At 41.3% G+C, this 71,491-nt stretch overlaps 5 protein-coding genes and 1 long non-coding RNA gene across 6 annotated transcripts; 1 reads left to right on the plus strand and 5 right to left on the minus strand.

The window, feature by feature from the left end:
- The first annotated feature begins 8,770 nt into the window (after window positions 1–8,770).
- LOC145548783 (uncharacterized) lies at window positions 8,771–17,712 on the plus strand. Its single transcript, XM_081599726.1, has 2 exons — window positions 8,771–8,908; window positions 15,061–17,712. Exon 2 carries the CDS (start codon window positions 15,401–15,403, stop codon window positions 16,775–16,777), a length of 1,377 nt encoding a protein of 458 aa, XP_081455852.1. The 5' UTR covers window positions 8,771–8,908; window positions 15,061–15,400; the 3' UTR covers window positions 16,778–17,712.
- A 9,036-nt stretch (window positions 17,713–26,748) lies between these two features.
- Window positions 26,749–28,675, minus strand: LOC103480981 (uncharacterized). The gene is made up of 2 exons (XM_008436200.2): window positions 28,449–28,675; window positions 26,749–28,014 (listed from the first exon to the last, which is right to left on the minus strand). The coding sequence occupies exon 2, from the start codon at window positions 27,993–27,995 to the stop codon at window positions 27,135–27,137; it is 861 nt and encodes a 286-aa protein (XP_008434422.2). The 5' UTR covers window positions 27,996–28,014; window positions 28,449–28,675; the 3' UTR covers window positions 26,749–27,134.
- Window positions 28,676–29,983: 1,308 nt separating this feature from the next.
- On the minus strand, window positions 29,984–32,777 carry LOC145548785 (uncharacterized). Its single transcript, XM_081599736.1, has 3 exons — window positions 32,510–32,777; window positions 32,143–32,253; window positions 29,984–31,220 (listed from the first exon to the last, which is right to left on the minus strand). The coding sequence occupies exon 3, from the start codon at window positions 31,218–31,220 to the stop codon at window positions 30,336–30,338; it is 885 nt and encodes a 294-aa protein (XP_081455862.1). The 5' UTR covers window positions 32,143–32,253; window positions 32,510–32,777; the 3' UTR covers window positions 29,984–30,335.
- A 1,149-nt stretch (window positions 32,778–33,926) lies between these two features.
- On the minus strand, window positions 33,927–38,739 carry LOC103480998 (uncharacterized). Its single transcript, XR_014084785.1, has 3 exons — window positions 38,555–38,739; window positions 37,242–37,303; window positions 33,927–35,086 (listed from the first exon to the last, which is right to left on the minus strand). It is a non-coding gene; the product is annotated as an uncharacterized LOC103480998 (long non-coding RNA).
- Window positions 38,740–39,320: 581 nt separating this feature from the next.
- Window positions 39,321–41,346, minus strand: LOC145548913 (uncharacterized). The gene is made up of 2 exons (XM_081600008.1): window positions 41,275–41,346; window positions 39,321–40,186 (listed from the first exon to the last, which is right to left on the minus strand). The coding sequence occupies exon 2, from the start codon at window positions 40,179–40,181 to the stop codon at window positions 39,321–39,323; it is 861 nt and encodes a 286-aa protein (XP_081456134.1). The 5' UTR covers window positions 40,182–40,186; window positions 41,275–41,346.
- A 26,097-nt stretch (window positions 41,347–67,443) lies between these two features.
- Window positions 67,444–71,164, minus strand: LOC103480997 (uncharacterized). The gene is made up of 6 exons (XM_017310382.2): window positions 70,831–71,164; window positions 70,508–70,595; window positions 70,289–70,413; window positions 69,867–70,111; window positions 69,682–69,779; window positions 67,444–69,376 (listed from the first exon to the last, which is right to left on the minus strand). The coding sequence occupies exons 1-6, from the start codon at window positions 71,051–71,053 to the stop codon at window positions 68,164–68,166; spliced, it is 1,992 nt and encodes a 663-aa protein (XP_017165871.2). The 5' UTR covers window positions 71,054–71,164; the 3' UTR covers window positions 67,444–68,163.
- Between the last annotated feature and the right edge of the window lie 327 nt (window positions 71,165–71,491).

The following is a 71,491-nucleotide window of genomic DNA, read 5'->3' on the forward strand; positions in this document are numbered from 1 at the left end:
TTTAGTCAGAATCCGTCAGACGTTTAGTCAGAATCAATCAGACGTTTAGTCAGTATCCGTCAGACGTTTAGTCAGAATCCGTCAGACGTTTAGTCAGAATCAATCAGTTGTTTAGTCAGAATCCGTCAGTTTAGTCAGTATCCGTCAGACGTTTAGTCAGAATCCGTCAGACGTTTAGTCAGAATCCATCAGACGTTTAGTCAGAATCCGTCAGTTTAGTCAGAATCCGTCAGACGTTTAGTCAGAATCCGTCAGACGTTTAGTCAGAATCAATCAGTTGTTTAGTCAGAATCAATCAGTTGTTTAGTCAGAATCCATCAGTTTAGTCAGTATCCGTCAGACGTTTAGTCAGAATCCGTCAGACGTTTAGTCAGAATCCATCAGACGTTTAGTCAGAATCCGTCAGACGTTTAGTCAGAATCAATCAGTTGTTTAGTCAGAATCCATCAGTTTAGTCAGTATCCGTCAGACGTTTAGTCAGAATCCGTCAGACGTTTAGTCAGAATCCGTCAGACGTTTAGTCAGAATCAATCAGACGTTTAGTCAGAATCCGTCAGACGTTTAGTCAGAATCAATCAGACGTTTAGTCAGAATCCATCAGTTTAGTCAGTATCCGTCAGACGTTTAGTCAGAATCCGTCAGACGTTTAGTCAGAATCCATCAGTTTAGTCAGAATCCGTCAGACGTTTAGTCAGAATCCGTCAGACGTTTAGTCAGAATCATTCAGCAGTTTAGTCAGAATCCGTCAGACGTTTAGTCAGAATCCGTCAGACGTTTAGTCAGAATCAATCAGACGTTTAGTCAGAATCAATCAGACGTTTAGTCAGAATCCGTCAGTCGTTTAGTCAGAATCAATCAGACGTTTAGTCAGAATCAATCAGACGTTTAGTCAGAATCAATCAGACGTTTAGTCAGAATCAATCAGACGTTTAGTCAGAATCAATCAGACGTTTAGTCAGAATCAATCAGACGTTTAGTCAGAATCAATCAGACGTTTAGTCAGAATCAATCAGACGTTTAGTCAGAATCAATCAGACGTTTAGTCAGAATCAATCAGACGTTTAGTCAGAATCAATCAGACGTTTAGTCAGAATCAATCAGACGTTTAGTCAGAATCCAGACTGAAGCCGTTTTTGTTGCAGATCTCTGACTTTACATCAGAACATCTTAGCTTAAATTCTGTAAATTCATGTCTTTGATCATAAAAAAGATCTTTATTTCTTGGAAATGTACGACTTTTTGAAACCAGAGAATATCAAATATTTTTCTGGGATATTGTCACTTTCCTAAAATAAAAGCTTAAATTATTTTTACCCGAACAGATTTAGGCAAAACTGACGTATACTATTATTTTAGGAAAGTGACAAAATGCTGGTGTTTTGGCAGAAATGTTCTCCTCCACAGCCACAGTCTTATGTTTGTCTCGTGTCTAGAATGTCTCCAGTTAAATTAATAAGCAAACATGCTAAAAAAAGAAACCACAACATTGCATCTCACAGCTGAATCAGTTCATTTCTGCAGCTCAGCAGGAAAACATGCAGCAGAATAAAACCCCCGGATGTGTTTGAGACGACGAGGACGGAGACAATATGTTGAGCTTTTATATTTGTATAACTAGAGGTGGTTTCAAGAAGAAAGGATCAGGATATTTAACCTGAGAGGATTTGTCAGTAACCATGGCAACAAGTCCGCTCTGATGCCCTTCATGTAGCAGACGGATGCGACCGGCAGCCTCCACCAGCGTGACGCCGTTTAGAAACACAAAACCAGAACCACTGACTTCTAACATCGGCTGCAGTTTTAAAAATCCTGCTGATTTGAAGATTTTAACTTTGAAAGCTGGCGAAGACAAAATGTAATTATCTTTTCAATAATATCACAGAAAAATGTCGCCTTTCTGCTAGAGGTGAGGGAAATATGATCAATAATAACTTCAGTTTCCAGTGTGTAAATTATACACCAATAACATTTAGGGGGAAAAAAAATCTGGTTTGGTTCTAAAAAATTTTTAAAAAATGAAAAATGCAGAATGAGAATTTTTACCCAGATAATAAAATACGTTGAAGGACTAAATAATTTCCACAAACACTCACCTCAACCTCAGCCATAAGTTTATCTGGCCTGCCGTTTAAAGCTGAGATGCTGACATGCGCCTCACAAACAGGAGATAAACGTCTGACAGCAAACAGACGGGAAAAACATTCAGAGGATTTTTGCATTTCACAGAAGCAGCAAATCTTTTATTCTAATGTTTCCGGTAAATTTAAGCAGGCAAATGTTTTTTTTACAGATCATTGATGAGCAGAAAGACGAGCGGAAACACCACAGAACATACACGAATGCATAAAGAGTATGAATTATATGTGTGTGTGTGTGTGTGTGTGTGTGTGTGTGTGTGTGTGTGTGTGTGTGTGTGTGTGTGTGTGTGTGCGTGTGCGCACACACGCAGTCTAGACAAAGAAGAACTCTCTGCATTTATTTCAGCAGGTTCTAAAGCAGATGGGATCAGTCAGCAGCTGCATCTCATCCAAAGTGCTGCCGTCTGAGTCCTGACCGAAACCAGGAAACGGCTCACATCAGATGTCGGCTGACACAAGACGGAAAATTATACCAACCGGAAATATTTACATCTAATTCTTCACAAAAACAGCTTTGATCCTCACAAGAGGTTAAAGGTCAAGTTTATTTCTACGGTACATTTACAAGCAGTTCAAAGTTCCTAAAGTAAAACTCGTCATACAGTCATCAGTTATGAAACAAGTGATAATATTACATTTTGTCAAACATCAGCATCAAAATCATCAAGCAAATACGCATCAAATGTATTTATCAATGTTTTATTCATTATGGCTTAAAGACAGTTTCAAACAGCTGGGACTTTAGTCCGGAGTTAAAGGAGCTCAGACGCCGCAGAGACTGAAGAGAAAATTACATGCTGAGTCATGAGTGAAGAGAAAAACATGCTGAGTCATGAGTGAAGAGAAAATTACATGCTGAGTCATGAGTGAAGAGAAAAACATGCTGAGTCATGAGTGAAGAGAAAAACATGCTGAGTCATGAGTGAAGAGAAAAACATGCTGAGTCATGAGTGAAGAGAAAAACATGCTGAGTCATGAGTGAAGAGAAAAACATGCTGAGTCATGAGTGAAGAGAAAAACATGCTGAGTCATGAATCCTCTGATCCTGGAGATGCTCTGCAGGTGATGGAAGGCCGACTTTGGAACCGTCTTTATGTTTCTCTGTAGGTTCAGGTCAGAGGTCATACTCATCTCTAGTTTCCAGCTGGAATAACTGAAGCTGTGCGTTGACTCTAGATCTATAACTCTAGATCCTTCCTCTGTAGGTCCAAAGACAAACTTCAGTCAAAAGTAAAATCTGATCTGATTTTCTGTCCCTCGTCCTCAGGCCTTATTCTGGCTTCCACACGGTAGTTTTACTGTCTTGTACAGGTAAAGCAGAGGTAAAATCAAGCTGCTGGGCAGACTGAACCAGAGCAGAGAGATCTCCAGGACACAGAGGATGCTCCTAGCCATGACCTTTGACCCTATCAGAGAGGTGAAGACAAAGAACCCCAGGAACCACATGCAGAGCACCCCCAGGATGGCCGTGACAGTAAAGCAGGCCCTCTGCTTTGTCTGGTCCACATGCTTCTTGTCCCCGCCTGCGTCCCCCGGCCCCGGGCTGATGAGAGCCAGGAGGACGCAGAAGCTGCAGAAAGAGACGAATATCAAGGCCAAGACGAGAAAGGACAGCAGCAGGACCAGAAATATCCCCGAGCTGAGCCCCGAGTTCACGGCGTAGGTCATTAAGCAGCACAGCAGCCAGACGCAGACGACGGCGGCGTTCCTGAACGTGACGCCGCGCGTGTTGCGTAGGTCTCTGTAGACGACCGGATGCACCACAGCCACGTAGCGATCCAGACAGGTCAGGACGTGAAACGAGGTTTCTCCTATGAAAATGGTGGTTGTTAGGAAGAACCCCGGAGTCGTCCAGGGGAGAACGCCGACGTGTGTCAGCAAAGTGTGCAGAGACGTCCCCAGAAGCCAAAGCCACTCCAGGACACACTGCTGGAAGGTGAAGATGTCGGAGTGGCTGGCTGCGCTGATGGAGCTCCTCTGCTGCTGCCACTTCTGGAAGCCCAAGTGGAAGATGAAGATGGAAAGAGGAGCGAAGAGGAGGAATCTGGTGGCAATGAAGGAAATGCCGATCAGAGAGGAAACCGTGTTGTTGGCACAACGAACGTCAGCCGAATCCAAGGAGGAGTTGGGAACGGCTGAACTGACCGACATCCTGGTGATGATCTGTGCAGAAGAAAATGAACGTCAAAGTCTGAAACTGAACCAGTTCAGTGAAAATGTTGAAGCTCTTTTCATTTTTACTCAACAATCAGAATCAGATTTATTCACTGAGGTTGTAGCTCCAGCAGCTACACGGCCGTACGCACTGAATGCAGCTTGAGATTCTCCTGAAACTAAGCTGTGGAGGAAAAATAAGGCCTTTTGTGTCAAAACGTCGTGTCTGTAGCCCAGAGCTGCATGAATCTATGGGAGTGGACACATGTACGTCCCAACCTCACATGTTATTGGTCAGTTTCTGGTGCTCTTTCTGTAAGCTAACTGTGGCTATGCAGAGAAGCTAAAGCTGAGTGATCGGAGTTTGATCCCTCCTGCCGTTTGGATCCAATTTGAGCTTTTTACCATGTGTGCGGGTCGCCGGTTTATGAGGTTCTTTTTGTGGTTTTGTAAACTGAAGAGCTGACGGGTCACCCAGGCAGCTGACCGTGACATCTGCCGCGCTCTTCCTGAGCGTCGTTCAGGTTACACATTCAAATCTAGTCGAAATGTTTGCCAAATAGAAATTCAGCAAACGTTCCTGCTGCTTCACATTCTGACACCACCTGAACCTGTGGATCTCCATCCTCCTGGATCACACAGGTAGGCTTTGCTTTCCCATCTGTATTATTTAATATAATTTGTTAAACGCTTATAGACCGGAACGTGTCGCAGACGACACGGCCAAATTTGCAGTACCGTAATTCCGCCACACGTAGCGCTATCTGAAAAATTCCAACGGTTTCTGAAAGGGGAGACGTTGCACTTTCCAGCCAATATCGGGTTATTACGGCAATTTCACAGCTGCAGCTGCAGAAAGTGTAATTAATCCGGGGGGCACTCGTTTAATAGACGGTAAATTGCAGAAATAACTTGCTGGATATTGAAAGTTCCAGTTGTTATGGATACATGAGTAAATATATAATCTCACAGGACATTTAAAGAACTACTTACAATTAAAATAAGGAAGAAATATATAGGCAGACTTTTGAAAAAGGGTTAAAATAAAAAAAGCTGATTGGCTGAGCTGTTTGTGTGGCCTGTGCTGGTTTTGTGGTTGTGCTCAGTTAACATCCTGCAGGCGCCTCTGTTCACACAAACAGGGAATCTGACTTCAGCTCCACTTTAAAAGTTTTTACAACAAGTGACTGTAAATTCTCTGGTAGGAAATCAGATCCAAGTCAGTTCATGTTTTGGTGATTTTTATTTTTTCTCTATAATATTTGATTCACAGATATTGTTTCTTCTCTTCTACACATTCCTGCTCAGAGTTTGGAGGTTTTTCCCACGGATGGATCAATTCTCCAGTTTCCTCACACAGACACAAAAGTGCATGTTTATGGCTGCAACTAATGATTATTTTGGTAATCAACTAATCAATTAATCATTTAAAAATTGGCTCTGATTTTTAATTTTAAACAAAATTCTAAATACATTGAAAGATTCAAATAAACAAATAATTTGATTAATTTTAAAGTAGGAAACATTTTATTGCCTGAATTGCATTAACAGCATTCCTGCAGTGAAAGCTTAATAATATGTATCTACTGATGAATCTGCAGCTAAAAAGACACTAATAACATCAAAATGTGTCAATACAGCAGCACTGATCTGATCATTATTATTTAGATTAATTGATTCATAATTAGGCAGCAAAAGGTGCTTAATAATATATTTTGTTTTACAGAATTTGAAGCTGAAACTTGTGGAGTTCTGGGTAGAATATTTACAGACAAACGGATTAACCTGTAAAATGTTGAACAGTTTTGACTTAATTTATGCTCTGAGTCTGTTGTTCTTTAGGTAAACAGACTTTTTAGACTCCAGTTATTAATGATTGAATTATTTATTAAATGATTCATCCAGTTAATGGTTTTGCTGATGGATGGATGTTACTATTTTAGAGGAGAAAACCATTTCTAGAGCACAACCTTGGCAAACCTTTCCACATCTAGACTTATTTTTATTTAAGTAATTCCATAAAATGCAGATAAATCATGAAGAGTCGAGTAACTGACCTTTGGAGAAGTGATTAATCGTTTTCGTTCTTCCTCTGGAATCCGCTGACAGGTGTGCAGGTTTATAACTGCTGCCTGTTTGTACAGCGAAGGTGATTAATCATGTAGATGTGACAGGATTACAAATGATGCAGGTCACATGATTTGCATGATTGGACCAGGACTTTATGCAAAAGGAAAAACTCCCAGCAGGCAAATGGAGGCTCATGGAGCAGCGTGTGAACGTTCACGTGATTTTAGCAAAGATGAACCAAAACAAAGCTCACAGCTGTTACATCAGAGCCATGGCAACAAGTCACATGGACATAATTAAACAGGTTGACAGAGTCAAATTTTACATTTCATTGAAATTTGCTGTATATAAGTGAACTCAATGTAAAGCAAAAGTAAATGTTATTTTTGATCTGGTTTCCATCCGTCCATCCATTTTCTTCCTCTTATCCGGGGTCGGGTCGCGGGGGCAGCAGCTTCAGAAGGGAGGCCCAGACTTCCCTCTCCCCAGCCACTTCTTCCAGCTCCTCCGGGGGAATCCCAAGGCGTTCCCAGGCCAGCCGAGAGACGTAATCCCTCCAGCGTGTCCTGGGTCTTCCCCGAGGCCTCCTCCCGGTGGGACGTGCCCGGAACACCTCATCAGGGAGGCATCCTGACCAGATGCCCGAGCCTCAACTGGCTCCTCTCGACATGGAGGAGCAGCGGCTCTACTCTGAGTCCCTCCCGGATGACCGAGCTTCTCTCTCTAAGGGAGAGCCCAGCCACCCTGCGGAGGAAACCCATTTCGGCCGCTTGTACCCGTGATCTCGTTCTTTCGGTCATGACCCAAAGCTCATGACCATAGATGAGGGTGGGAACGTAGATCGACCGGTAAATCGAGAGCTTCGCTTTTTGGCTCAGCTCTCTCTTCACCACGACGGACCGGTACAGCGCCCGCTTCACGGCAGACGCTGCCCCAATCCGCCTGTCGATCTCCCGCTCCCTTCTTCCCTCATTCGTGAACAAGATCCCCAGATGTTTCACTTTATTCAATTAATTGAGTTAAATTTGATTAATTTCTGTATTTAAAGCTTTTATAATAACAAAATTCACTCTCCTTTATGACCAAACAGGAAGTGATGCACCACCAGACCGAATGCTGTGCATTTCATAAGAATGACAAGTAAATATGGTTCTAGCAAAATGTTGTTTTATCCAGAAATGTGATTTACAGCCGAGCCACGCTGCAACATTTTCATTAAAATGTCAAAAAACTCCTTCAGTTCTGACACACAGTGAATTCATAAAAGTTTGAATCTGAAAATGGCTCTTAACTTCATGCAGAAGCTTCGTCAGCGCTGATGAAGGTTCCCTCACATTGAAGAGGCTCCAGAAACAGAAGATAAAACATTTTCTGATTAATATTTAGTTTCAATCAACCTTTTTCTTCCAGGATGGAGACGATCATGAATTATGGAGAAAAACAAAACGGTTGTGTGGGATTTGGTAACTCACCAGGCTGGTGGCAGTGAAAGCTAAACGTCCACATTCAACTAACAAAATAAGACAAAAGCAACTGGTTAAATGTAAATACTGAACTTTTACCTTTATACTGCAACAATTTCATGAAGTAAATAAAAAACCAAGTCAATGAATAGACAGGAATCAGCATCAAATGATGGTTTATTTTAAATTAAACCTGTAAAAACCTGAAATTCATAACATCTACAGCACACATGATGTGCTATGTTAGCATGTATATATACTTACAAACTAAAACACATCATATCCAATATTAATAAAACTCAGTAGAAGTGCAGACATGTACTTTATGAATTCACTGACAGCAACGATCTATTTCTAAACATAATAATCCAATTATTCAATGATTATTTATGTTAGAGATTTTTTGGTATTATCATTTTGTTGTTACTTTAGTTCATATTCAGTCTAATGTTAGAGCAGATTAAAATGTTCTCTTCTTTAGTGTGTGTATTAACTGACCTGGGGGGTCACAGCTGCCTGTTCATCTTCAGGTGAAACAGTTTGACCAAGATTTGAACCGGGCTCAGGCCGTAAATCAGATATCGCATCTGGAACTGGGTTGCTAGTTGTTTAGGTAAATTGTTTTACGACCTTTGCTGTGTTTAGGTAAAATGTTTTACGACCTTTGCTGTTTTTCCTCTGCTGTCTATCTTGCCTATCCTCCCTCTTTGAAGTTTGAAAATAAAAGACAAGCTTTACCCAAAGATTTTCAGAACGCTCTATGAACAGCTCGGAGGAGCAATTGATAGAGTTTGTTCTCCTTTGCAAAGTTTGTCATAAAATTCATATACGTTGTCTGTGGTTCTTTTATGTAGGTTCTAGGAAAATACCTATCATTTTGGTGCCGAAACCCGGGATCTCTCATACCGACCGCTGTCAGGCAGAGGAAGACGCGCTGAATCCGTGCACGGCCAGAGTCAACTGGACCTGGAAAGAAAGACCCAGGAAGTAGAATTCTTCGCTGGGCCAGCGACGTAGGTCCGACTTTGTCTGCCAACGGCGGAGTGACGAGATCCGACTGGACAACCCGAAAACTACAGAAACGTAGGTGAATTTTAAAATGGCTATTTCAGTGGTTTGAGAATCCTTGTATGATGTCGCTCTGCTAAAACTCAGTGGTTTGAGAATCCTTGTATGATGTCGCTCTGCTAAAACTCAGTGGTTTGAGAATCCTTGTATGATGTCGCTCTGCTAAAACTCAGTGGTTTGAGAATCCTTGTATGATGTCGCTCTGCTAAAACTCTGTTCGAGGAGACCCCATAAGGGCAAGTCCTCAGGCGGATAGGAAGCTTGTCATTGCTGTGTGGTTTTGATTTTTTGATGGGTAAAATATCACTGGTGCTGAGTTATCTGACAAGGCAAAAACAGATAATGTTGCCATTACTGTGCTGGTATTGCTGGTTTGCTGCTACTTTGATGTGTGTGTGTGTGTGCGTGAAAGAGTAGTGTGAGAGTGGTTGGAGGTTTAAATACCGCTTTGTATTTTACCTCATATAAAACAGTGGAATTAAGCAGCAAACCTCTTGTGGATGCAACAGGCAAGATTCTCCCACTCGAAAGAGTCGAAGCGGGGAATACCACAACAAGGTATTTTAATTGCTGGCCCACTGAAAAGATCTCCAGTTCATAGGACTCCCTAGGAGTCAACGAACCTGGACCAAATTTAAATAAATTCAAATAAATAATATTTTCAAGCTGAAATTGCAAGTGTTTTAAATATGGGAAATAAACATTCTTGTAATTCCTCACTTATTGAGGGCCCCGATGGAGATGAAAAGTACATGCTGTCCAGGTTTCCTGGTAGCACTGTACACATGGAAAAATGGAGAAAGAAATAATAAATAGACGGAAAGCTAAAAATCGATAAATGGCAAGCAATTGTGAGAATTTTGGAGAATAGTGTAGCAAGAAAAACGGGGATAAAAAAGATTAAAAAGGAGGATGAGTTGAGATGTGCTAAAATATGGTTAAAAGCAGCCACAGACCGGAAAGAACAAATTAAAAAGATTAAAGACAAAAAGCTTGTAGAATCAAATAACTTATTTGTAAGACCAGAAGACAATGAAATGGTGCTATCCAGACGGAATGCTCCAGCGGGGCAGGGAGAGCAGGTACGGCCGACTGCTCCTCCCCCAACCGCTGAAGCAAGTTCGTCTGCCTCTGTCCCAGTAGCAACAGCCCCGGCAGACAGTCTTCCGGACGCGCCCGCTACTGGCAGTAAGGAGCCCCAAAGTAGTCTGTATCCCTCACTGGAAGGTTTAGATCCACCCCCGTATGCGGGAGACAGAAGTCAAACAGAACATATGCCAATTGAACAGCCACATTACAATTTAAGGTTAAATCCTAAAAAGAAGATCCAATATAGTCCTGATTTCCACGGGGGACATGTTGAAGAGTACCCCATGATACAGGTACCAAACCCTAATGCTGGTGCGGATGATTCACCACATACATATGTTTTTAGACCCTGGAATTTAGAGGAAGTCCGGAAAGCTGTGGAAGGAATAACACCTGCAGCAGAGGATCCCAATAAATGGATAGAGGACATGACTGGATTAATTCATTCTTATAGACTGAACGGAGTTGAAGCGGGGGCAGCAGCCATGACCTCGCTAGGAAAAGACTGGGCAAAAGTAAGGGGAAACTATACGGGAAAAAATAGAATAGGCCCAATACTATACCCTGATGGAGAAAACCCAGAGCTGAGTAACGAATACAAAGCACAGTGGGATCCAGTATGTGAAAGAGTTAGAACAGTTTTCCGTAAAAAGGCAAACTACAATCACTTAGCGGGGATAAGACAAAAAACTGGAGAGGACGTAGACGACTTTCGTCTGCGGTTTGAAAAAGAGTTCAAAGTTCACAGTGGGATTACCTATGATGAAGGGCCCGACAGCGTATATCAACAACAACTGAAAAACGCTTTAATGTCAAGTTTCCGCCCTGAAATTGAGGGCTGGATTAGAAAACACCTGGTCGAATATATTGCTGCCTCAGTCCCACAACTGATGACATGGGCACGTCATGCAGAAAAAGTAGTAAAAAACCAAAAACAGGGTCAGATGTTTTTCATCTGGAGGATTTTGGAGAAATAGAAACCTCTGCCTTTTTCCGTGGCCCTCGAGAGGCCGAGGGAGAAACAAAGGCAGGAGAGGTCACCCTGAGCAGCGACCCATAAATCACACCACACAAGACGAAGATGTCTGCTGGCGTTGTGGCAAGTCAAACCATTGGGCAAAAGATTGCAAAGCAAAGAACGTAAAGGACTATAGAAGTAGCAGATGGGAGAAAAAACAAAAGCCTAACTCCTCAGTATGACTAGATTCTGCCACACCCAAACAAAACACACCACCAGATCAAATTGGTGTAATGGTGGACATATGTGCAGCTTGGGATATGTTAAATGCATTAAAAGAAAAACCTTACATCACACTGAATGTTTGTGGGGAAGAAGTTGAATTTCTATGTGACACCGGTGCATGCAAAACGGTTCTTAAAACTAAAATAAAAGGTGTAAACCCCACAAACGAGTCTATTTGGGTAAAATCTGCCGATGGACAAACGCATAGAGAAAAAATGTCAAAAAGTACATTTTTTAAAGACCCTGAGACAGGAATTAATGTAAAAGCTTCTGTTGTGATGTCACCTAAATGTCCAATAAATCTGTTAGGTAGAGACCTAATGACAAAATTAGGAATAGCAGTAGTCCCTGTACAAGATGGGATGAGAGCTGTCAGATTAAAACATTCTGATATGTACACAGTTCAAAAAATGAACAAATCTACTGTTCATATGATTTAAAGCCAGCTGACAATCCTCATGTCCCAGGAAAGCTTCTTAGAGAAGCTCGTGAACAGTTGGACTCACCTGAAACGGAAATGAACTACAATCAGTTGCATGTAACAATGAACATCCTAAATGATCCACAGGATGATTATGTTAAAAAGTTTTTAGAAACAAATCCTGTGACACTGGCTGTGACCGAAATGTTCACAGACCGACGGTCTTATGCAGCTGTGACTGTGCTCCTTCCGACTAGCCAAATAGAGCTGTATAAGTTACCGGCTAATCCACACATTTCATTATTCAAGCCACATAATATCACATGGGTAGATGTGGGTAATAGAACTAAAATGGCTGGTGAAGCCGCTGATTTCAAAGAAGGTGAAGACGGTTGGAGCTACAGCCCCAGCTGTGACGTCTGGAAACAATCACTATGTGAAGTAGTCACAGGCACAGCTCAAGTCCACGCGTTTGAGTGACACACAAACATATTTTTGACAGGAAAGGATGTAGCTGAACTAGCTGAACTTCCAGAAAACTTGTGGACAAAAGGTCCCTCTGATGTCGGGTTGCTTGGTTCAATTCCCCCGGTGCAAATTAAAGCAAAATCTAGCTGGAGGCCTAGAGTAAAACAATACCCTATAAAACCAGAAGCACTAAACGGGATTAAACCAGTAATTGAAGGTTTGTTAAAAGGAGGAATCGTAAAAAGTGTTCAGATTCTCCTTGTAACACACCTATTTTTCCTGTTCAAAAGCAAATAAAAAGACTGGCGTATGATTCAGGATTTACGTTCAGTAAATGAAGCAGTACAAACAAGAGCACCTAATGTGCCAGATCCACACACACTGCTAAACTCGCTTAAACCAAGCAATAAATTCTTCACAGTAATTGACCTCAGCAACGCATTCTTCTCTGTACCCATTCACCCAGATTCACAGTTCTGGTTTGCTTTTACCTACAGAGGTCAGGGGTACACATATACCAGATTACCCCAAGGCTTTGCAGACAGTCCAAGCATATTTTGTGAGGCAATTATGACCTGCTTATCTGATTTCCAAATGTCAGACAAAAGTCAACTTTTGGTGTATGTTGATGATCTATTAATAGCATCAGAGAGCGAGGAAGCTTGCAGAACAGACTCACTTGCTCTGCTGCACCATCTCTGTCAGACAGGGAACAAAGTAAACAAAGATAAGCTGCAGTGGGTGAGAGAAGAAGTAAATTATTTGGGACACACACTGTCTGCTGAGGGAAAGCAGATACAGAAAGCGAGAAAGGAGACTGTTTCTGAAGCACCTAAACCAGAAACTAAAAACAAATGATGTCATTTCTTGGACTTTGCAATTACTGTAGAGCCTGGATTCCACACTATGCTGAGAAAACTCAGGCTTTACAGGATTTGATTCATGGCACCCCAATGGCCATGACTGATAAAATAGCTTGGAATCCAGAAGCTGAAAAAAGATTCACTGAACTAAAACAAGCACTAATGCAGGCAACAACTTTGATTCTTCCTAACTATGAAAAAACTTTTATTCAAACTGTAGATTGCAGGAATGGATTTATGACGTCTGTGTTACTACAAAACCATGGTGATAAGCTAAAGCCGTTGGCTTTCTACTCAAAGAAATTAGATCCAGTAGCACAGTCTCTACCAGACTGCGTCCAAGCAGTCTGTGCAGCAACATTAGCTGTACACATGTCGGCTGACATAGTCTTGTTTCACAAGATGGAGCTGTTAGTTCCACACGCGGTAGATGTTCTACTTTTGCAGAGCAAAATGAATTTGCTCTCACCAGCGCGACACCTTTCGTATACAGCAACGCTTTTGTCACAACCACACATTGTAATAAAGCGGTGTACGATTCTAAATCCAGCTACTTTGCTTCCATTACCAGATGATGGAACGCCACACAGCTGCATAGAAGCTACAGAGCACTTGCAGCTTCCAAGGCCAGACCTACAGGACACCCCATTAGCATTGGGAGAGGTCTGGTTTGTTGATGGGTCATGTTCAAAGGAGCCTACGGGTAAAAATCAGACAGGTTATTCGGTTGTTGCTTTGCCAAATGAAATAATAGAAGCAGAAAAAATTTCCAGCACTCATTCTGCACAGGCAGCAGAATTGATTGCTTTAACGAGGGCATGTGAACTGGCAGAGGACATGCATTTGACGGTGTACACAGATAGCCAGTATGTTTTCTCTACTTTGTTTTATTTTGCAAAACAATGGGAGCGTAGAGGAATGACAACATCAACTGGGAAACCAGTGACACATGCATCTTTACTTAAAAATCTTTTGCAAGCAATACAACTCCCAGCTAAACTAGCTGTATGTAAATGCACGGCTCATACAACAAGGACGGATGAAGTTTCAAATGGGAACAGACTAGCTGACAAAATAGCTAAAGAAGCTGCAGCAGGGAAGCATGGGAAAGGAACTTTCTCAGCACAGACTGAAGGAGAACAACAACTGATAGACAAAAAGTGCTGAAAGACATGCAGGACAATGCACCACAGGCCGAAAAAAGGATGTGGATAACTAAGGGTGCGAAAATTAATGATGAGAGCATTTTTGAAGTAAAGGACAAACCAGTTCTACCTAAATCTTTATTTAAAGCTGCAGCAATTGTGACGCATGGGCGCTGCCATGTGTCAACAGGGGGATGGAAGCCATAATACAGCAACATTTCACAACGTATGGTTTAAATTCCTACCTAAAAAATTTTTGTACTGCATGTCCAGTCTGTGTGAAACATAACCCACAGGGAAACATAAGGCCAAAACGAGGCAGGTTCCCGAAACCATCTTATCCATTTCAAACTATGTATATGGATTTTATTGAGCTTTCACAAAGTGGGCCATACAAATACTGTCTGGTGATGATAGATGCTTTTTCTAAATGGGTTGAAATAGTACCATCAAAGTATGCAGATGCTTTGACAGTAGCGAAGGCTATTTGCAAAACTATTATCCCAACGCATGGCATCCCACAGACTGTTTACAGTGACAATGGACCACATTTTGTAAACCAAGTGATACAAAACATGGCATCTCACTTGGGAATGACATTGAAAAACCACTGTGCCTATCACCCACAGAGTGCAGGGCTTGTGGAAAGAACAAATGGCACGGTGAAAAGCAGATTAAGAAAGTGCATGGCAGACACTGGCCGACCCTGGCCAGAATGTTTAGACTTGGTGAAGCTCTATATGAGAATCACCTCAACAGCAGATGGTCTAACACCTTTTGAAATAATTCATGGGAGAGCTTACAGACTGCCTCTGTTTGCTCCTGACTTACAGAAAGCTGATGAAGAACAAACATTAGCAGATTATATGATCAGGACTCTTAAACTGAAGAAAGTGTCCAGTGCGAATTTACTGCCTTCTGACTCTTCTCCTCCACAGGAGGCACCTCCCATTAAGCCAGGTGACTGGGTCTACATAAAGGTCATCAAACGGAAGAACTGGGCAAGTCCACGGTGGGAAGGACCATTCCAGGTGTTGATGACCACACCAACAGCTGTAAAAATCGCTGAAAGACCCAGCTGGATTCATCTCAGTCACTGTAAGCTGCAGAGAGTGTTGGACCCCTAATCCGGAGTAGAGAGGAAGGTGGGCTTTATTGCCTCCGGGCTGCAAAGGGGTGCTACTTTTAGTGTGGTTCGTCTCAAACCCGGTGAAGAAACGCTTAAGATTCTCACTCTTTTAGTTTGGGGGTTCTGACATCTCTGTGTGCCGAGCAACAATGGGGACTCCATATGCCAGATGGATTTTCTACGGCGCTGTGACTGCAGCATGTTTGATGTTTGGAGAAGGACGTGAGCCTGAGTTCCACAAACACGACTACAGCACCAACCTGTGGTGGAAACTAATGAATAGAACCGCGTACGAGGGACATGCTGTGAACTGCTACGTGTGTGCGCAGCTGCCGGTTTCTATTCACAACTCAGGCCTCCGACCAGGTGACATTACTGACAACAAACAGATGTGTCTCTATGTTCTAAGCACCAGACCACGGCGCGTCCCACCCCTACGGGGAGACAGAGCGCGCGAGAAGGACTATTCAGCTGACCTCCGAATGGGAGAGGCTGTGCAAGGTCTGTTTGGATTTTTAAATTGTTCACTCGCAGACGATGTACTTCCTTTTGCATCATCTCAACAAACTGTATGGAAGATACCAGAGATCATTTCATTAGCAGGAGCTAAACCAGGATCTCTGGGGAACTGTGTCTACAATAATGGACATGTTATTCTAGGGACGTTGCCCTGGAACTTGTGTAACAGAGTTTACACCTACTGCGAACCGACACAGGATTTCATCGACTGCACAGCCTGCAGGGGTCAAAGGATGACTCCACACTGCAAAGTCTGGAAGGACAACCCAGACTGTGACAACTTGCTTCAGGAGAGGAGTTTCAACATCACGCATAAGACAAAGAGGAAACAGGAGACAACGCTGTGCAGTGCCATAGTGCCAGGAGACTATGGTTCACGTATGTTGGCAGATTGGTACTTCATATGTGGAAATGAAGCATACATGTTTTTACCAAAAAATTGGGGAGGACTGTGTGCTGTGGTTCCGTTAATCAACCCGATTGCGTTCATCAGGAAAGCACAAGATGATCCACGTACCCGCTCCAAACGAACAGTTATGTCAGAGGTCAAAAAATGGGGAGGCCTAACTACACACACTGGAGTTCCATGGGAATTCAGGATTTGGAACGGCGGAGAAAAATTCATGCAAGGTTTGTTTCCGTGGGTTGGAGTAGGTGAGATTCGGGACCACGTAGAGATAAACAGGTACGGATTACTGCGACTAATCAACATCACATACCAGCTGGCCAATGGCACCGCGAAGGAGCTGACTGAACTGAGAAACATGGTCATGCAAAATCGTGTTGTTCTGGATTTCCTCACTGCCCCTCAGGGAGGGGTCTGCAAAATTATTGGCCCAACGTGCTGCACTTTTGTGCCGGATGAAACAGGCACTGGAGGAACTATTTCTGATGCTCTATATGAGCTGGAGGATCTTAAAAATATGTGGAGAGTGGAACACGCGGCTCATCCTTTTTTGATTTGTTTTCATGGCTCACGTCTGGTCCATGGTGGACTTTATTGTTAAAGCTCGTGACACCTATTCTGATTGTTTTGGTTCTGTTCTGTCTTTTTACGGGTTGCATTATTCCTTGCCTACGAAGTATGTTGTTTAAAACAATTAACACAACTGTTGTCAGTTATCAGCTAGCAAAGGCATCCTATGAGACAAATGAAGATGACTTGTTTCGAGGTTCTGACGATTTTCTGAACAATGATGATGTTCTGTAATCAATAAACAGATTAATTCATTTGCTGAATGATTCCTACACCGAAAATGTGAAAACAAGTGGTGTTAGAGATGAGAAAACTGCATTTGATTTTTTGCTGTTTCTTTCTTTTGTTTTTGTCCATTTCATTTATTCATTATATTAATTTAGTCATTGTGTCATTTTTATGTTTAGACTAGGGAAAAAAAAAAAAAAAAAAAAATTCTTGCATTTATTGGTTCTATTTTATTTCTTTTCTTTTCTATGCTTGGCTTTTGAATAGGGTTTACACACGTGGTAAAATGATAAAAAGGGGGAGTGTTAGAGATTTTTTGGTATTATCATTTTGTTGTTACTTTAGTTCATATTCAGTCTAATGTTAGAGCAGATTAAAATGTTCTCTTCTTTAGTGTGTGTATTAACTGACCTGGGGGGTCACAGCTGCCTGTTCATCTTCAGGTGAAACAGTTTGACCAAGATTTGAACCGGGCTCAGGCCGTAAATCAGATATCGCATCTGGAACTGGGTTGCTAGTTGTTTAGGTAAATTGTTTTACGACCTTTGCTGTGTTTAGGTAAAATGTTTTACGACCTTTGCTGTTTTTTCTCTGCTGTCTATCTTGCCTATCCTCCCTCTTTGAAGTTTGAAAATAAAAGACAAGCTTTACCCAAAGATTTTCAGAACGCTCTATGAACAGCTCGGAGGAGCAATTGATAGAGTTTGTTCTCCTTTGCAAAGTTTGTCATAAAATTCATATACGTTGTCTGTGGTTCTTTTATGTAGGTTCTAGGAAAATACCTATCAATTTACATAAATAAAATGCTACATTAGAAAAATAAATAACACAATGACAACAACAACAAAAAGAAACAGTAGTATTTTTGAACTGCAGTTGTTTGAATCTGCTTTAGCCACGTCACCATCTTCACAAACTAAAAGTCTCCAACTTCTAACTTCATTTAGCTCCAGATTACCTCATTTATAATAATCTGCTGCATTATGAGTTGGACCAAGCTCTTTTCTTGTGCACGTAAAGTAAGGGTAGAACAAGACTACTGGGGAGGCTGAACCACATCACGTAATAATCGATCGCACACCAGACGCTGTGACTGAACGCTTTGGCATATTTAGCAGCGGTGGCGATAAGAAATGCAAAAAACCACAAAAAAACCACGGCCATTATGGCTGTGACCGTAAAAAACGCCCTCAGCTTCATCTGGTCCATTTGTCCCCTGGTTCTGTCTCTGTCCCCTGGTCCGGGTCGGATCAGCGTACAGAGGACAGAGCAGCTACAGACTGAGACGATGATCAGAGACAGAACCAGGAAACACAAGAACGAGCTCATGGCCAAGATGCTGTCATGTAAAACTATCAGACAGGCCCACATCCAGGACAGCAGCCAGGCCGAACCGATGCAGCCGTCTCTGATGGCGGCTCCGTGGCGGCTCTGGAGCCCCCTGTAGGTGACAGGGTGAACAACAGCCAGGTAACGCTCCAGACAGGTGAGAATGTGAAACAGGCTCTCTCCAAAGAAAACGACGCTGCTAAAAACGTAGCCGCAAGCTGGAACATTTGGGAGATGAAGATAAATCCCCAGAGTGGTGAGTCCGGCCCCCAGAGCCCAGATCAGCTCCATGACGGCCTGGTGGTACGTGAAGACGTCCAAGTGGGTCGCTGCTGTGACGGAGCGGCTCTGATGGACGCCCAGGATCAGGACGAAGACGGACACAGGGAGGAGGAGGACGGCTCTGCTGAGGTTGAATGCAAAGGCAAGAAACATGATGCTGACAGAGGCACAGTCAGTTTGATCAAACTGAATGGACGAGTTGGAGGAAGAGGAGGAAGAGGAGTCGGCTGACATTTTGAATGGATGGTTGATGTGGGTCTGAGCAGACAGACAGGAGGAAGAGGAGCCATTAAAATATTGTAAAATTACAGTTATGGACATGAAGCACCTCATTATGCAAAATACAAACTTTCTATCCAACAGATTATCAATCAATAAATAAATAAATCTAAACCTAAATCTACAGTTCTGCTGATTTATATAAACAACACCAAAGGTTGATTCAAACCACTTTACAGAAAATAATACACAGTTTTTATTCTTTCCTAAACTTGACCAGATAGACCAAGTGTTTTGTGAGAAAGTGACCCAAATCCTGTTGTTATTATTGAAAATAAATTTATTAATTTGAGCCCAAAACCCCCTGAAAACTAGACGCCTTTGTTTTAGTACAAATAAACATGCAAATTCTGCTACAGCGTATAATATTAGACTAACAGTAATATTGAATATTAAACATTTTCTAGAAAAGACAAAAATATTTACTCGAAAAAAAAAAAAATTTTAAATTAATCAAAAATGTTCTACAAAAACTTGGAAATTTCTGAACTTCAAATGTTGAAAACTGTCTTGAAATTGTTTAAGTTTTCTAGAAAATGTCTGAATTTTTGGCAGAAATGTTTCGTTTTTCATCTACAATCGCTCTAATGTAAAAATCACTTTCCAGTTTTGTGATCTGCAATAAATATCAGGATTCTTTATTTGCTTGATTTTAGATTTTTTTTCTTTTTGGCCCATGATTACTTTTCAGTCTACAGTTTTATAGCAAAAAGTTTGGACACCCCTGGTTTAATGCAAAACGTTCAGGAAGATCAAGATGTGAAGGAGTAAAAACTAAGTTTCTGCCTTTTGTTGTGTTTTTGTGACACAGAGGAAAGAAAAATGGAAACAATTATTTTAAGGTTGTTACATCACAGTTTTTGTTCTACTGTAGTAATATAATCTTTTATGAGTAGATTGAACAGAAAAGTTGTTAAAATAGTTTGATAATGGAGGTTTATGAGGACAATTCAAGAGTTGGAAGGTCTGCGACCAACCCGTCAAAAAGCTGCATTTAGTTTTCCACTGTTAGCATGAAAGTAAAAATCTGTCTGATGGAGATGAATGAGCAAAGCTGTCAGGGTGAAATAATCACTGAAAACAAATGAACTTTAGATAAAATGCACAAATCATTCATAAACTCTGACCTGAAGATAACCAGCTCCAGCTCCCTGTTGGAGTCGTGATGAAGCTGGTTTGTTTTTTTAATCTCGGATTCATTTCTCCTCCGTCCTGGTGAACATCCTGCAGCTCCACATGAACAGCACCTACCTGCCTGCAGAGCCGAATCCCCCAAACTGTCCTCTCTACCCCCCCTGCAGTTTGTCTTTAAATAGCTGAGCCTCATGTCTCAACATGACAGATGATGTCTTTGCATGATGGGACTCATTCACACCTGAAGACTTTTCAGATTTCAGAGGAAATTAATTTTGTGCATTTTTTTTAAAAGAAACTTCTCCTTAAGGAAACATCAATTTAACGAGGTGGTGTTTATTTGAATATTGTATTTTTTAACTTGTCATTTGCAGAAAATGTTCCTCCTTCACCAGGTGTTCTGTCCTCCAGGTGACAGATCACCTGTGAGCTCCTCGCCTGTGGCTGCTATTTCAACGTGACGACGCTTCGGCCTGGAAATCATTTGAATTTATTCCTGCTGCGGCTAAACTGCAGAATAAACATCAGATTACTGCCGTGGATCTGAGGTAATTAATTATAAACAATACAGCAAATCATACTTACTGAAAAACCTGATAACATGAGTAAAAAGCCTTAAAATTAATGGGTTTTTAATTGCAGTACTATATTTTGTCAGATATCTTATTATATTTACTTACATCAGACACGTTAATATTTAAAAACACTAAACACGTTAAATTCAATATGGAATATCTATGAGTTTTAAATCAGTAAAAAATGAACACAGCCTTATTTTCTTTCACCCTTTGTTAATTTTAGCAGAACATCAATTACTGATGTTCATATCTTTATCCAGAAATTCACTCTTTACACAAAAACAATCAGATGTGAAATAAATCATCCTTATCTGATGATGGTTTCAGTTCACTAACATAAATATTACAGTAAATGTGAATCCAGTTGAAGAGAACTTGAGATTATGTGAACAGGAAAAGTTCCTCTCATTTTTCATTGTTTGCTTTAAACTATAGACAAATATTATCTGTTTTAATTAAACATTAAAACAAAAGACACAAGGAATCACAAATTATAGATTTATTTAACCAGAATATTACATACATGCTCAAACTCTTACATCAAAGTAAATATTTTACATTTAAACCAGTAAAAAGCAAAACTATCGTCACCAGAAGAGCTCCCCCTGCTGGTCACTGAGCAGAATGCAGGTTTTTAGCTTTAGTATTTTCTATCTTACAAAGCAGAAAGTTATTACTTTTTAATCTTCCATTTATAACCTGTGGTTTGTAACTATCTGCATGTTTTACACTCTTTTATCCAGTGATTTTTTTTTTTTTACTTTTACATATTTCTATCCAGTAGTTTGAAGAGTTTTACTGTTTAAATCACACTTTAATATATAAATGATCATTTCCCACAATCATGAACACAACAGAAACATTTAATGGAATAAAAAAAATTAAAAAATTAAAACAGCAGATGTTTATAATGACATAATGTATAGTTTCAATCTGGATTTATGTTCACTAAATATCACATAACTTATCAATAATTCAAATCAATTCTGTTTCCATGACAACATGTCGTCTCAAAACACAACTAAGAAAAACATCAAATTTATACGCAGAAAAACAGAAAGTAAATAACATCTCATTACAGTTATTAATCCGGTCAGTTCAGGTTATTATTCTACAAAATTAAAAAGTGTTTAATCTGAGGAAACCAGATTATCGACCAGATTACTCCTCCTGGATGATCAACCGGTCATTGATTGATTGATTGATTGATAGTTGAATTTAGTCTGGGACTTTGTAGGAACAGTGGTAGAAAAAAAAACCTGCAGCAGAACCAGAACCGGGTTCGGTGTGGATGACAAGTTAACTATTAATCAATGCTAAAAATGACTTTATGTACATATTAATAAACAAGTTTAAGGTTTAAAATATGAAAATTAGTAAGTGTAATTCAAATAAAGCCACAGTGAATTTACATAATACACATTTGCCTGTAGAAACTTGACAGTGACAAAGTAGCAGATAATAATAATAATAATAATAATAATAATAATAATAATAATAATAATAATAATAATAATAATAAATTTACCTTCAACTCAAAAAGTTCCTCTTTAATCATCTCTGAAATGTTTTTTAATAAGTTAGAAATGATGCAACAATAGTTCATTAATGTTTGTCTGATTTTTTATGACGCTGTTAATCATTTCAGGATCATTTCCACTCAAACATTTCCTAATAGTTTTTGAAATGGTCTTTTATTTCAAGTTATAATGAAATTGCAGGTTTTAATGTTTAACTTCCTGATTATTTTGTTTACTCTAATTAATAGTTTTGTGTTGATTGAACCACTTTTTCACTCGACTGATGAATTTTTCCAGAGATTTACCAACAAACCTCATAACTTCTAAACCTGAATTTCATCAGTTGTTCAGTTTAACCCAGAAATGTTTAGTTCATGTCAGTGTCCATGTCTTCTTGTCCTTCAGCGTCGTGTCCACAGTTCTGAGTACATACAGCAGAGGTAAGATCAGGCTGCAGGGCAAACTGAACCACAGCACAGAAACCTGCAGGACGCAGGAAACGCTGTCCGCCACCAGCTGAGAGCTGGTCAAAGAGCTGGACACCAGGAAGGCAAAGAGCCACAAGCAGAGGACGCCGGTGATGGCGGCCACCGTGACGAAGGCCCTCAGGATGGTTTGGTCAACAAGCTTCTTGTTTCCCGCCTTTTCCCCGGGGCCTGGACCAATCAGAGCGCAGAGAACCGAAACGCCACAGAAAAACACGAGGAGCACGGAGCAGGTGAGAAAGCAGCTGGACAACCGGATGAAGACGACGGACCTGAGGTTGTTGGCTGCGCAGCTGAACAGGAAACTCAACAACCAAACGCAGAAAACGGAAACATTCCTGACGGAGACGCCCCGGCTGCTGCGCAGGCTGACGTAAAGAACCGGATGAACCACGGCCAGGTATCGATCCAGACAGGTGAGCACGTGAAACAAGGTCTCTCCTGGGAAGATGCAGGTGGTGAGGTAGATACCTGCCGTGGACGTGACCTCCAGATCCATCGACGACCCTAAAAACTGTAACGCAGAACCCAGAATCCAGATCAGCTCCAGGACGCAGTGGTGGAACGTAAAGACGTCAAAGTGGCTCATCGCCGTAACGGAGCGCCGCCGCCGCCGCTGGGCGCCGTGGCAGAGGATGAAGAGCGACACCGGAAACAGGAGGAAGACTCTGGTGGAGATCAAGGCGAGGCCGATTAGAGAGCCGTCGGTGTTGTTGCAGCGAGAACTTCCGGAATCCAGGGAAGAGTTTGGAAAATGGAGCGAAGACATGATGGCTGTCAGGTGACTGAGTCTGCAAGGAAAATCTAAATAAAGCCAGAAATATAAACATTTTCAACATCCAGAGCCTGTTTGAAATCATTTAAAGTCTTTAAAACGGTTATATTTGAGCTAGAAACCCTGCCAGCATGGTGGGCCCCATGTGGGGGAAAGGAGGGCTGATATATGGGTCCCATATGGGTTTGCCCATGTGGGGCCACAGCCCACGTGGGCCATACATGAACCCTAAACGGACAAACCCATATGGGACCCATCTGGTGTGCCCTCCTATTCCCCACATGGGGCCCGCCTAGGCATGCTGGCAGGGAAAAATGTCTTCAACTTAGAAAAATAAGCAACTTCATCATCACTGAATCAATAGAGAAAAATATAACATCAGGAATTGTTTTCTAAAAATGGTTTATAGCTTTATATCAACCTGCAAATCATTTTTTAAAGACATTCTGATTTTGTTGTTTGCCTAAATGTTCAGTAAAGATTAGAAACAATCAGAACAGCAGCAGGTCTGAAAACACAGCGAGAGACAAAAAGGTTGAAATATTTCAACATTTTCATCCCTTAAAGTTTGGATTCAGCTAAAATTGTACAGTCGTGTTTTTTTCTGAATTATTTAAAAACATCATCACAAGAAATGCTCAACACTTTACTAATGAGCAAATACATATAGAGCTCTGGAAAATAGAGAACTTTAAATAATCTCTGATTATATCTGAGTAAAATGAACTTTATTCTGTCAACTACTGACAACATGTCTCTGAAACTCCAAACACATATTTAGTATTTATCTGCAGAAAATGGTCATCAGAGCTTTCAGAGCTCAAACAATGCAAATAAAACAGGTTGATATTAATGTAGAAACAGCAACAGTAATGTTTTACAGTGCATGAATCAATGTTTGGTGGGAAAACCAGCAGGTTTTCTGTCGTCTCTGTTTTTTAAACTCACCTGAAGAGGCGACTTTCTGCTGCAGCCGTTTGAAATGAAGTGATGATGAAACTGTTTGTTTGTCCAAAGTGATTCATTCGGTCATAAGATGACGAATGATGGAGCTGAAGCTGCTTTGCATCATCACAAATATTAGAGGGAGACATTTTGTTTTGAGACGTAGATGAGACGGTTCTAGATGGACGGAAACCTGAGTGGAGAATCGGGAGGATCCGACCCAACAGAACCAACAGGACCAGCAGAACCAGAAGAACCAACAGAACCAACAACAGAACCAACAGGACCAGCAGAACCAACAGAACCAACAACAGAACCAGCAGAACCAACTACAGAACCAACAACAGAACCAACAACAGAACCAGCAGAACCAACAACAGAACCAGCAGAACCAACAACAGAACCAGCAGAACCAACAACAGAACCAACAGAACCAACAACAGAACCAGCAGAACCAACAACAGAACCAACAACAGAACCAACAACAGAACCAGCAGAACCAACAACAGAACCAACAACAGAACCAACAACAGAACCAGCAGAACCAACAACAGAACCAACAACAGAACCAACAACAGAACCAACAACAGAACCAGCAGAACCAACAACAGAACCAACAACAGAACCAACAACAGAACCAGCAGAACCAACAACAGAACCAACAACAGAACCAGCAGAACCAACAACAGAACCAGCAGAACCAACTACAGAACCAACAACAGAACCAACAACAGAACCAGCAGAACCAACAACAGAACCAACAGAACCAACAACAGAACCAACAGAACCAACAACAGAACCAACAACAGAACCAGCAGAACCAACAACAGAACCAACAGCAGAACCAGCAGAACCAACAACAGAACCAACAGAACCAACAACAGAACCAACAGAACCAACAGCAGAACCAACAGAACCAACAACAGAACCAACAACAGAACCAGCAGAACCAACAACAGAACCAACAGCAGAACCAACAGAACCAACAGAACCAACAGCAGAACCAACAGAACCAACAACAGAACCCTGCAGAACTGGACTCATCCTCAGTGCTGAGTTTTTGTTGATGTTTCTAAATCCATTCCTGACATGACAAATAAAGACGTTTGTTCGATATGATGGAGATTCTTTCCGTCTGTTTCCATCCAGACCAGTTGACTAACAGGAAACCAGTGGCTGAACCAGTAAGACCTGGAGTCCGTTTCTTCCTGGTTCCTCAGCTCTGAGCTCGACCTTCAACATCTTCCTGTCACATATTTAAAAACTGAATATTCCTGATTTGAAGAAAAGGAGGAAACACATAAAGTTATTACAAAATGATTTAGTATTTAAAATTAAAAACATTTTTATAACCTAAATCATCTTTTAGAAATAAACAGGCTGTGATATTTTTCCCCCAAAATCAATTTTGGGAAAGAATGATGGATGAATTCATAATTTATTTTGTAAAATCTGTTTTGTGGTCTGAACTTCCTGCTTGTGTGATTGGCTGGTATTGGCTGGGTGGGATTAGTTATTGATTGTTTATTGGTTGTTGTTCACTGAAGGCCACTGATCAGCTGACATGTAAATAAATGTTGCAATGACAATATGTTAAAAGCCTTAAAGAGAAAAAGGAAGTGCGTGTCAGACTAGGTTTGAAATCTGTGTACAAATTAAACAGCGCCCTCTGGTGGAGGATCGTTTCATTACAATGTGGAAAAGAAGGATCGATAGGATCGTTTTTCTTAAAATTTATTTGAAGTGGTTTGGAGGGTTGCGGGCTAATCAGAGAGGCGCTTGCAGGCTCTACTGGTGACGTCATCAAACAGGCAGATACGGGGGCAGCCCGGGGTCCTTCACGCATGCTGATTGGTCTGTACATGACAACATAAAGATTTTCGTCTGGCAAATTTCCCGCTTAAAGTGAGTTTGGATTTGTTTTGGTTCGTTAAAAACTTTTTGGAACATCTTTTGTTTTGTGTCCTGAAGACGGTTTTGCGTTTTATAAGAAGAATTTTAAAGTTTTAGCTCATCTGAATTATTTTTTTTTTTTTATTGTGATTTATCAATATATAACATGAATGAAATGGGACTTGATCAAAGTGTTCTCAACTTCTTTAATAACATTAAAATATTTACAGACAAACTCAATATTTATCTGGAATCAAGAGAACAAAACATTAAAACATGAGCAAATATAGAAAAGATGATTTGCGAAGAAAAAAACTGAATATTTTCCAGAAAAGTCATTAGCACTGATCTATTTATCATGTAATTTAAAACACATTCAAAAAACAATTTAAGTTACATCAAATTGAAACAAATCTAACACAATTAAAATGGAGAAAATATAAATAAAACAGTGCAAAATTCAAACTAGGAGATGGAAATATCATCATAAATTAATCTCACATTATTCTGGCACATGGAAAACCATTTATTTATTTATTTTTTTACAAATACAGATTCTAAAAATATTGATTTATACATATTATTATATTTATTTATGAATATAATGGGAAGCAGCTAAATACAGAAGAGTGAACAAGGCCGCCATTTTGGATTATGAAGTTTGGATTTGGTGAGGAACTGCTGACCTTTCAAATTAAAACTCTGGTTTAAATTCTCATACTGCTTAATTATTTTCTGAATTGATGCTGTATGTAGGACTGCAGGTTATATAAAGGTTAATCCATGTCATTCACAATACAAATAACCCAATTATTCTTTTAAAAAAGCATAATTCATACATATCAGCTCAGTTTCCTCTCCTAATAATAACCAGACAGAAATCAGCAGATGGTTTTTACCCCATGATCAAACCCAGACGTCCACCAGATCAGGCTCTTCCTCAGTTCTGGCAGCTGAACTTGCCCTTCTTGTGCAGGAAGAGCAGCTGCAGCACCAGACTGCTGGGCAGGCTGAACCAGTGCGTGGACTTGTGCAGCAGGCAGCTGACTGCGGTGCTGAACACGTTGGACTCCCGGAGCGACGTGGCGACCATGAAGCCCAGGAACCAGAAGCAGAGCACGCCTGTGATGGCCGTGACGGTGCAGAAAGCCCGATGCTTCATCTGGTCGACGTGCTTCCTGTCTCGCTCTCTGCCGCCCGGCCCGGGGCGAATCAGAGCACGGAGGACCGAAAAGCTGCAGAAGGAGACCATGACCAAGGAGAAGACCAGGAAGCAGAAGAACTGGATGATGGGTAGTTTAGGGTAGTAGGCCTGCGTCAGATGACTCCACAGAAAGGAGAAGAGCCAAGTGAGCGAAGCGCAGGCGTTTCTGACCGTCACTCCGTGGGTACTCTGGAGTTTCTTATAAGCGACCGGATGAACCACGGCCAGGTACCGGTCCAAACAGGTGAAAACGTGGAACAGCGTCTCTCCGACAAACATGATGTTCATGAGATACAAGCCGGCCAGGCTGACGGCTGGCAGGCGCAGGGCGCCGTAGAACAGGCCGGTCCCCAAACCCCAGAGCAGCTCCAGGACGGCCAGGTGGAAGGTGAAGACGTCCAGGTGGCTCTGCGGCTTGGCGGCGCGCCGCCGCCACTGCTGCTGGCCCAGGTAGAGGATGAAGACGGAGCTGGGGAGCAGCAGGAGGAGCCTGACCCCGGTGTAGGCGTAGGCCACCGCGAAACTGAGCGTGACGTTCACACAGCGGGACCGGAGCAGGAAACCGGTCGGCTCCAAGTCAGAGGGCTGCGCAGCCATGATGAGTACGATGGGAGACCTGGAAAAGGAAAGAGCTGATTAAATATAAACTCTTCTGGTGAAAAAGAGCCTGAAACATCTGGAGAGAATATTCAGGCCAAACAGTTTCTCATTTATTTTCCTCAATTCTGATTTAATCTCAAAATATTTAGATTAAATCTCACAATTGGCAAACATGGATTCAGTCATTTCAATTTTCAGCTGATTTTCTGGTTTCTCTATTGGTGGAAAATGTTGAAATATTGGAAGTTTCTTTTAATTATTACTATTATAAACAGTGCATTTGTTGTGGTTATTGAGAATCTGACATTTGATGCAGAAACAAATATTTAAAATAAATCCCACATCACCGGGGCAAGAGTACAAAAATTAAAATAATTTTCCAAATAATTTATTTGACATTAAACTTTGAATGTGAGCTTAAATCGGGAGCAGATGATCTGATCAACTGACCTTTTTCTGAACGATCGCTGCTTTTATTGATCCGTTTCTGAGGCTCCAGAAGCTGAAACTGGAGGTCACTGACAAACGGTGCTCAGGTTCGGCTGGTTCCTGAGCTCATCTGGTGAAACTGATGACGCTGCAGCTGTTTTACATGGGTGACAACTGGGAAAAAATATATTTGTTAAATCAATTCATCGTTTCTACTTTTCATACTTCAGCTTCATCTTGGAGAAACAAACAAGTTTGTAAATCATTCATCCTAAAACAACAATGAGCTGCAGCCTCATCTGAATGTTTTATCCATTATTGTATTTTTACAAACCAGTAGAGAAAAAGAAGAAATAAGTGATGATTGTATTTAATTTTATAAGAAAATGCACAGAAATAAATTTAAAATCTAATTTGTTTGTTTTGTTTATTTCTGTATAGCCATAATCAGACAAAGAAGGTAACATATTAACTGGCAAACAGAAAAAAGTTTCACTGTAAAGTTAGAGGTTTGTTACATGAACGTCTGTTGGGAAGCAGATCATCAGTGAAGATGTTTAATTTGAAACAATGTGTCACTTGCTCTGCTGCTGTTTTCTCTTCCTGCAGAAGCATTTCCTGTTTATCACGTCTTTAACGTGTTTCTATTTAGTGATCGTATGGAGTCCTAATGATGCTGCAACATTTAAAACTCTCCTGTAGATTTACAGTTAACTGAATCATTTAACTGAGTGTCCATATCTTTAAAATCAGCAAATGCTTTTAGAGGCAAAACACTTCAACACATCACATATTTAGGTTCAGTTGAACCTGACAGAACTTTCCCTAATGCAGAATCTGAAGATGTGAGATGGAAAAAATTTTATACCCAGTAGATTTCTTTTTCATATGAAATATTTTGCAACTACGTAGTTATTCACAAAGACTAAATTTGACTCTTTATGTTGGTGATGTCATTTCCTGCAAATGTATCTCCTCATCGATCATGTGCAGGTTTTCAAATGCTTATTTCTAAAATTTAGATTTTGTTCCTAGTCTTTCTTGATTATTACAGAGTTGAATGTATCTGAGTGTCTCTGAAATGAGCAGCATCACCTTCATCCTCCCAGTCCGAACACAAACACATTTGTCTTCATTTGAATCTCAATGTTTCCACCAGGGGAAAAATAAATTACAATTATATCATTCCTGGAACAACCCGACGTTTGCATTTCCCATTACAGCTGAAGAACGACTGGATTCAAACGATCTGTGAAGCTCAGCCCATTCAAATAAAACTTCTGGCTGCTTTCGAGACTGAATGATTGATTTTCACACTTTCTATTTGTTTGTCGGCAAATGTTCTAATTTGACTATTACATCTCAGCAAACTGGAATATTTGCTCCAATGAGGCTCAGATTATTTTATAGTGTTTTTACACATAATCCATCTGCTGCGTCTGTTGTCGACAAAGAAACGTTTTTTCATGCGTGATAATAAAACAACTCAAAATGAAACCTGAAGAAAAACAGAATAACAAGCCAAGAATAAAACATCACAGCAGCTGTATTCTGATTTCATTTATTAGGTGAATAAATGTCAACATTTTACCATTAAGAATGAAAAACAATAAAAGGTCAGTTCACAAAGCATCTATAATCTATGAATGCATATAGTCTGTAATCTATACAACATTTTATCAAGTCCTTTTATTATCCTTTTAAGTTATATCACCTTTATTGATTAATTCTGCATTGATAAAGCTGAAAGTGGTTATAATGGATTTAACTTAGTTACAAGTAAACCAGTAAACTTCAGAAATCGGTTGATGTCAACAGTAAGGGATCGAAGTCAAGGAGGTAAAAATGTAACATTTGATTGAAAACAAATGATCTAAAGTTTGAGCCAATGTTGTTAAATTAAAATGATTAGATTTTTGCCCCGCAGACGTTCAGTTTTCCTGCCCTCTGCAGAAACAGCAGCGGTAAAACCAGACTGCTGGGCACCGAGAACCAGACTAAACTCCATCCAATTAAACAATTAACAAATTCATAATCTGGTGCTACATTTTGTATAATGGCTGTAATCATACTGGCCATGAACCTGAGGAACAGAGTTCCTGTGATGATCAGAATGGTGAGCAGAGCTCTCTTCTTTGATTGGTCGACCCGGTCTCTGGTCCCGCCAGGCCCTGGACCAATCAGAGCGCAGAGAACCGAGAGGCTGCAGAAACCGAAAGCTGCGGACGTGAAGGACAGCAGCAAAATATTGATGAAGGCAAACTGAATCACCGTCTTTACAATCAGAACCATTATCACCATGGAAATCATCCAAACACATCCGATGGTGATGTTTCTGCTCCTGACGCCTGCTGAGCCTTTAAGACGCAGGTAGAAGACGGGATGGACGACAGCCAGGTAGCGCTCCATGCAGGTCAGCAGGTGGAACAGAGTCTGACCTGAAAAGTAAATCCCAAACATGCCACTTGCTGCCATCTGTCCACCTTGATTTTCAGTGATGCTGCCATAGAGGTAAAGCGAGTATCCCAACATATTGAGCAGGTCGAGGAAAACCACGTTGTAGGTGAAGACGTCGATGTGGCTCCACGTGGTGAACGGAGCCAGGAAACCGTCTTTCCTCCATCGCTGGTAACCGATGGCAACGACGTAGAGGAAGAGAGGCAACAGGAGCGCATGAACACCCAGGAGGCTGATTACCACTGACATTATCTCAGGGGAAAAGCAGTACAGAAACGGAGGATGAGCCAAGGAGTTGGACGAAGAGTTGGACGGTTGCTCCATTTGCATCAGCATCTATAAACAGAAACATCGAATTTCACATCTTGGATGACAAAACAACCAAACACAACACTGATGACAGATGAAATGGTGAACCACTTTACAAATATTAACATAAATCTGATTGGTGAGGATTCATATTCAGTCACTTCCCCCAAACTATCCAATTAGTAAATAGAGTCTTTGTCCAGGACTCTAACCGATCCATTTGTTATCCAAAACATGAAGCCCCAAATGCAGATCTAACTGAGAATACATGCATTTTTTTAGTTCCTAAATCAAATTGGGAATTTGTTAAACAAAAATTAAAAGTCAAGGAAAACAAAAGAACTAAAACTAATCTTTACAGGAACTGATCTAAGCTTGATGTATTTAGCAAAGGATGAGCGCAAATCTGTAAAAGACAGCAGTGAAAAGTTGTTTTATTTTCTTCAACTTCTCTGGAATATACTCTGTTTTCTTCCTCTGGACTTGGTGGAGCCAAAATGTGAAACTATAAGAAGCTTTGACAGCTTTAAGACATAATCCAGAGCAGCAACGTTAAATTCAGGATGGAAACCTCGGCTGCCTCAGCATCCACAGAAACGGTTCCCATCATTACCACTGATTACCACTGAAACTCAAACTACTGCAGCAACGCAAGAAGAAATAAAAGCTAAAGTTTGTCTGTCTAGATTTAGACTGTCTAGATCAGGGGTGTCAAACTCCAGTCCTGAAGGGCCGCTGTCCTGCAGTTTTTAGATGTGCCACAGGTACAAAACACCTGAATCAAATGGCTTAATTACCTCCTCAGTTCTCCAGAGCCTTGCTAATGACCTAATTATTCTATTCAGGTGTGGGGCAGCAGAGGCACTTCTAAAAGTTGCAGGACACCGGCCCTCGAGGACTGGAGTTTGACACCCCTGGTCTAGATACTTCAGATTTGTTACAAACTCACCTTGCAGGACGGTTCTGGTTCTGATCCTGGTTCTGGTTCTGGTTCTGGTCCTGTCCGTCTTCTCACAGCTCCAGTCTCGAATGAATGTTGCTGTCCAACCTATATGTGTTACTGGTTTGTGTGTGAGAGTCATGATGATGTATGCAGGTTATTTTGCATGTTTCAAATGAGCGATTGATTTATTGACCCTGAGGCCAAAAGATGGGAAATGTATTAAAAGTAGAGCCTTCAAACACATCCAGGGGAGACACTTTCTTCTTGGTTCATATGCCAGATTTCTATTTCTATAATAAACATTTGATCTTCTGGAGACAAACTTCTACATTTTGATTTATTTTTGCAGTTAGATTATCTGAAATTTACTTACATTTGTTCACCGTCCTGTGATAAACCAGACCAAACCTTTTCTGGACCTTCAAACACATCCAGCGTTTTTACAACCAAACCTGGGGAGACATGTGTACATTACCGCCACCTACTGGTAACTGAAAAAGTTAAGTGCCGGGAGTTCAGGTCTTCATTTCCGGTTCCGCCATAAGGTCCCGTTGAATTAACAACAAAATAAAAGCTTGTCTTTGGTTTAACTGAGTGGTTCTTAACCTGGGTTCGATCGAACCCCAGGGGTTCGGTGAGTCGGTCTCGGGGGTTCGGCGGAGTCTCTGCCGACCGCGGAGGTAAAGACACACCTGTGTAAGGTGGTGATGACGCCCCGCTTTGCCATCACCCAAATTCTGTAGCTTTCGGTGAACTTCTAAATCTGCTCCTTAGTCGCATCTTTTCGGGGTTGATACTGCCTCTAGTGGCGTGGGGGTGGTAACACAGCTAATATAATTACATTACTAAATCAGAATACTGCAAAGTCTTTCTTATTTATTATTAATTTTTCATTCTCTTAAGAATGTAGAGCTAATTAAATGATCTAAAGACCTAAAGGTGGTTCCAGTTTCTCTCGATGGTCAACCTGTTGAAACTGTGGCAGATTTTAAATACTTTGGGTCGTTCCTGGACAGTCAGACCAACTTTACTGAAAACACTGACTATAGTTTGAAGAACTGATCTCAGAGACTCTACCTTTAAGAAGACTTGGTGATCTTCTTAAAGTGACCAAAGTATTGTCTAGTTGGGTCAAATGTCTTGAATTTGGAAAAAAATAATTTTATTTATCACTACAGAAGGGTTTGATTGAAGGGTTCAGAAGGGCGTATATGAATCTGGTGGGTTCGGTACATCAAAAAAGGTTAGGAACCACTGATTTAACCATTGCGGTAAAAAAAAAAAAACACGTACCCCTTTTTTATTTTTGCAATTTCCGTTTTTCTAATTTCCTTTTAAAAACGAAAAAAACAAAAAAAAAACACGTTTGTTTTGTTTTTGCAATTTTATTTTTGATACGAAAAAAACTAAGAACGATTTCTAAAGCCAAAGAAAAAAAAAACAATACACGGATTCAGTCACTTCCACCAGTTTCCTTTTTATCCTCACAAACTTCTCCATCAACTGCTCTGCTCTACCTGTTATGTCTACTTCTTCTACTGGGTTCAACATTAATCCTGTTTAGTTTGAGCACTGCTGCCCCCTGGTGGCAGCTTCTCTTTACTTCCCCAGAGGGTCTTCAATTTGATAAGTACGGCTGTAAAATGTTTTATTTAGTTTTTGTTGAGCATAAAAGCCTTTTTTCTGGGATTTTTACGAAACAACCAGCTGGAAGTCATGATGAAGCTCAAATATATTTACAGAAATAAGATTGGAAGAAACAGAACAAATCTACAAATGAACAGAGGAAATCAGAAGCATCATGTTCATTTTATTTATAAATAATTGACTAAATGAACCAATAAATGTTACCATCTCACCATTGCATAAGGAAACAATTACATCATGCAACTATGATCTATGATCCCCATAATCTATGATTGAAAATGTATAACTGGAGTCTACAGAAACCATTTTCTCACTTTTTATTGCTGTCGTTTTCAGGTTTGCCTCCTTCAATAACGTTTCAATTAATGTTTGAATTTTGTCTCCGTTTCATGAATTTAACTCACACAGGGGAATTTTTCCAAAGAGAAAAAATGACATTAGATTTGAGGCAACGTTGATATTAAACAAACTTGTTGCTTCATCTGACATTTGCCCCAGAGGGGGGTAGTTTTCCTGCCCTCTGCAGAAGAAGCAGAGGTAACACCAGACTGCTGGGCACCGAGAACCACATTGAAGACCAACCAATCAAACAATGAGCAGATGAAAACTTTCCAAGGTGTTGAATTATGGAGCTGATCATGGTGCTCATGAACCTGAGGAACAGAGTAGCGGTGATGATCATGATGGTGTTCAGAGCTCTCTTCTTTGATTGGTCGACCCGGATTCTGGTCCCGCCAGGCCCTGGACCAATCAGAGCGCAGAGAACAGAGAGGCTGCAGAAGAAGAAAGCTACGGACGTGAAGGACAGAAGCAAAACATTCATGGTAGCAAAGGAAATAACGCGCTGTATAATGAGAGCCATTATCATGAAGGAAACCATCCAAACACATCCGATGGTGATGTTTCTGACCCTGATGCCTGCTGAGCCTTTAAGACGCAGGTAGAAGACGGGATGGACGACAGCCAGGTAGCGCTCCATGCAGGTGAGCAGGTGGAACAGAGTCTGACCTGAAAACAAAATCCCAAACAGGCCACTTCCTGCCATCCGTCCGCCTGTGTTTTTAGTGACGATACCAAAGAAGTACAAGAAGCTCCCCAACGTATTGAGCAGGTCGAGGAAAACCACGTTGTAGGTGAAGATGTCGATGTGTCTCCACGTTCGGAAAGGAGCCATGAGACCGTCTTTCCTCCATCGCTGGTAACCAATGGCAACAACGTAGAGAAAGAGAGGCAACAGGAGCACATAAACACCCAGGAGGCTTTCCATGATGGGCTTTATCTCAGGGCCAGCACACGTTTCATGCTGCAGAGGGATGGAGGAGTTAGGAGGAGGCGACATGACATCTGAAAATGAAAAGAAACATTAAAACTGCAAATATAAATTAAAGATATTTTAACTGACATTTCATGAGCTCACTTAAGGCCTAAGGTTCTTGGTGACCACCTAACCAAGACCAAGACTTTTAGGGTCCAAGACCGAGTCAAGACCAAGACCAGCGCCGCGCTCTACATGATATGATAAAATGTGAAATATGATCAAAATTGCTTCTCAAATTGATCTGAAAGATCCATATTCCCACAAAAACACCTAGATATTAAATACCTAATAAATTTTACCAATATTAAAATGAAGGACATCCACCTTTGTGTTACAATCTGCGGTGGTCTCATGCGATCCCTAAAAAGATAATGCCCTGGGTGTTTGCCCATATTGCTTACGTAAGAAACCAACACTGTCTGCACCATTAAACATAGCAATAGAGTCAATGCCCTGACAGTAAATAACGCTCAACTATGAACACTGACCAAGGAGCAACAAGCAAGAAGTAACCAAGCACAAGGCGGTCACCGTGACTGTTCCCACCCTCCCTCCCGCTACATGAAGCCAGGCAGTCTGACACCATGCCACACATTACAGCTGCCACTTTGAACAAAAACAATCAAAGAGCAATGAGCATGCTCTGCGTGCTCTTTCGTTCTTGTGTTTTATTTATTTGTTCATTAAAAAAATATCAATGTACATGATTAAATAAAATAATGATAGTTACTGCAGTGTACGCAGAGTATTGCAAGAACAAAGAACGGATCTCAGTGACACTCCAGTCCTATTTAATAAGTAAAGAGCTGTGGAGAAGAATCGACTGTTCCTGAATGTCGTGTCACTATATTGCAGACTTTTGGACACAGCGTTGTCCCATATATGCGACAAGTTAGTCAACACCTCTGCACAATAATTAAGTGCAGTAAGTGACTTTTTTCCATCACAAATGTTTATGTGTCTCTGCTCAGCTAGCTTTGCTAACATCATGTCAACGGAGCTTCCCTTCTTTGAGCTTCTTTTCTAAGTGACGAAAAAAGTTAGACGTTGTCCCCACCGTCTGTGAAAGCGAAGCGATGCTGAGTTAGCTGTGGCCATCGGATTTCTGAAGATTTATACAGCGCTATTATATTACTGACAATTAGACAGACACCTTCTGCCGCTCAGAGAAAGCCACTGCGCATGTCTCAGAGCCGCGTGCGAGTGAAAGGTGAGGAGGGGAGGGGGAATAACAGAAATATGTTATTGGTTGGATTTTAATCGGTGCGTTTTGCATCCACTGAAAACAACGATGTTGACAAATAAACTGGACAGTATGCTGTACGTTTAGTGATATGTTCACAGTTTCGGTCTTGACTGGTCTTGAAATAAAATCCTGAGTCCTCAGGACTCGAGTCCGAGACAAGACCGAGACCATCAAAAAATGGTCTCGAGACCGAGACCGATCTCGAGTGCTACAACACTGCCTTATAGTTTTGATTTATTAAAAATGAATGAAAGATTTGACTCAGGGGTTTGGAAGCAAAGAGATCTAAAGGTTACAGGATATCGTCCCTCAAGAACTAAACTGATCTACACCAGTGGTCTGATAAAGTGTTTGAAAAACTTAGTCAAAATCTGGATCTAAATCCAACTGTGGATTTGAATCTTTTCAGAAACTCTGAATCCAATCAGTTTGAATTAGTAAAAAATAGAAGGAATTTTCTGTTTGTAGTTTTCTGACATGTGAAGCTGGTAGAGATGAAACTGCAGATGGAGAATTTGATTCTAAATAATCTGATTTTTATTAGTAAAACATTTGAAACCACATATTTCTTTTTATTCTACTTCACAGGTATGAACTCTGCTTCTTTACACTAAACTTGAAAGAAACCAAGTGGTAAAATATGAAAAGCTGATAGTTTGTAGAGAATGTGTTAAGTTGTTTTATGTTTTTTCTTCTGTTGAAGGTAAACCTGCATTATGTTATCAGACAAATATAATTAAACACAGTGACGAGCCCGTAGAGATCAAAGGCTGTTCATATTATTAGGCAATATTAATAAATTACTACAGAAAGAAATTTAAATGATTACTTTGACACAACAAGAAGCTAAAACACTTTAATCAAATTTAAGCTTCAGCTGTGTTAAAAACGCACCTGGTCAGACGGGTTTGGTTCTCGTCGTCTCCACAGCGTTTCAGTCTCAGTTCCTGTCCAGCCTGCATGGATTACAGGTTTATGTCCGAGTGTCAGAATGACAGAGGAGCTTTTTGCATGTTTCACCCAGGATCATGATTTACAGCGAGAAGGCAAACGTTTTACAGCAGGGCCTTCAACCACACCTAGTTTATTCATCTTAAGCCTTGAGCCACAAAATACAAAGTATATGCAAAATTACAGCATAATCTGGTTTTAATGAGTTTTTCCATGAACTACGCTTTTGTAGTTCATGGAAAATTTCTAAACTATATTTTGTGATAAAATATTGAAAAGAAGAATGCCAGTGGCTGGAAATAGTCTGAACACAAATTTCAGCTTTTCAGCTTAAAGATTTTAGTAAAATCTTTCTGTAAATCAACATTGAGGTCGACTGGAAGAGAATTAAAAACTTTCAGAGCAAAACAAGAAAATCTGATCCAATTTTCCATTTGAATTATTCCAAACTGCCTTTGGCCCGGTTCAGTGCGAGTCCAGCAGCACGTCTTAAAAGTCTTTCCAGAATCCGGCCTCCTGGACGGACAGGAGTTATGACCACTTCCTGTTTTGTGGCGAAGAGTCTGTGAGGACTTCCTGTAGCTGTTGGAACTTTGTGAACCGAGTCTTGCCTAATTAAATCTGACAAGATACAGAGGAAACGGACTCCGTTAGCAAGTAGATTACACGACTTTCTTGACTGGACTCTTGTCTAACTTGACCTCTGACCTCATGAAGCCGATCCCTTGTTCGACAGTTTTTCATGCTTTTTGAATCCCTGAGAAACACACTGACCTCATGCTGCGTGAAATGAGTAGGAATTTAATGTATTTATGTAGAAAGCAGTTTCATTTTTCTTCTAAAAACATTTATATAATAAACATTTGATCTTCTGGAGACAAACTTCTACATTCTGATTTATTTTTGCAGTTAGATTATCTGAAATTTACTTACATTTGTTTACTGTCCTGTGATAAACCAGACCAAACCTTTTCTGGACCTTCAAACACATCCAGCTTTTTTACAACCAAAGCTGGGGAGACACTTTCTTCTTGGTTCATATGCCAGATCTTTTCAATTATAAAATATAATCCACAAAAAGAAGTGGAAAATTACAGCATTTCCTGGATTTCCTGGCACAAAATTTATTTCATGGAGTTTCTTTAAACCACCGTTTGCTATAACATTTTAAAACAAGGGAAAACCAAGAGCTGGACACATGTAGCAGTAAAAGTATTGATTTAAATCATTTCATTATCCAAAGTGCTAACTCTCACCCAGCTAACTCCTTCCTCAGACGACCATCCAGAACTCCGTCCAATGTGGCAGAGATTCCTAAACATATTCATATTTACTGCTTTACTTGCTTCTGTTGCTTCCACCAGTTTCGTTTTTACAGTCAAACTTCTCCATCAGCTGTGCTGTGCTCTACCTGTTATGTCTACTTCTTCTACTGGGTTCAACATTAATCCTGTTTAGTTTGAGCACTGCTGCCCCCTAGTGGCAGCTTCTCTTTACTTCCCCAGAGGGTCGTCAATTTGAAAAGCACGGCTGTAAAATGTTTTATTTAGTTTTTGTTGAGCATAAAAAGCCTTTTTTCTGGGATTTTTACGAAACAACCAGCTGGAAGTCACGATGAAGCTCAAATATATTTACAGAAATAAGATTGGAAGAAACAGAACAAACCTACAAATAAACGGAGAAAATCAGAAGCATCATATTCATTTTATTTATAAATAATTGGTAAAATGAACCAATAAATGTCACCATCTCACCATTCCAAAAAGTAAACCATTATATCATCTACGCAACTCTGAGATTCCCATAATTTATGTTTGACAATGTATAACTGGAGTCTACAGAAACCATTTTCTCGCTTTTCATTACTGTCTTTTTCAGGTTTTTCTCTTTCAGTGATGTTCTTGCTGTAATGTTGAAAGTTTCCTCTTTAGACTTTAAAGTCTTTGAAGGATCTAACCCGGTTACAGGCTGATGAGTAAAAATGACCTTAGATTTGAGCGAGTGTTGATACATAATGTTGCTTCATCTGACATTTGCCCCAGAGGGGGGTAGTTTTCCTGCCCTCTGCAGAAGAAGCAGAGGTAACACCAGACTGCTGGGCACCGAGAACCACAGTGAAGACCAACCAATCAAACAATAAGCAGATGAAAACTTTTCAAGATTTTGAATTATGGAGCTGATCATGGTGCTCATGAACCTGAGGAACAGAGTAGCGGTGATGATCATGATGGTGTTCAGAGCTCTCTTCTTTGATTGGTCGACCCGGATTCTGGTCCCGCCAGGCCCTGGACCAATCAGAGCGCAGAGAACAGAGAGGCTGCAGAAAACAAAAGCTACGGACGTGAAGGACAGAAGCAATCCGTTGATGATGGAATGGGAAAGACCCGTCTGCATAATCAGAGCCGTTATCATGAAGGAAACCAGCCAAACACATCCGATGGTGATGTTTCTGATCCTGACGCCTGCTGAGCCTTTAAGACGCAGGTAGAAGACGGGATGGACGACAGCCAGGTAGCGCTCCATGCAGGTGAGCAGGTGGAACAGAGTCTGACCTGAAAAGAAAATCCCAAACATGCAGCTTCCTGCCATCTGTTCACCTGTGTTTTTAGTGACGACACCAAAGAAGTACAAGAAGCTCCCCAACGTATTGAGCAGGTCGAGGAAAACCACGTTGTAGGTGAAGATGTCGATGTGGCTCCATGTGGTGAAAGGAGCCGTGAGACCGTCTTTCCTCCATCGCTGGTAACCGATGGCAACAACGTAGAGGAAGAGAGGCAACAGGAGCACATAAACACCCAGGAGGCTTTCCATGATGGGCATTATCTCAGGGTCGGCACACGTTTCATGCTGCGGAGGGATGGAGGAGTTAGGAGGCAGCGACATGACGTCTGAAAATGAAAAGAAACATTAGGAGGAGACGCTTATAGTTTTATGATTCATTAAAAATGAATGAATGAATTTACTCAGGGGTTTTGAAGCAAAGAGATCTACAGGTTGCAGGATATCGTCCCATGAGGTCTGGAGTGTCAGACCACTGGTGTAGATCAAAGTATATCAATGTGTTTGAATAACTTAGTGGAGGAGTTTAAGTATCTGGGGATCTTGTTCACGAATGAGGGAAGAAGGGAGCGGGAGATCGACAGGCGGATTGGGGCAGCGTCTGCCGTGAAGCGGGCGCTGTACCGGTCCGTCGTGGTGAACAGAGAGCTGAGCCAAAAAGCGAAGCTCTCGATTTACCGGTCGATCTACGTTCCCACCCTCATCTATGGTCATGAGCTTTGGGTCATGACCAAAAGAACGAGGTCACGGGTACAAGCGGCCGAAATGGGTTTCCTCCTCAGGGTGGCTGGGCTCTCCCTTAGAGAGAGAAGCTCGGTCATCAGGGAGGGACTCAGAGTAGAGCCGCTGCTCCTCCACGTCAAGAGGAGCCAGTTGAGGCTCGGGCATCTGGTCAGGATGCCTCCTGGACGCCTCCCTGGTGAGGAGTTCAGGTCCCACCGGGAGGAGGGGAGACCCAGGACACGCTGGAGGGACGATGTCTCTCTATGGCCTGGGAACGCCTTGGGATTCCTGGAGGAGCTGGAAGTGGCTGGGGAGGGAAGTCTGGGCCTCCCTTCTGAAGATGCTGCCCCCGCGACCCGACCCCGGATATGAGGAAGAAAATGGATGGACGGACGGACGGATAACTTAGTCAAAGTCTAGATTTAAATCCAACTGTGAATTTGAATCTTTTCAGAATCTCTGAATCCAATCAGTTTGAATTAGTAAAAAATAGAAGGAATTGTCTGTTTGTAGTTTTCTGACATGTAAAGCTGGTAGAGATGAAACTGCACATGGAGAATTTGATTCTAAATAATCAGATTTTTATTAGTAAAACTTCACAAGTATGAACTCTGCTTCTTTACACTAAACTTGACACAACAAGAAGCTAAAACACTTTAATCAAATTTAAGTTTCAGATGTGTTAAAAGCGCACCTGGTCAGACGGGTTTGGTTCTCGTCGTCTCCTCAGTGTTTCAGTCTCAGTTTCTGTCCAGCCTGCATGGATTACAGGTTTATGTCCGAGTGTCACGATGACAGAAGAGCTTTTTGCATGTTTCACCCAGGATCATGATTTACAGCGAGAAGGCAAACGTTTTACAGCAGGGCCTTCAACCACACCTAGTTTATTCATCTTAAGCCTTGAGCCACAAAATACAAAGTATATGTAAAATTACAGCATAATCTGGTTTTAATGAGTTTTTCCATGAGCTACAAAAGTGCAGAACAAAAGAATGTCAGTGGCTGGAAATAGTAAATGTATGGAAATAATTTTATTTCTGCTTTTCAGCTCTTGTCTTAAAGATTTAAATAAAATCTTTCTTTAAATCAACGTTGAGGTCGACTAGAAGTACATTAAAAACTTACAGAGCAAAAAGAGAAAATCTAATTTTCTCTTTGGATTATTCCAAACTGTCTTCGGCCCGGTTCAGTTTGAGTCCAGCAGCACGTCTTAAAAGTTTGGACAGAATCCGACCTTCTGACCAGGAGTTATGGCCACTTCCTGTTTTGTGGCGAAGAATCTGTGAGGACTTCCTGTAGCTGTTGGAACTTTGTGAACCGAGTCTTGCCAAATTAAATTTGACTTTCTGAGCTGGACTCTTGTCTAACTTGACCTCTGACCTCTGAAGCAGCTCCATTGGTCAACAGGGATCAAGGCTTTTTACATCCCTGAGAAACACACTGACCTCATGCTGCATCTGCTGACTGAATGTTGATTTATGTAGGAATTTAATGTATTTATGTAGAAAACAGCTTTATTTATCTTCTAAAAGCATTTATATAATAAACATTCTGGAAACAAACTTCTACATTTTGATTTATTGTTGCAGTTAGATTATCTGAAACTAGATATTTACTTAAATTTGTTCACCGTCCTGTGATAAACCAGACCAAACCTTTCCTGTTCAGTTTCTATATTCTAAACACCAGAATAATGAGAGAATTGCGTGACTTTTTTCAGAAATCTGCAGACGCTTAGTTATGTCCAGGTTTTGTAGCCGCTGTTTTCTCAACATCCGAGTTAAATTGAAACACGTTGCACACTAATGAATGAAGTAATGAATCTGAGGTTTTGCAGGTTTTTTATTGAGGACGATTGTTAAACAACAGCAACAATCAGCATCTCCATTAATTATCAGCCGTTACACTGAATCCTCTTTGACATGATTCAGAAGAAACATTTACAACCTGATGAATAAATTATTCCACCACTTCTAGCACACAAACTGCTACAGCAGCAATAATCTCTACGTGCTGCAGGTTTACTCAACTAATATCTGATTGATTTCAAACAGGCCTTTAAAAGAGGCCAGAAGGTGGCGCTCTGGTGTTTAGTTAGAAACTAACTCTTTGTTTTCTCAGGTATTTTTCTCTTTGTAGGAGCTACACCTGGCCTGGCGTCTGATTGGCTGAGGGTTCTTCCTGGAGCAGGACATGATGCTGCCATCACCCCACCGTTCTCCCTCTGCTTTCCATGGACATGGACAGTTCTCCTGATCGTTGACCTGCTGCTGCGTCTCTGATCCGTCGTCTCTCAGCTCCGGTCGGTCTGCTGGTTCTGAGCCCGGTTCTGGTTCTGCTCCAGGTTTCTTCCCGGTAGAGGGGAGTTCTTCCTCTCCACTGTCGCTACATGCATGTTCTGGATGAGGGTCAAGTCAACAACTCAACACAAGCGAGTTGCTATCGCCCCCTGCTGGTCAGGAGGAGCGAATGCTGCAAGTAACGACTCCATGCAATCTACTGGGTTTTATTTGGTAGAAACACTTTAAACTGCTTCATAATTAACCACAGCCAATCAGAAAGCCAGGCCAACAGCCAATCAGAAAGCCAGGCCAGGTGTAGAATCTATAGAGAAAAAAAATAACTTAGGAAACAAAAACAGTTTAAATTAAATGACAAACAGCAGCATAAATACAGACGGACCACAATAAACCAGTACAAGCCGTCAATGCCGTAACCATGGTAACGCTAAAATGGTGCAAACATCGTCAAAAATCAATAAACATTCAATTCCAACATTTAACACTGAAATTGGAAGACGTTTTAAATATCTAAAATAAATAAATAGAACAAATAAATGAATTATTAAGTCTCTAATCTATTTATTCTAGTTCGTTGTGATTATTTCACACTTGCTCTGCCTGAACTGAGAACCACCTGCATAACCTCACATTTACCAGAGGAAATAGTTTAATGGTGTCTTTGGTTCGAGCATTTATGAAGGTAACATATATTTACTTGACATTTGCCCCAGAGGGGGTCAGTTTCCCTGCCCTCTGCAGAAGGAGCAGAGGTAACACCAGACTGCTGGGCACCGAGAACCACATTGAAGACCAGCCGATCAAACAATAATCATCTCTGCGATGTGTTTGAATCACAGAGCTGATCAAGATGCTGGCGAACCTGACGAAGAGAGTTCCAGAGATTATGATGACCGTGTGGAAAGCTTTCTCCTTCAGCTGGTCAGCCCTGACCCTGGTCCTGTCCCGCTGTCCAGGCGCTGGACGGACCAGAGCGCTGAGAACAGAGACGTTACAGAAAGCAAAGGCTACAGACATAAAGAACACAATCAATCCATTGATGGTGGAATAGGAAATAACGCGCTGTACAATCAGAACCATTATCAGAATGGAAACCAGCCAAATAGATGCAACCGTGATGTTTCTGCTCCTGACGCCTGCTGAGCCTTTAAGACGCAGGTAGAAGACGGGATGGACGACAGCCAGGTAGCGCTCCATGCAGGTCAGCAGGTGGAACAGGGGCTGACCTGAAAAGTAAACGTTAAAAATACCTTCTCCTGCCAGCTGAACACCTGGGTTCTCAGTGACGGCGCCAACAAAGTAGAACAAAGTCCCAAAAATGTTAAACAGGTCGAGGGAAACCACGTTGTAGGTGAAAACGTCGATGTGGCTCCACGTGGTGAACGGAGCCAGGAAACCGTCTTTCCTCCATCGCTGGTAACCGACGGCGACGACGTAGAGGAAGAGAGGCAACAGGAGCACATGAACAGCCACGAGGCTTTTCATGACCGATAATGTCTGAGGGGCCGTGCAGAAGATAAGCAGAGGACGGAGGGACGAGTTGGACGAGTTGGACGAGTGGGACGGCAGCAACATTTGAATCGACGTCTGAAAATGTAAAGGAAAGAAACATTAACAGCTGAAAATATAAGATCACTGCCTAAACCATAAAGTCTCACCAAATTCGCTTGGAGCCTCTTTCAGTCTCAGGATTCTTGAAGAATAAGATCCTGATGATTTGACTCGGGTGTTTGGAAGCGAAGACGCTGCTGGATCCCGTCCCTCCAGACCGCTGGGTCAGATCAGTGACTGAATGGCTTAGTCAAAGTCCACATCTAAATCAAACAGTGAACCTCTGATCTTTGCTGAATCTCTGAATCTGAGTTTGTAAATTGAGGATAAATTTCAGTTTGTTGAACTGGAGGAGACGAGGCTGCAGACGGAGCTGCTGGGAAATGTGGTTCCATCACCTGACAAACAGATTGTTTCTGATCTGCATTGGAAAAACATTTTAAACCATGTATTGCTTTTCTACTCCACAAGTTTTTACTTTGTTTTCTTCCCCTAAACTGTACAGAACCAAAATGATGAAATATTAAAAGCTTTAGTAGTTTTTATATAACTGTGTTTAGGGTTTCATGTGTTTTTCACCTTTCATCGCTTCTATTTCACATTTATATCAGACAAATAAAACTAAACAGAAATTATTGCTACAATACAACAAAAAAGAAATAAAAGCTAAAAAACCCTTTAATCAAATTTAAGCTTCAGCTGTGTTAAAAACGCACCTGGTCAGACGGGTTTGGTTCTCGTCGTCTTCACAGTGTTTCAGTCTCAGTTTCTGTCCAGCCTGCATGGATTACAGGTTTATGTCCGAGTGTCACGATGACAGAAGAAGGTTTTTGCATGTTTCACCCAGGATCATGATTTACAGCGAGAAGGCAAACTTTCTACAGCCGGGCCCTCAACCACACCTGGTTTATTCATCTTACTACCAGAAACCATAATGCACAAAATACAAAGCATATGCAAAATTACAGCATAATCTGGTTTTAGTGTTTTACATTTCAGGGGATTTTTTTAAACCACCATCATGTCATAAAATTAAAACTGGACGTAGTAAATGCATGATGATTTAAATTAAACACTTTCTGTAAAAAGTAAAATAAATAATCTGATCAAATATGTTAATGAGGTGATCATATTTAAAGATCAATTCATTTAAAATGATTAATAAAAGTCACATGTCCAGCAAAACACAAAGAAAAAAACATTTATAATCAGAAACCAAAGAAAACATGTTTATAAAAACAAATACCGTCATACGTTGGTTATAATTTCCAGACCCACAAGCAGAAAACAAAGTTTAGAGGATTTATTTGCAGAAAGTAAAGTTGTATTTATTTTAAATAATTAAAATAAAGAATCGTGGTTCTGGAGGTCAGAGCATCGAACAGGAGAAGAGAAAGAAATGATGTCACTATTTGAATTAAATTAATGTCTTTATTAGTATTGTACAGATACAGTCAGGTTGTTTGAGAGCGATGCAGATTAAAATACACTAAAATGTTCAGAAATAAACAATTAAAACATCTAAATCCAGCAGATATTAACATTCAGTTCATCACCAGGCGGAGACAGAAGCTCTAATTTAAAAAACATGAAGCATCAGATCACATCTATGATCTGTTGTTGGGATATATGACAGATGTTTCCTGAAGTTTAATGCTTTTTATTGTCCCTTTCAGGTATACACCTTTCATTTATAATATCTGCAATAATAACGTTAGTGATGAATCTAAGCAACTGATTGATCCCGTAGTTGACAGCAGGGGGTGCAGTCTAAGTTTAATGGTTTCTTTGTTTAAATTTAACCGTCTCACTACAGAACATGATTTCCAGAGAGAACCTGTAGCCAGACATTTGAGCCAGTGTTGTTATAAATGCCGTTTCATTTGACGTTTGCCCCGCAGACGCTCAGTTTTCCTGCCCCTGGCAGAAACAGCAGGGGTAAAACCAGACAGCTGGGCAAGAAGAACCACCTGGCCGACCAACCAATCAGACGGGGAACGTTTCCAAACTGCTTAGCAACGTTTTGGATGACAGAGATGATTAGGCTGCTCATGAACCTGAGGAACAGAGTGGCGGTGATGATGATGATGGTGAGCAGAGCTCTCTTCTTTGATTGGTCGACCCGGTCTCTGGTCCCGCCAGGCCCTGGACCAATCAGAGCACAGAACAGAGAGGCTGCAGAAGAAGAAAGCTACGGACGTGAAGGACAGAAGCAAAACATTCATGGTAGCGAAGGAAATAACGCGCTGTACAATCAGAGCCATTATCATGAAGGAAACCATCCAAACACATCCGATGGTGATGTTTCTGACCCTGACGCCTGCTGAGCCTTTAAGACGCAGGTAGAAGACGGGATGGACGACAACCAGGTAGCGCTCCATGCAGGTGAGCAGGTGGAGCAGAGTCTGACCTGAAAAGAAAATGCTAAACAGGCCACTTCCTGCTTCCTGTAGGTCCGATTCCTCAGTGATCAGACCGAACAATAAAACAAACGTCCCCAAAACGTTGACCAGGTCAATCAGCACCACGTTGTAGGTGAAGACGTCGATGTGGCTCCACGTGGTGAACGGAGCCAGGAAACCGTCTTTCCTCCATCGCTGGTAACCGACGGCAACGACGTAGAGGAAGAGAGGCAACAGGAGCACATGAACACCCAGGAGGCTGATGATGAATGAGATTTTCTCTGAGTCGTTGCAGAGGTCACGCTGAGGTCACGCTGAGGACGGACGGAGAGTTGGTGGAAGATTTGGAGGGTCGCTCCATCTGCATCACCGTCTGAGGAGGAGAAGGAAAGATTAACAACAGAGTGAAGAGCATGACTCTGAGATTACAGGTCATTTATGTAACCTAACAGTTGATCCAAACACCCAGTGGGTCACTGCTGGACCGCCCGGCACCAGGCTGGTGGAGAGAAAAACCAAAAATAGACCCAAACAAATTCATATAATGAGCAGCAGAAACATGCTGTATCGATAAATCTAATATCATGTAACCTGATCTATAATATAACAGATTTATTAATTAAATCTTATCATACTTTAGTTAATAAATCTGTTTTTTCTGAGCATTAAGACAACAGTTCATTTTATCTAAAATGTTACTGTGACACAAGAAGTAGAAATAAACGCTGAAAAATATTTTAATCAAATCTAATGGAAAAGATTTAAAAACAAAAATCTATCTATATCTATCTATCTATCTATCTATCTATCTATCTATCTATCTATCTATCTATCTATCTATCTATCTATCTATCTATCTATCTATCTATCTATCTATCTATCTATCTATCTATCTATCTATCTATCTATCTATCTATCTAGTTTGTGTTTTTTAAGTCATAAATGTTTTACCTGCTTTACTTTTAGAAGTAAACTTGGATCTTTTCATATTATGCAAATATAACTGATAATTTGCTGTTTTTAAATATTCCTACAAATTTCTAGTTAAACTGAAATGATTTCTGAGCAGGAATCAGAGCCAGAGATCACATTTTATCTAAACTTAAACTCACCTCCTCGGCTGCGATCGATCTCTTCGTGTCGTTCGCTCTGAGCTGCAGCTCTGTAAATGTTGCTGTCGGTATCAACAGGACTGTTTGTGAGTGAAAGTCATGAGGACTGAAGCTGATTTTTGCATCTTTCAAACAGGATTTATTGTCTCCTTTGACATTAGATGGAAAATTTAAAGCAGGGCTTTAACCAGCTAGTGAGGCGTGTTGGGAATCAACATTTGCATCAATGTTTGGCTTATGTAATAATAATAATTATGATTATTAGCTTATTACTAATGAAGTTACTAATAAAGTAAAGGTTTCTTCTGCTGATTCTCTTGTGAAGAAATGAATTCAAGGCTAAAAAGCTCTTCAGTCGACATAAACAAACCTGTTTCCACGTAAATCTGTGAATTTATGAATGAAATCTCCCAACTTTACAGCTGATGAACCTACAGGCCCAGAGGAGTCGGCCATTTTGGAACAAAGAGTCATAAAACTCAAACAATGTTCAGGTTTAGCCTCAAACTAGACAAAGGAGACGTGACTCCAGGGTTTTATCCAGAATGATGACAGAGTGAATGAATGTGAGGATGAAACAGGAAGAGAAAGAAACAGTTGGATTATAAGAACATTGTTCAAACTCTGCTTTAGGTTGAAGCATCCAGTGATAAGGAACAATAATCATAATAATATAATCAGCGCCTCTCCAGGGATCAAACAAACAACACAAGAAAGACGACTAAGTCTTTTATTTAACACCTATTTCAGATTAACATGGCCATGTCCTCTAGATTTTAATCTCTCTTCATTTCTCCATCTGGGCTTTCTCCCTTTCACTTGGATTAGATTTTCTATCATCCAATCAGCGAACAGAAGAAGTTGTGAACGATGGCGTTGTTTCAGCGTTGTAGTCTGCCTGTAGTTTTAGCAAAAGCAGCAGAAGAAGAGAACAAACGGTTCAGTCTGTTTTAACTTCCCTGACATGAACAGCCATCTTGTTCAGGGAGGTTGTTTACATTTTCTGCTAAGCTTCATAGCATCAAATCTGTCCAAAGTGAGATTGTTTAGCAAATGCTACATAAACATTTAAACACCTTATGTGGAAAACAAAATGTGTGACCTAAACACATTAATTAACAACTATTAAGCTTAAAAATTAAACATGCATTACAAAGAAAATTAGCTAAACAGCATAAAACAAATATTTAAATGAAGGGATGCAGAGTTTATTAATTATTTTTGTAATTTTTTAGACTAGTGAATAAAAAAAATAAAGAAAATAAATGAAATGGGTTGTGAACTCATTTGTTTGCTTTTTCAAGATAAAAGGCAGAAATGCAAAGCTAGTAAATGGAAACTCTTCATTTGTTTACCGTGGAGCGGATCTAAGATCCATCATCTGGGAATGAAAAGCTTCTGGCTCTAAATGCTCCAGTATTCAGATGCTGCCTCTGGTTTCCCACAGTAAATACACCTGATTTAATGTTTCATTTTTACACCATGCAAACATGAAAAACTCGATGAAAACTGAGAGATGGGTTTCAGAGTGAATTTATTCTGACAGATAAGAGAAAGACTCACATGGCAATGAGATGTTTTAATATAAATTATATTCATTAGTTAAATCTAATATTTGGTTGGTGTGCAGCTCAGAGTTGGTCCCAGAACGAGTTTTTACTCTGTTCTCATTCATTTTTATCATTCTGAAAGTAATTTTAACATATTTAACTGATGATTTTAAGATCATTTCTAAACCAGAGTTTAAAAGTTTTTACTGTTTTTATTCTAGTATTTTTATCTATAGTTTGAAAATAATATGATCTTATATCATCCATCCATCTAAATATGACATTTTCTATAGTTAATGTCTCCAAATTTCTACGTTTTTTGGGGACATTTACTCCCTTTTTCATATTTTTGCCAGATAGAGTTGGGCTTCATTCTGTGCTGAGTTTAACTTCGTGCTGACTCGGTGACTTTGTGTCCGCAGATTTGCGGTTTTTCCATCCTCTGCAGAAACAGCAGCGGCAGCACCAGGCTGCTGGGGAACAGGAACATCAGCGACGACCAGCCGACGGCGCAGAAAACGTAACCAAACGGCTCGGCTAGTAGCAGCAGTAAGGTGGTAACCAAACCGTTGGTGAATCTCAGTGACAGAGTTCCTGTGATGAGGATCATGGTTTGGAAAGCTCTGCGCTTTGATTGGTCAGCGCCGTCCCTGTTCCCGCCCGGCCCTGGACGCCGCAGCGCGCAGAGGACAGAAAGGCTGCAGAAGAAGAAGGCAGCAGCTGTGAAGGACATCAGCACAAAGGAGACGGAGGCAAACAAGGCATAGAACCAGAGGGTGACGGCCATCACGGCGAAGCAGACCAGCCAGACACATCCGATGGTGACGTTTCTGATGGAGGCGCCCGCCGGTCCCCTCAGCCGCAGGTAGAAGACGGGACGGACCACAGCCAGGTAGCGCTCGATGCAGGTCAGGACGTGGAACAGCGTGTGACCCGTTGAGGACACGGAGAACATCAAGCTCCCTGCGGTCCACACCGAGGTGTCCTGAGAGGAGCTGGAAAAGAACATGAGGGCGATCGCTGCGATGGCAACCAGGTCCAGCAGAACCACGTTGTAGGTGAAGGCGTCGATGTGGCTGGTTCCTCCGGAGCGCCGGCTCCTCCACCGCTGGCAGCCCACCGACAGGATGAAGACCACCGTGGGAACGAAAGAGAAGCTGATGATGACGAGGGTCAGCTGGATAGAAAAGATCTCAGGGCAGAAATAACTGAGGAGGGAGGAAGAGTTGGACGGCATCGCGACTTCTGCACCTGCAGAGGAAAAGAAAACAGGAAACTCTGAGGTCAGGCAGCCTGCTGGACGTCACTGGAACCTTTTAACACCAAATTGGTTTTTATTCATGTTGGTTTTACAGTCAAATCAAGGGGCTGGTGTGTGAACGCAGCCTGCATGGATTCAAACCGAACACACACACACACACACACACACACACACACACCTCTCACACACACACACACACACCACACACACACCTCTCACACACGCACACACACACACCCCCACACCACACACACCCACCACACACACCTCTCCACACACACTCTCTCCACCCACACTCCCACCACCCTCTCACCACACCACACTCTCACACACACACACCTCTCACACACACACACACCCTCTCAACAACAACCTCTCACACACACACACCTCTCACACACACATACCTCTCACACACACACGCACACACACACACACTCCTCTCTCACACACACACCTCTCTCACACACCTCTCACACACACACACCTCTCACACACACTTCTCTCTCACACACACACCCCACACCTCTCACACACACCCTCTCACACCCTTCTCACACACCTCTCACACACCTCTCACCCACACTCTCTCTCACACACACTCCTCTCCACACACTCTCACACACCTTCACACCACACCTCTCACACACCTCTCACACACACACACCTCTCACACACCTCTCTCACACACACTCCTCTCTCACACACACACCTCTCACACACCTCTCACACACACACACCTCTCACACACCTCTCACACACACACACCTCTCACACACCTCTCTCACACACACCACACCTCTCACACACACACACCTCTCACACACACTTCTCACACACCTCTCACACACACCTCTCACCCACACACTCCTCTCTCACACACACTCCTCTCTCACACACACACCTCTCACACACCTCTCACACACACACACCTCTCACACACCTCTCACACACACACACCTCTCACACACCTCTCACACACACACACCTCTCACACACCTCTCACACACACACACCTCTCACACACTTCTCTCTTTCAGTCCAGTTCAGATGTTTCTCTGCTCCAACATGCAGACGGTCACCTGGTTCTGCACAGGTCCACTGAAAAAAGACAACAGTTGAACCAACTGGTAACAAGTAATTCAATTAAGTTCAACTTAACTTATGAGGTCTGTTTAACTTTAAGCCAGTCTTCCTCTAATCATTTACTTTACTGCAAATAAAGGAGAAAACTCATAAAGGATCTTTAGTCTTGACTTTCCACAGGAAAGTGGAAACACACAGCAAAGGTCATCAGGCTGGAATCGAACCTGCAGCAGCTGCATTGAGGTCTCAGGTCTGATTGTTTGTAGTTTTCTACCCCTGCACCAGCTCAGCACCCGGTCGGTACTGGATCTGTCCCCGGTGACGCCTGGGTCATGATGTCACAATGATGTCAGAACCGAACTTAATTCTTTCAAATAAAGTCAAAGTAAAAAGTTCCTTTAAGTTAAAATGTGTTAAACTTTTAAGTTAATTCAACATAATAACATTAGTTGCCATCACTAAACCAAATAAATTAAGTGAGATTAATGTAAAAAAAAAAAAAAAAAAATTGCATGAACTTCAGCCCAAATACATTTTTACAGTGCTGGTGATGATCCAACCCAGAATGAACCCAGAAAACATCTAAACATGCAAACACTTGGTCAAATCACCATGAAAGGCAAATTAAAGTGACCTTTCAGAGTAAAGGTAACTTCCTGCAGTAAAGCTGTTCTGCTGGTTGAGAAACTTTCAAACCCAAACTGAAACAATAAAATGAGTAAAAACACAAACCCGATCAGATGTTTGGTTCTGCTGTTGATTCTTCAGCTCCTCTTGAATGAATGAGCTTCTTCTCTGCTGTTCAGTGTGAACCTGTAACGCTGCTGATTTGTGTTTCTGTCGCTCTTGATCAATAAGCGTTATTTTGAATATTTCAGCAATCAGCCATGATTAATGCCGCTCTGCGCCGTAACTCAGTCTGTTGACCTGTTCAGCTGGAAGTCGGTTTGATTTATTTAACGTTTGCTAAGATATTTGCACCAGAAACTAAACCAGATATGATTTGTTTTTGTTTTGCATATTAACAAATTGCAAATACGATCAACTTAATGATCCGGGATGGATTGGTGGGTGGATATTTAAAGCATTAAGTTCATTTATTTGATGTAATGTTGCTTTAGATTTCCCAACAAGTTCAGCTAATATCTCTAACTAAATATGTCCAAGTGAAGGAATATCAGGACAAAACACAAAAATCATGAGAAATGTTCTTAAAATAAAACATTTCTGGAGTAAAAATCGATGTGTCAGCAGAAACAGAGGTCACACGTTGCTTCTGCGGTACAAAAACCTCAATATCTAACTTTAGGAACAGTTTATTTTTCAACATCATGCTTTCATTTTCATGAACTGAGTATTTTCTTCATCTTATGTGCAAAATGTGCTTTTTTACCCATGAAAAACATGAGGTTTATGTCATAAAGGTTTAAAAAGATTTAGTATTATTTTCCAGTTTGTTTGGAAAAATAAAGAAATTTGATTTAATTTAATGTGTAATTTTAATAGATTACAATATTTTTTCTCTATTTACTCCCAAATAATTAACCTACACAATGTGCATCCTCTCACAACTTTAAGTCTTTGTGATTTCTACATCTATCTTTAATATTAAATAACTTAATTAAATAAGAATACATTAGTATATCCAGTCCAGTGGCTTTGCTGCATATAGTTCTGTATTTAAATGTCAAAATTATTTTGTTATTGCTGATAAATGTGTGCAAAAATCTAAGTTTAATTTGATGTAACACAAAATTAACACATTGATGCTTTCATAACTTTATTCATTCCTAAAATTCACAACAAATGTCATCACAATGTCGTGTATCTGCCTCTTTTTTTATAGAGTCTGAGTAAAAACACACCATAAAGTCTCTATATGTTCCTGAAACTCCTGATCGCCATGGAGACACACAACATTTCAGTTTGTGTTTCTGTTTTATGAAAACACATAAACACCAGCGCTACCAAATGTGCAAAACTGTTAAAGGAAGTTCACAGCAAACAGCAGATGATATCATCTCCTAATATCCTGCCACACTATTCAGAGCAGTAGCATTATGGATGAATAGAATAAAACTTAACAGAAATGTTACATGAAATGGTGAAAGCAGAATGATAGCATCAATCTGTACCTCTTAAATCCTTACAAAGTCACTGAAGGCTGGTTCCTGTCAGGACAGGATGTGGAAATACCTGATCTAAAATTTAACAGTGGAAAAAATTTTACCAATTTAGAGAAATGTTATTGTGGAAGCGTGACAGGATGGATATTTATGTAAGTCATATGAAATGCACCTTTATCACCTTTTAGTTTATCCACTGAAATGTCTTTGCAGGAAAATAAAACCATGCTCATGTTATAGTGAGACAACTTTTTTATTAACGTCATAAAACAATGATAAATCTATGAAAACATCAAGAATAAAGAATTTATTTCAGTGATTTTTCATAGATTTTCTGCTAAATTCTACATAGATGTTTTAGGCTTCAGTGAATCTGAGTTATAAAACAAGTTTTGTCAGATTTTCTGGTCTAACAGTCTCATATTTTTAGTGAAGATTTCCTAACGACAGTCATGCAGCTTCACAGATTTTAAGTTTCCTCACTCTCTGCAGAAAAAGCAGCGGTAACACCAAAGCACTGGGCAGGAGAAACCACGCTGAAGCCCAACCTATGAGACAAAAAGTATGTCTGTTGGGAACAGATAAGTATTTCACTATGGATGTAATCAGGCTGCCTATGAACCTGACAGAGAGGCTCCCTGTTATGATGGCCATCGTTTGGAAAGCCTTCTGCTTGGACTGGTCAGTATGAACGCTTTTCCTGCCCCCTTCACCCGGCCCGGGGCGAAACAGAGCACAGAGAGCAGAGATGCTGCTGAAGCAGAACGCTACACATGTGAAGGACAGAAACACCAAAGATATGCTTTCAAAAGGAACCTGGAGCCAAAACGTCACACACAAAACGACCAGAGAGATCAGCCAAACACAGCCAATGGAGACGTTTCTCATCCTGACGCCTGCTGAGCCTCTCAGCTGCAGGTAGATGAAAGGATGCACTCCAGCAGGGTAGCGCTCCATACAGGTGAGCAGGTGAAACAGCATCTCCCCAATTGAGATAATGCACAAAAGACCAATACCTGCAGTAGTCATGGCAAGTTCATCAGCTCTGACGCCAAAAAATACCAAGAACGTCCCCAAGATTCCGAGCAGGTCCATGACCGCCATGTTGTAGGTGAAGACGTCGATGTGGCTTGATGAAGAGAGCTGGGAGTTGAGGCGGTGCTCCTTCCATCGCTGATAACCCACCAAAAGGACGAAGACAAAAAGAGGCATCGCCAAGACGTAGACGACCAAGAGGCTGGCCAGGATGGAGCTGGTCACCAGAGAAGAGCAGCCGTCAGAACCAGAGAGGAGCGAGGAGCTGGAAGAAGAGTTACTGGACATCTCAGTTCACATCAGCGACTGAGGATGAAGAGGAACGATGAGGAACTGCTGAAAAATCAAACAGGAAGTGTTGGACGAGTTTTCTACCTGAAGGCAGCCGTGCAACCAACTGTATCCATTTTAGTCTTTGTTATCAAACTGGTCAAGCTTTGATGTACTGAATGATAAACTTGGACAGCCAAACACGATGTGGGTTTAGTTATTCAAATTTCACTTTACAGACTTGAGATGTGTCAAAAACACAAACCTTATGAGCTCTGTTTGGTCCCAGCGCTCCTTCCTCAGCTCCTCTTCACCAACTGACTGTTTCCTGCTGGAGTCCAGTCTTATGTAGTGTTTGGGTTGTTAGTGTGTCACAATGACTGAAAAGGGATTTTTGAATATTCCATAACAAACCCTTGATGAACATCTGCAGTGGGTTATAATTCAATTACAATACCAGTCACAGCACCAAATGGATTTTGAAAATTCTGTCATATTTATAATCTAGAATCAAAAGCAGACATGACGTTCTGTGGACAATAAGATCTATCAAACAACAACACATTATGATAAAGAAAAATCCAACAACAAAGGATGTTCCATTAATGTCACTGCTTATATCCAACACATATAACACAATTCTCTATGTTTACTTTTTCACTTACTATGATATACAACATATAAAAATCCCCTGTTAGAGTCTTTGTCAGTTTTGCTCGTACAAATGAGTCAAAGTCTTCTGGAGAGAAATGTTGAGGCCACAAATGTAGGTCCTTCAGAAGTTGTGTCCCACTCAATGTACTCTTCTTTCTTTCATGTGTGGCATTATCTAAAATTACGCCAGTCAAACACGATATGATAAACAACCACTCAGGTAGCGTTAGCCTTCTCTCTGCAGGCTCCAGCACAGAATGGACCAAAACGTGTGAATAAACGGTGACCTCCATGGGCGAAAAAAATAACAATAGATGTACATTTTTTGAAGTAATTATGAGTTTTAACATCATTTTTTTGTTAATAGGAAAATGACAACATGTTTAGACCAACATGTTCAACTTATCCTGGATCACTCATAATTGTTTTCTTTGGTGGCCTGGAGGCCCGGCATCCTGCGTGTCTTAGTTCTCTCCCTGGTGGCAGAAACAACCTTTTCAGCATGTCAACGTTCCTCTTAGGCAGTGGTCCCCAAGCTACGGCCCGCGTAGTTTGAATGCTCTCTAGCAACAATGCTAGAGAGCATTCAGATTTTTTTTCATCTTTAGCAGGAAGTGTGTCCTGTAAACTGTGGGTGTTTTGTTTTGCATGGTGCATTGCTGCCATCTGTTGGACTTTTAGGGAACTGCTTGACTTTTATGTTATGTAATCAGTACGGTTGTTTGCTAGCGGTAGAGCAGATTAACACGTGCTTGTTATGAACGCCGCATTCCAGGTCGAGTTCTTCGAAGCCTGTAAGTAGCAGCTTACATTTCATATGTTAAAGTTACTTTCCCTCAATGGAATATATACTAGTCAGTCCCAGTGACCGTTTCACTAACGGTTTTTGCCCATGTGCTTTCTGTTACAAACTGACTCCGCCCCCCACCAGAGAAAGGAAAAGTTATGTGGCCCTCAGAGGAAAAAGTTTGGGGACCCGTGGTCTTAGGCCTCTAATGAGCCATCACTGGATCCAGGTGCGTTAAACCAGGGAGAGAATAAAACATGCAGGCCGCCGGGCCTCCAGGACCCACTTTGGGGACCACTGCTCTAAATTAATGACAAAAGAAGATTTAAACATTTGCTTGTATCTAGAGTAAAGAACAATGATGTCAGCATGACATCATTTAAAAACAAACCCTCTGACTTCATGCTGTTTCAGTTGGTTTGTGTCCACAGGCTGTTAGTTTGCCGACCCTCTGCAGAAAGAGCAGCGGTAAAACCAGATATGTGGGCAAAAGGAACAACACCGACAAACATCCCATGACACAGAACGTGTATCCGTACGGGGCGGAAGCTGTTTGTACTACAGAGATAACAAGATTGCTAATAAGCATCAGTAAAAGGGTTGCTGTGATCGTAGCCATTGTGTGGAGAGCCCTCTGCTTTGATTGGTTACTGAGCCTATTGTCCCCGCCCCCTTCTCCAGGCCCCGGACGAATCAAAGCCCAGAGAACAGAGACACTGCAGAAACAGAAAGCCACGGTTGAGAAGGACAGGAACACAGAAGACAAAGTTAGAAATGATACTTTCAGCCACACAGACAGAGACGTCACACCAATGGAGATCAGCCAAACACATCCGATGGAGATGTTTCTAACCCTGACGCCCGCTGAGCCTCTGAGGCGCAGGTAGGAGATGGGATGAACCACAGCCAGGTAGCGCTCGATGCAGGTGAGGAGGTGAAGCAGCGGACGTCCAGTGGAGGAAACGGCTAACATGCTGTGTCCTACAATCAAGAGCTGATCAGCGTTCATGCCAAAATATGTGAAGTAGTTCCCTGAGACACCAAGGAGGTCCATGAACGCCACGTTGTAGGTCAGGATGTCGACGTGACTCGACTTCGCGAAAGGAGAGCTGGAAGGTTGCTTCCTCCACCGCTGGAAACCAACAACCAGGACGAAACCCAAAAGAGGGATCATCAAGCTGAGGAGAGCTAAGATGGTGGGCATGAGGAAAGCTATGAGAGGGAAGTCACAGCTGTGAGAATGGAGGGAGGAGTTGGCGGCCATCTTGACAAGCAGAGAGAGGAAAAACAAGAGATGGAGACCATTCAGACATCAGTCCAATCAGCCATTACATCCATTATATGTTTGGTGTTTTACAGAAAAATCACCCAACAGGGGCTTCCTGTACGTTTTAGTAACATATTTTTTTAAGTATCAGACAACAGCTGACTACTTCACCAAACTTTAGTTCAAACAAGTTTTAATAAAAAATGCAACAAATTCACAAACTCACCCCAAGTTGTTTTTGATTTCAGATTTTTTGTTGTTTTAATTGTATTTTCTAGAATAAATTTTAGTGAAGGGACACTGAAAAACTTTATCCTATCAGGTTATATGAAACAAAAACCAAGGAACGTTTTTTTTATTTATTTAGGTTTTCAGATTTTGGTTTGCTTAAGAACACGGACCTGATCAGCAGGTTTCGGCTCCCAGAGCTTCTTCTTCTGCTCCTCTTCAGTAAATGTCCTTCTGTCTCTGCCGGCGTCCGATGAAAACCTCTGACCTGTTTGTGTTTCTGTCACAATGATGGAGAAGCTTTTTAAACAGCATAAAACCAGCTCATGATTTAATGTCCCTCTGAGCCATAACTCAGTCTGATGACCTCAGACTGCAGGTGGTTAATATCCTTCCTGTTTAGTCGATGCAGTCAAACTATTTACTAATTTATAATCTCCTAGGAGATATTTTTATTTATTTTGTCTTTGGTATTCCCTCACAATAATAATAATGTATTTACAGGTCAGTTCATGAGACATCTTGAATACTTAAAGTCTTCCTGTTGTAATATAAAACTTTGTAATTTTTTTTTTTACTTACATTAATATCTCGTTTGTGATATTTGAGGTTTTATCCTTTGGATACAAATGAAAAATAAACATTTGTGCAAAAAGCTGGAGGTAAAACAGATCAGATGGGTTTTTCATCTCTGCTCTAAAACATGAACATGACAGAAATGTTCCGTATGAAGAAAGAAAAACGACATTTAAACTGATTGGACTGTTTCGAGTTGTTCTTACAGGATAATACCGCCACCTGCTGGCGGTGTTGGGTATGAGCTCTTCTTAATCTGGAGGTGTTCATGTGCATCTCCTGCTATTGGCTATTTGTCCACCAAACGTTATTACACAAACAAACATGAACACACAGGTAATACAGTGATTTTCACCCCATTTTCTGCACCAAATAATTAATAAAGTACAAACACATTTCCACTGAGGATCTGTAAAGGTGTACAAATGTTCAAGTCTTACTTGAAATTGGTATTTCGATTGTATTTATTGTGAGGAAACACAATATGAAAATAAAATCCTCCGTGTTCCTTAAAGGGCTCCGTAATATTTCTAATATTAAACTGAAATTAAACTTTTTTGGGGTCGTGTGATTTATTGTGATTAGATTCATAAACGTTTATTGAAAAGAAGCAAAAAATGCAGCACAAAACCCATCCATCCATCCATCCATCCATTTTCTAACACCCTTGTCCCTCAGTGGGGTCAGGAGGTGCTGGTGCCTCTCCAGCTAGCGTACCGGGCGAGAGGCGGGTTCACCTGGACAGGTCGCCAGTCTGTCGCAGGGCAACACAGAGACACAACCATGCACACACACACTCACACCTAGGGGCAATTTAGACAGACCAATTAACCTGACAGTCATGTTTTTGGACTGTGGGAGGAAACTGGAGTACCTGGAGAAAACCCACCATGCACAGCAAACTCCATGTAGAAAGACCGGGGCCGGGAATCAAACCCAGAACCTTCTTGCTGCAAGGCAACAGCTCTACCAACTGCGCCACTGTGCAGCCCGCAGCACAAAACTTTTACAAAAAATTCTGTTCCTTTTTATCCCCATTTTTTATCCCCTAAATAACCAAGTACTCATCCATTCATCCATCCATCCATCCATCCATCCATCCATCCATCCATCCATCCGGTGGTGTACATCCTGTAGATTCCACTCATCGGGTGAAACTAACTGGTCATCTTCCTCTCACATTTTAAGGTGAATGTGTGTTTTAGTCAGAGGAGATGTGTTCTTTAAAAGGAAGTGAAAAATCTGCATCAACTCTCAAAAACAACGTTCAGGTTTCATCTTTCTAACACCTGCATGCAGCTTTGCCTCGTCTCTCCAGGCTGTTTTACTCCCACTTTCTACCTTAAGACATGACCGAAGCGACATGTGGTATGTTGTTAGTGACATGTCTGGATGGTGAAATGGGGATGAACCAAATGTTTCAACTAAAGGGAGTTTAGTTCTGCCTGATGCTCCTAACCTTACATCAACCTCTCACTTCTACAAACGTTGACACAAATATTTGTTGAGCCACAGTGACACCCAGTGGCCACATCGTGACACAGCGTGTATTTTATGGCTCATAAACCACGAATGAAACCAACTGGAAGGTTGTAACAACAGGCTGAAAACCTAATTCTCTAAATTCCCTCCACATTTAATAATAATAAATAATAATACATTTTATTTCAAAGGCGCCTTTCTGGCACTCAAGGACACCGTACAATAGTAAAAAAAAAAAACTGTGACAGAAACAAATAAAATGTAACAATTAAAAAGTAGATAAAAATACATAAAACAATGTTATCTATATAAAAACTATGTAAAATCAGGCAAACCAATTGTGTCATGTGGAAAAGGCAGATCTAAAAAGGTGTGTTTTGAGTTCGGTTTTAAAATTAGATAATGACTTTATGTTTCTAAGGTATGGTGGTAATGAGTTCCATAGTTGGGGAGCAGAGCGACAGAAAGCTCTGCTCCCCATGGTGGTGAGACGGGCAGAGGGGACAGTGAAATGGATTGAGGAGGATGATCTGAGGGAGCGAGAGGGAATGGCAATATGAATAAGATTTGAAAGATATGGTGGGGAGAGATTGTAAAGGGCCTTGAAAGTGTACAGAAGAATTTTGTATTCTATGCGGAACTTGGTGGGCAGCCAGTGGAGTCTCTGCAGGACAGGAGTGATGTGGTGCATAGATGGGGTTTTGGTAATGATACGGGCAGCTGAATTCTGGACCAGTTGGAGCTTATGAAGAGATTTCTGGGTGAGACCAAACAGAAGGGAGTTGCAGTAGTCCAGGCGTGATGTCACAAGACGGTGAACAAGGATGGCAGTGGAATGGGGAGTAAGGGAGGGGCGGAGGCGGTTGATGTTGCGTAGGTGAAAATAAGCCGAGCGGGTAATGTTATTAATATGAGACTGGAAAGACATTTCACCAACATAAACCGTAAGAGTTCACCAAGTCAACAAAAGGACACAAAGCCTGAGCAAAATCCAATGTTTACATCACTATATCCCATATAAAGATACTTTGAAAGTATAAATACTCATGAAACTTTATGAACCTTTATAAATGTTGCTTTAGAGAAAGAGAAGCTCAGTCCTGTTCTGCAGATGACCCGACTCTCATTTGCCTGCTGCAATTTACCGTAAAGAACTTAATCAATGTTTTGTTAAAGCAGACATGCAAACAACGGCCATTTCCTCACTTCCCCTCCGTAAAACGTTCTGTATAAAATGATGGAGGCCTGTGAGCGTTTGGGTAGAATAGCAGAGCAGCAGTGGGAGCTCACACACCTGAAACAATCAGAAACACTGATCAGGTAGGTGCTGCTTCACGGTTTACTGTCAGAATTTCATTTATATCTTATTGACTCCGGTTGTGACATGTACTGATGGTTTCTAAGATTTTATAAGATTTCTGGTGAAAGCATTTAATGTACCTCAACCAGGAACTGTTGGCATTTAAACTTTTGTTTTTGTTTAACTGCTTGGTAATTATGAATAAAGTTTAAGCACAATAATTACACACTGTTATAGTTGAACAACTTCCTATGGAGACTCTAAGTGATTTTTAAATGTATTTCTGATCTGTAGTAAATTTAAATGTAGTTAATACAACATTCTGGAGTTAGAAGTTAAATATTCTGTATAAATACTAAATGTAAACACTGAAATTATCTTTTAAATGTATAATTTTAGCTGTTAATATTCTGAACATGATTATCTGCTTTGCTCAGATCTATACATTACGTAACTCTGTATTTGAATAAGATATTTAAGGTATTTATTAGGAGTACAAATCTGTTCCACTTTATTCCTGAAGTTATCAAAATGAAGATATAATTGGATATAATTGTTGTTTCTAGATTAAAATTTATAATCAATTAGCAATCAGTAAAGCTAAACATTGATTGTAAAAATAATTAGCGTAAGAAATTAGAAGTGAAACATTTATTCAAAACAGCAAAGAGTAAAACAGACTGTAAAAATATGTCTGTTTAAAAACAAAACTAAGGAAAGTTTTAACCAGATTTATTAGGTTTGTATGAACTACATTTTTTATCCACTTCAGGTGCTTTATGGGTCCAGAAGAGCCTGACTGTGTTCAGCCGGTTCTGACCCATTTAAACACCCAGTTTGGTTCCAGATGTTTCCATTTGAATATTTCAGATCATCCATCATGGCTGCCACCCCAGCCTGGAGTCTTTCTGCATGGAGTTTTCATGTTCTGCCACTTCCTGCCGTCTTCTTCGTCGTTTCCTCCAGTAGCAACATCCTGCTGTTGATCATGTGACTCATGTGAAGCGGAAAACATGCTTCCATTGCAGTTTAGCATCTATTTTAATGCTGCCGGAGAAAATTACCTCATCCTAACGCAACAACGTTTTATCAAAGAGCAAATTTATTTTTAGAATTTCAATTTTCACAATTATAGATTAATGGAGACACAGCTACTGTCTGATCGGGTTATGACTAAATTTAAGAACATTTTTGTGTTCCAGAGATCAAAATATGAGTGAATCAATGTTGAAATTTGGTCAGAAATATGGAGTCCATGTTGAAGCCTGCATTTAAATTATACGGAAAGTGGCTGGAGACTCACATGTTGAGTCAACGTTAGGATTTCAACCATAACTGATACTGTTGATTCAACCACCATCTGCATTTGGTTGATTTTATGTTGAATCAAAGTTAAGGAATCAATATTGATTCATGTCAACATATTAATTTAAAGCGTAATAAACTTCTACCCAATAATAAACTGGTATTTCAATCATTAGAAATCGACCACAGAACATTTATTCAGTGACATCTTCTCCACTTTAGTTAATTGGCTAAAATTGAGTGACTGTTTCATTTTTTACCATAACCCAACATTGACTTCCCATCTCTTCCGTCGCCTTTACTGCTGTCGTTCTGCTTTGCAGCATTTGTCCTCCGTACATGCACGTCGTCCTCAGACTGTTGACATGACTGTTAACTGGTCCAACACGTCACTTCCTCTCCAGTCCAGGTACTGCCAGGAATCCCACGCGTCCATTTCCGCCACCGCCTTCCTCATCACCAGAGCCGTCCTCATCGTGGGGGTCCTGTCCTGTACCTGGGTCATCGGCGGCCGCAGCCCGTCAGCCACAGTGACGTCATCACCTACCACATGGTCCTCATGCAGCTGACCGAAGCAGCTGACTGGTCTGCTACCTGTCGGGATATGTCGTCCCAAGCCTCTCTGTGGTTGGTTTCTCTATGTCACAGGTGTCAAACTCAAGGCCCGGGGGCCAAATCTGGCCCGCCGCAGCTTTTTATGTGGCCCTCTGGACTCCAAATTACATCAATAAGTCCTTCCAGTTTTTCACAAATCTGCAAAAATCACACAAAATCAACAAATTTCCACATTTTTTCCCCTGATTTTACTGCAAATTTTCTCAAAATTGGTCAAAAACGTTAAATCCGTAACTGATACAGCGAGTGATAAAGAGTCACATTTAACATTACATTAGCGTAAATACTGCAAAATAACAATTACAAATATTTCTTAATATTCACCACAAAATCTGTCATTTTGATTGCAAAAATAAACACTAAAATAATCACAAATCCTGGAGGAACAGCTATTTATTGATATTTTAACAGTTTTATTGGTTTTATCAATAGATTCTGGGGCAACCGGCCCTTTAAGAACATTCAGATTTTTGATTCGGCCCAAAATAAAAATGAGTTTGACACCACTGCTCTTTGTTATCGCTGACTATTGTTGGGGAGATTCTGTTCCACGTGTTGACCTGTGTGGAGCGATATCTGGCTGTTATCCACCCGATTATCTACCTAAAGCTGAAAAACCCGAGCGGAGTCCGGATCAGGACTCGTCTGGCTCTTTGCTCTGGCCTGGGCAGCGCTGGTCGTCCTGTACTTCCCCGCCTTGCCCTTTTTGCAGCTTTTCTCCTTATCAAGCCTCAGTTTTGCCGTCGTTTCCTTCTGCAGCCTCTCGGTTCTGCGCGGTCTGGTCCGTCCGAGGCCTGGGGATGGAGCCCGACCGGGTCGACCGCTCAAAGAGACAGGCTTTCAGAACCATAATGACTATAACAGGAGCTCTGTGGATGTTGTTCTTTGGATACTTTGTTTGCTTTGCTTTGAAAGTTTCTACTTCGATGAGCTACAGTGATTAGTGTTTGGTTGCTACATGTGTGGTTTGGTTCGGTTTGCCCAGCAGCTTGGCGGCACCGCTGCTGTTTCTGCTCAGAGCAGAAAAAAACAGCGAATAATGCATGAAGGAGACTTTTATTTAACTGTTGTAAAATGAGCAAAAGAAGAACATGTAAACAAAAAAGAAAAGGAAGTTTGTAAAGTCTATTAATCTTGAAAGTGAAAGTAGGAATGTTTTTTTTTTCATGCCTAAATGTTTAGCAGGGAGATCCAGAACATTCAGACTCTGCAGGAAGATGAAGTTTGACTCCATTGTCTTCTGGTTTTAAGTCAACAGCTCCACCATGATGTGACATAATATTCAGATTGTTTCATCGCTTTGCTTGTCAGTAGAAAAAAAAAACATTGAGAGAATAAATTTGCCTTTTGCAACGTACCGTACAATGTGTCCTAAATTCTTGCATTATGCAAAGTTAGCAGCAACATTTACAGACAGTCAGGAGTGAAAGTCCTAGTTCAAACCTTCATCCAGACATGAGCAACAGACCGAAGCTCCAGAGACTTTGTCCTGAGGTGAGCGGTTATGTAAGTGATCCTACCTGAGGGATGTTTAACCTCCATCCATCCATTTTCTTGCACCCTTTTTCCCTCAGTGGGGTCAGGAGGTGCTGCTGCCTCTCCAGCTAACGGTCCGGGCGAGAGGCGGGGTCACCGGTCGCCAGTCTGTCGCAGGGCAACACAGAGACACACAACCATGCACACACACACACACACACACACACCTAGGGACAATTTGGAAAGGCCAATTAACCTAACAGTCATGTTTTTGGACTGTGGGAGGAAACTGGAGTACCCAGAGAAAACCCACCATGCACAGGGAGAACATGCAAACTCCATGCAGAAAAACCCCAGGCCGGGAATCGAACCCAGAACCTTCTTGCTGCAAGGCAACAGCTCTACCAACTGCGCCACTGTGCAGCCACATGTTTAACCTCATTTTAAATATTTATTGTCAGATTTGTTGTGATTTTTAGGGTGATGACATGAAAGCTGAGTTAAAATGGCTTCAACTCTGAGGCCGTTTTAACAGGGAAAATGGGAGCAAAGAGTTGATCTTTACCTCGACTGGAGGAGTTGGAGTGTCTTGATGTTTAGATAATAAATGACAGGATCTACTGATCACTTCACATGGATCTGCCTCGGTTTCAGGTTCCTCTGTTCTCCCTTCATTAATACCTTTAACCTGAAGTAGCGCAAGAATTTGAAAATTGTCGCATTCAAAGGAAAATTCAGCCCTTTTTTCTGTCTTCCTCCCCTTTAAAGGAACATGTCGACTCATTCTTCTCTTGCCGACGGCTCCATGCCAAATACTCACCTGTTCAGCGCCGTTCTGACCATTTCCTCCCGTTCTTCTGACCATTTCCTGCTCCACTCCGTCGCCCTGCAGCTGAATCTGTTCGTGGGGTTCTCGGTGCTGTGCTTTGGCAGCTATAACAACCTGAACCCGATGATGGTGACCGGGCTGTGCACCTGGCCCGTCTCCACTCTGGGACAGTCTCTGCTGCAGCTGCAGCTACATCGCCTGTGACCTACCTGACACTCAGACAAGCAGCTGGACTGAGGATGAGGAGGATCTGCTCGGCATGCGTTCGGCTGCTGAGCCTGGCTGAGTTCAGTCTGGGCAGCCATGAGCTCAACCTCATCACCAGCATCTACAGCTTTGGAGCTCATGTGGTTATCGTGTCGTTTTGCAGCGTCTCGGTTCTCTGCGCCCTGAAGCGGCCGGGACCGGGAGAACTGGGCGCGAAGAACCACATGGACCAATCAAAGAGCAGAGCTTTCTACGCTATTACAGCCATGACAGTTGTTCTCCTGCTCAGGCTGGTGGTAAACTCAGTGAGCACCATCCTGTTCATGTCGACTCAGCAGAACAAAAGTGCAGAGTGTGCAATGTTTCTGTTTGACGTTTGATTTTACCGCTGATGTTTCTACAGCAGGCAGGAAAACTCTGATGCTGCAAGCAAAGCAAGGAGTCAGAATGAGGTTTTATTTTCTTCCACTAAGTCTTACAGAGATATAAAAGTTTGTCCAGTGCAACAGGAGAACTGCCTGCAGCGACGCCATATTTATCCATTTTAACTTATCTAGTTAAAGGAGTGAAGCTTTGGAGAAAGCAAAGGTGAAGCTTCATCATTATCATCAGCTTTTGAGTACAAAGGAAGTGGAAACAACTAGTTTAGGGTAGAGTAATAGTAATAGTCAGTCTGGATGAAGAAGTGGTGATGAAATCAAAATAACCTGAGACCATCAGCAGCTGCGTTTCCATTCACCATGTTTTTGTTCCACCCATTAACAAAACAAACATGTTTTTTCATAAAAGGTTTTTGTTCTAGAGCGACCTGGTTTTTCTGTTGCAGTGAAATGAGTTAAAATGTTTATCCTAAAAGTTACACATTGTTTTATTTTGTCATAAAGCTACAATGTGATTTCACTGATTATTAATTATGTTGAAGTTTAGATCAACCAAATGAATTTGGTCATGAGACATTCATAAAAAAAAACAATAACTACTACAGGTGGAAAGAACTGCTGCTGTCATCACACAGAGCAGCAGGTGTGCTGATGTCTGGACCTGGATTTGAATACACACCTGGTTCTTCTGGGATCATTTAAGGTCTGAAAGATGTTTGTTTTAATATGCAGACAAAATGCAGCTGATACATCAATAACACCTCAAATCATTCATGACTGAACTTTGAATACCTGAAATGCATCAACCTCTGGGAGAATACTGGATCTCAGTGTGTGCATTATTACAGCTGTGGTGTGTTTTTATTACATATAACATGATATTTTAAACTATTGTACGTTTATAGTTGGAATTGATGCTAGAAGTGATCATTTCTGGGATGTTATTACAAACTGCAGTAGTTTTGCTGTTTTCTGCTGCTCTGCCTGGTTTCAGGTTAAAACAGGAAAATTTGTTTGCCTCCAACAAATGAAATTGTCTCATTTATTCATCACAAACACACAGATACAGTAATAAAATACTTTTATTATCAGGTTTTCTTAATTTGTCGTCTTTATGGACTGTATGGCGATTTGACATTTGCACCAGAATGGAAGTTTATTTTTCAGTTTTAACTTCTTCACTCAAAATTTTAATCTTTGCCTCATAACTGTGGTTACACACATCAGTGTGACCAGTTAGTTACCCGTCTTCCTGGAGAAATGAAGACAAAAGACAACAGCTTCTCTTCAGACTCTGCAGACTTCAGTTAGCATGCTAATCATGCTAATCATGCTAATGTTTATCATAAAATCACTGGAAAAACACTCCAGCACCATATGATTGTAAGTGTTGGAAGAAAAAGAAAAAACCTTTTTCTCTCAATAGACAAGAATATGAGAGATAAAGTTATTGAACACTGAATAGGTTTCCAATTTCTTCTGCATTTTGTGAGAATATTTAAATAAGGAGCTGCCTCATTATTCTGGGATACAGAGGCAGCTCATTATAAAGACCATACATAAAGACCTGATTTACTGGATTTTAAAGCTTTATCATTAATATTTGTTTCTCTATAAATTATTGAAATTACTTTATTGCCAAGAATTGTTTATGATGAGGTAGAAAAACCCAACAAAGACTTTCTGCTAAATTTTATTGGAGAAATTTCAGCTTTAACAGCCAGAAACAGTTTAAGAGTCATGATAATAAATAACTGAAGAGTCCTGTGTGCAAATCAAAGTTTCTACGATGTCGCCTGTGCAGCCCTGTGGCTCTTCATGTGCGTCTTCAGGCAGTGGCTCTGAGTGAAGGCTTTCTCGCACAGGGAGCACTTGTACGGTCTCTCTCCGTTGTGCGTCCTCATGTGGACGGTGAGGTAAGCTCTCCTGGCGCACGTTTTCCCGCAGATCCCACACACGTAGGGTTTGGCTCCTGTGTGGATCGCCACGTGGTCGTCCAGGTGAGTCTTCCGTTTAAAGGACCAGCCGCAGTGAGGACAGCGGTACGGTGTCTCCCCGGTGTGGACCCGCATGTGTATGGTCAGCGGCCCCCTGGTGGTGAAGCCCTTCTCGCAGCGGTCGCAGCGGTACGGCTTCTCGTTGGTGTGCGTCCTCATGTGGATGACGAGCTGCTTGCTGGTCAGGAACATCTTGCAGCAGACGTCGCAGAGGTACGGTCTCTCTCTGTTCATGTGAATCTTCTCGTGTTGCTTCAGAGTGGTAGCCAGCTTGAAGCCCCTCTCACAGACCTGGCATCTGTGTGGTCTTTCTCCAGAGTGTGTCATCTTGTGGCGGGACAAAGATCTGTTGCTGCTCAGGAATTTGCCGCAGACTCCACAGAGGTACGTTTTACATTTCCTGTGCGTCCTGTGATGAGCCTCTAGCTGCGTCTCCACCTCAAACAGCTTGTGGCAGGTGGGGCATTCGTGACAGAGTTTGTGGTTGTTCTCTGGAGGCAACCCAGACGTAAACGAGCTAACCTCAGGCTGGACAGGCTGCTGTCCTGAATGGACCTTCAGGTGCTCATTCAGACTGAGGACACTGAGAAAAGACTCTCCACAGCTGGGACAGTCATCCATTCTGTGCTCACTGTGAAAATGATCCTCTGATGCCTCACCTGACTCTCCACACACTCCACAAACACTTCCTGCTTCCTCCAGGTGTCTCCAGGCGTGTTTAATGAGAGCAACCTCAGACTTCTGGGCAGCTTTGCAGACCTTACAGGAAAAAGCAGCCGCCCTCTCAGTTTCTGTCCAGTGAGACGGATTGACTTCTTCTTTCTCACTAATGAGCTCGGACTCTTTCTTTTCCCGATCATCACTAACATCTAGCTTCCAGCTGCTGTCGCTTCCGTTTGTCTCTCCTTCATTCCCATCACCTCTGTCCGTCTGAGCAGCAGGGGGAGCCATGGAGTCGTCACCTGACACTGACATCATCAGACAGTCATCTTCTGTTTCCCTATGATGTTGTGATGATGATGTCCATCCAATTAAACCAATTAAACCAAGAAAAAGAATAAATTGTTAGTTTAATTAAATATTTCTGTAGATATGTTGATGATAATAAGCTTTATTTATTCATTAATCCTAAAGTATTTAGTCCCAAAACAATAGTTTTACAAAATTATGCCTTTTCAATCAATAAAACATTACAATAACATATAACTTATTCATCCAAGTTGTTGTTTTTATGAATTACTGAGGTTTTGGTAAAATAATCAAATGAATAAAAGCTATAATTTGTCGACCTTCTGGACGTCCTACCTCATCTCCTTTGGTTGTTTAGTTTCCTCACAGACCAACATGGCAGAACTTTTCTCCCTCTGGAGAGAAGGAATTTCTTCCTGAGTTTCCTTCTTTGTCTGGAAAAGAAAAAAAACCCATCAGAACCTGAAAACTAAAAGCTGCTGAGCAGCAAAACAAGCCCAGAGGCAGAAGTTCTGTTTTACCTCCAGTCTAATGTAGACTGTAGGCTTTCTAAGCCGCCTGGGTTTGACGTTTCTGACGATCTCCTCGGGCGTCACCGTCTTCAGAGTCAGACGCTGAAGTCTCCGTCTCTTATCCAACGTTAAGATGTGAAACGGTTTGTCGTCTGCAGCCAGCTGGGGGACAGCAGACCTGAGCAGGCTCAGAAAGTCCAACTCCTGCAGGCCTGGAGGACACGTCAGGGACACCAGAGGACATTTCTTCACCACTGGAAGCAGAGAAACACGGACAGACAGAATAAAGTCACTACTACGTTTACATCAACATGAATCCAGACATGTGGAAAAAACAGGCAGAGTCACAAGAAATGAGGAAAATTAAAATGAATTACAGATTGAATGGATGTTTTTATGGGATAAATAAACAGGTCAGTGGGGGAAGGTACCGTTTCTGGACAGGATGCTGATGTTGGAGTCCCTCAGGACGCGGATGCTGAGGTGTATGGCGCCCTGTGCGTCACTGATCTGAGGTCTGCCAGGCTTCCTTCCATCAGACTGAGGCGATGAAGAGCTGAAGGAGGAACAGCAGCAGCACCAAGTTAATGGAAAATATTCAAACCAGTCTGTGTGAAATAGATCTACTGAATCAGATCAGCAGCAGGAACCTTGATGAAGCAATCTGGGTCTGACTCTTCTGACAATCATCACCCTCCTCTTCCTCAGCTGATCCATCGCTTCTGCTGGATGGTAAATCTGGAAATACATCAAATTATTTCAGAAATAGGGTAAATGTCCATTTATTAGCATTGCAAAAGAGCCGAATTAAAGAAAATTATGTAGCGTTTTCATATCATCTTTAGTTTAGTTCCTAATTGTATCAAAACGGAGTATTTTGAAGAAAAAGCTTAAAAACTTTAACTATTTAACGGAGTTCTGCAGGCAGCACTGTGCCGTTAGATTTAACTGCGAATGAGTTAAAGACACGAACCATTAGTTCCGACAGTGAGCTGGTTCTGAAGCAGGTCCAGCTGCTTCCTCTGCCGGCGGATCTCCAGACGGAACCCCGAGGCCTCCTCCTCATATCCGGATACCACCGTCTCCACCGCCGCCAGGATCTCCCGGGACACCGCGGCGAGCCTCTCGGTGACAAACCCCCGCAGAAAGTCCGCTTGGGTCCGCTCAACGGGACTCTCCACCGGGTCCTCCTTCATCTCTGAGCCCGATATGGTTCACCGTTCCAGGGGAAAAGTCATCCACTGTCCGCTGTGTTTACTACAGCTGCTTCTTCTGGCCAAGAACCAAGTGCAGCTTAATGCCTTTACGGTGCGCTGTCGCCCCCTGCTGGCACTTACTCAGTGTTTCACCCGATAAAATAATTTTTAGTGACCAAAAGTGGAGGAAATCTTTAGGAATCTAAACTGAAAATGTGTTTTTGGATTCTCAGTATTACACACAAAAACCAAATATAGCCGTGTTTTATGTAAAATATAAATAAGTTAATATAATACTTTGTATTATTTTAATGTAAAGGTAAAAAACTCCAGATATCTTAATACGAGTTCTGCCTGCAGCTTAGAGCTGTTAGATAAACTGTGAATGGATTTTTGATTTCTCAATATAAAAAAGCAAAGAAAATTAAAAATAAATAA

This window comes from Poecilia reticulata, chromosome 18, assembly GCF_904066995.2.
Source record: "Poecilia reticulata chromosome 18, P_reticulata-male-v2, whole genome shotgun sequence".
Taxonomy (NCBI): domain Eukaryota; kingdom Metazoa; phylum Chordata; class Actinopteri; order Cyprinodontiformes; family Poeciliidae; genus Poecilia; species Poecilia reticulata.

What these genes read in the sequence shown, in the direction of transcription:
- LOC145548783 (XM_081599726.1), top strand. Translation starts at nt 15,401, where the DNA reads ATGGGGACTCCATATGCCAGATGGATTTTCTACGGCGCTGTGACTGCA.
- LOC103480981 (XM_008436200.2), bottom strand. Translation starts at nt 27,995, where the DNA reads ATGGCTGCGCAGCCCTCTGACTTGGAGCCGACCGGTTTCCTGCTCCGG.
- LOC145548785 (XM_081599736.1), bottom strand. Translation starts at nt 31,220, where the DNA reads ATGCTGATGCAAATGGAGCAACCGTCCAACTCTTCGTCCAACTCCTTG.
- LOC145548913 (XM_081600008.1), bottom strand. Translation starts at nt 40,181, where the DNA reads ATGTCGCTGCCTCCTAACTCCTCCATCCCTCCGCAGCATGAAACGTGT.
- LOC103480997 (XM_017310382.2), bottom strand. Translation starts at nt 71,053, where the DNA reads ATGAAGGAGGACCCGGTGGAGAGTCCCGTTGAGCGGACCCAAGCGGAC. An exon ending in ACCCAGATTGCTTCATCAAG is followed by an intron (nt 70,414 to 70,507) that starts GTTCCTGCTGCT and finishes TTCCTCCTTCAG; the next exon opens with CTCTTCATCGCCTCAGTCTG. An exon ending in CAGCATCCTGTCCAGAAACG is followed by an intron (nt 70,112 to 70,288) that starts GTACCTTCCCCC and finishes CTCTGCTTCCAG; the next exon opens with TGGTGAAGAAATGTCCTCTG.